The sequence below is a fragment of the Mytilus californianus genome, unplaced genomic scaffold, assembly GCF_021869535.1.
Source record: "Mytilus californianus isolate M0D057914Y unplaced genomic scaffold, xbMytCali1.0.p SCAF_4, whole genome shotgun sequence".
In the NCBI taxonomy this organism is placed as follows: domain Eukaryota; kingdom Metazoa; phylum Mollusca; class Bivalvia; order Mytilida; family Mytilidae; genus Mytilus; species Mytilus californianus.
Genome location: NW_026262690.1, coordinates 87985927 through 88042261, shown reverse-complemented (window position 1 = coordinate 88042261; position 56335 = coordinate 87985927). Strand labels below are relative to the sequence as shown.

The following is a 56335-nucleotide window of genomic DNA, read 5'->3' as shown; positions in this document are numbered from 1 at the left end:
CTCCTTTAAAGGGGGATAACATGTAATGAAAAAAAATCGTTTTAAAATCTACTTATTTTGAAATCAAATTGTTTTTACTTTAATTTCATGCTCATTACAGTAATGTAATATTCGAGTAGACCCAAGTATTGGTCACGTGAAACAATATTTTATTTCATTTTTTATCCATACTTTCAAAATGGGCGATTGTTTGTTTGACGTTGAGACTTGTTTTTCGCTATCACAATTTGATTTAAACAAATTCCTTGAACATGAAGAGAAAAGGGGAAATCCTCCGTATAGCTCGATTTAGATGATTCAACAGATTTCAACTAGACTCTAGGCAAATCCACGAAAGGATTGTACATAGAAACATTTTATGGTTGCAGTTACTCTTGCAGTCAGTAACTTCGTAGACGCTTTATTTAATTTCAGCAATTTTATGAAAATTTTTCAGATAAATTATATTTATAAACCCAAGGTTTAAGGTCACAAAGTGTACCATAAAGTGCCTATGCTTTCACTTAATACATGAGCGACTCTATTTATAAAATATGTCCGTATAACACCCGTTAATGTACTGTTTTTTCTATAGCTCTGCTGCGGGCAAAGTCGTAGAAGTGGCAGTAATGCTTTTGATTTTAGTAGGTGAAGAGTGAAAACTTGGCCCTGGTTTGAGATTTATTCAAGGTAAATTGGATAAACCTCATTGTATTGCAAAACAGAATTTCCGTGCAGCTCTAATAATACACTCCATTGCAGAAGAAACAAAACATTGAAACCCCGGAATGAGTTTTATTAATTCTCGTTACTTCTTACCAAGATTTGTAATCCGTCTGTATATAGATATATATATATTATCATATATCTATTTACATTATTTACATTTTTAATAGTGGTAATACATAGAGGTATGCTGTCCAGTAAAGGGCCCAGAGTAACAAACAATTGGTCAATTTAGATATTTCTATTATAACAAATTACTTATATCATCTACTTTTATATTTGATGAGAATCAATTAAATCAAAACTAATGATGGTGTACATTTTTAACATTTGTATTAGGTTTTTCCACTTTTCCGTCGAACGACCTTTTGATTTTTGTACTTTTTTCTTCCGCCAAATTTTGTTCTTGCTCTTTTTAGTTGTTTCGCAAGGTGTCGTTTAGATATTTGATATATGATATCGAAAAGTATATATACTTTTAAAACTGACACCGTGTAACCGAAAACTTTTTTTGTAAGGGTTATCTCCCGAAGACAGTTTTTCTTACGTTTGCTTCGCAACCATAAAGGATTATGACAAAATTATTTTATCAAGTTGCTCGTAATATCCTCAGAATATTACGAATAATTTTGACCGAAAAGATCTAGAGATTCCATATGAGAGTTATTTCCCTTTATGTATTCGACATAAGTGAAAAGCTACAGTAACTCATAAACCATAAGCGATAGACACCTAGGAATTTGAGGTCCTTGGTCCACCAAAATTATAATGGGTTTGATGTCAAATTCTAGTTTATTATTTCTGCTAATTTTAACTTTTGTCAGAAACTGTATAAGATATTGACAAAATATTTTACCAAATTCTTAGTTGCGGCATGTCGTAACACAAATTTGTTTGAAAGGTATACTGTGACATTTAATGAGAGAATTTATATTTTGAATATTTAATGAGAGAATTTATATTTTGAATAAGCTGTATGATGAAACAACTTATTTACCATATATAGAAGTTACCTATATAGTGGATTGCAGACATGTGACCTTGAAGGTCAACCTAAAATAACCTCTTTAAACCGGAAGTAGCCATTGTTTTGCATTGTTACTAAAATTTCATAATTTTGGAATCAGTGTGATGTTAGGTTTAAATGAACCAGGAAAAAATGTTGTTAATGAAAAGTACATACTTATCTCCCTTATTATTAGCAAAGGTTTAAACAAAAACTAATATTTATTGAAATAGCGTAAATTAAGCTATCATTTGACACTACCATTTTCAACCGGAGGTGATTTTTTTTCTAATTAAAATTTGTATATTTGTGGGTGGTTTTACCTTCAATTGTTTTCTGTACAATGTTTTTTTAATTTTTTATTTTACATTATTTTTGAAAATGATATTGAAATCATTCTGCTATTTTTGAACGCCGTGATTGGCGAATAAAGTATTTGTTTTTATTGAGGCAACAACATTGATGCAAACAAGTGTCCGGCAACATTGGGTATGCTTAAAATAGAATGATTGGTTGTTGCTCAAAGAGCTGTTGAAAACATTATTAACTGTACGGAAAGCAAAGCATCCGCTTTACTCTCTACATGATTTAACGTCCCCATGAGAGAATCAAGTTGAATTTGAAAGTTGTGTGTACATTTGCCAGATGTTTTTCTGATTTTCTTATCAAAATTATGTCCGTAATATTCTTCCGAAGAGCGGAGAGGTAATTTTTTTCAATAGAAAGCTGTTTTTTTTCGTGTAGTGTTTCTTTTTCTCAAAAATTAATAAAAGACAAAATACAAAAGTTTAGGTATACAATTCAATGAAAATCAAAGATTTAGAAGTACAACCCCTCACCAAAAGCTGATTGTGCTATAGTAATAAAAGGCTTACTGATCTTTCTACATAAAGACATCCGTTGTGTTACACATGTAAACAACCACTTTAAAATCATGAATAGTAATTAAAGATCTGTTAAAGATGACTGATGTTTGTCGCTTGTCTCATCTATACAGTTGTAACAGTACTATGTAAAAAATCACTCTGACTCCCAACAAAATATTCTCTGAAACTGAAATTATCAAAATGCCGGATTTCCTAATTGACAACATATTTGTTACGTTAAGAAAGACTTGTTTTTTAAACGAACAATCGACATTCCCATGGAAACCACTGTGCACCTCTTTTTTCCAACCTTGTTCTTGTTTTTATATGAGGCTAACTTCATACAAAAGCTTCTTATGAAGAGATAAAAGAAGTAAGCACTATCCTTTAACTTCAATTTCCGGTATATAAATGACGTTCTCTCATAAAATATTTCCAAGATTGGTGACTATGTTGAACGTATCTATCCCATCGAACTTGAGATAAAGGATACAACAAATACCGTTAAGTCTGCCTCATATCTTGACTTACATCTATAAATTGACAATGAGGGTCGCTTGAAAAAAACTAAACTTTACGACCAAAGAGATGATTTCAGCTTCCCAATTGTGAACTGTCTATTTCTATATACATTGTAGTAACACTTCAGTAGCACCTGCATATGGAGTATATATATCCCAGTTGATACGATATTCCAGGGCTTGTATTTTCTATCAGTATTTCCATAATAGAGGTTTGCTTCTCCCAAGGAAGCTATGAAACCTACGGTTCCATGTTTTGTTAAATTACAATCATCCCAATTTTGCGGACGCCATCACGAGTTGGTTGACTGTTATGGAATATCTTTTTCACAGATGACGACGGATAAATTTCGATTATCGTAACCACAATTTTAATCCTGGTATCTATGATGAATTTATCTCTTTCCCGAATGTGATCTATCTATATAGACTTATGACAAGGTTTGTACTGACATGAACAAAACGACAGGTGCCTCATGTGGTGCAGGATATGCTTACCCTTCCGGAGCACACGAGATCACCCCGGGTTCGTGTTGCTGAGTCTATGTTGTGTTTTGTGTACTGTTGTTTGTCTTTTTCTTTTTTTTTTTTTGCCATACCTTGTCAGTTTATTTTCGACTTATGTGTTTGAAGGTCCTTTTGTAATCTTTCGCGTCTCTTTTGCAAATTTGTTAAAGATTCTTTAGGGATTGATGTTTTGTACAGATGAAAATAACTATACAAATGTATAAACTTTTCAATTCGTATTATTTACATCGAAATGCTTACTTTTGTCAATAAGAGATTTAGTGTAACTATGAGATGTATTCGAACAAAATGACAAGATACTGAAAACAGAGTGATCCTTAAAAACGCACACGTTCGAAATTATTTCTAGTCAGTGGTTCGTGAAACTTGATGTTTGAAATCTTATAAGTATCAATAGATTAAAAAGGATGCCATCCTGGATACTTAATATTCACATAGTCTGAGAAAAATAGTTTCGGATTAGGCTGATCTCTTCTTATCAAGTTTATTACCCGATGCAGTAAGCACCAGAGAAAACCATCAGGCCAGGTGTTTTGCATATTTGGTTTTGGTCGGTTTGTTTTTCGTTTTGTTAGTATAATGATTGCCTTTCTTTGAATTGTAATTTTCGATTTCCAACTTTTATAACATCTACCAATTTGAATGACTGATAATTGTACAGAAATAAAAATTAAAACAAAAATTCATTACAAATCTAACCAGACAATAAATTGAGGGAAGGGAGACTTGTTTATAGATTTTGTTTGACACCTTTGATCACTTGCCATTTCATCCGAAGTACAGGTCATTGATAAAGAAATTGGCACCAGTTTAATAAACAGAAATATTGGTGAGTTTATGTTTCGTCCATACTATTGCTACACTGGAAATAGTATATATGTAATATGAAACACTATATGAAACACTTCCCCATTCGCGACTTTATTAAAACATTAAGCAAATTTTAACCGTTCAATTTTTTAACGCACCATAGACAAGACGGGATGCAAATAGCAAAATATTCTTGTTTATCATTTATTTTTAAACTGATAAAGGGTTGGTCAGTCTTGTTTTATAATAGTGGTATATTTTATATACTGGCAGTATTAATGTAATTAAGTAAATTTAAAGTGCAATATAATTATGTTTAATCTTTGTTAATCTTGCAGTGAAATGTCAATGGTAAATTAAAATTATTGTAATTTGTTTAAACACTGCTAGGTAAGTATCATTATTTGTTTAGATGCATATGCATCGCAACACCACCCACACTGTATTCAGCACCTTAGACCTCTTGACCAACTACACTATATGTATAGTATGTATATATATCGTAAGTCGATTAATGCATTAAAGTTTCCTCTTCGGCTTTGTTTAGGGTTTCGACACAGTACATGATGTACAGTGGCAAGTAGATTGTACACCTTGCAGGATGATAATTTTAGTTACCATGCCGTCAAATCAAATATTTTTTTTATTATATACATCTAAATATGTGACTTTAGAACAGATTTTTTTCATCGGATCACCTGTGGTTATACAGGGTTAATATCATAATTTACATATACTTCGTCTCAAATTTGGCTCATCAATGTTAGATCTACAAATTTGTGTTATCGAATGTTTGTTCTTCCTTTAGCTTGATTCGAACCCTGAGTCATCGAGGAAACAGCGCCCTAGACCACTCGACCACCTAGGCTATATAAAAACGTGGCTCTCGTTAGTCAAGTAATGCATCACCTCGTTGGTGTTATCCAGGGTTATAACACTGTGCATGCTGTATACTGGCAGGTATATGGTATACCTTGAAGATTAGCGGTTTTATGCCAACCGTAAATGATGATGATTTTACTTACCATGCCGACACATCAAATTTATAGATCTAACATTTAGTGAATAAATTTGAGAAGAAATAAGGTAAATTATGGTATTAGCCATGTATAACCACAGGTTATCCGACGGAGAACGTCTGCCGTAACATTGTCACATATTTAGACGTATATAAGACGGCATGGTAAGTAAAATTATCATTATTTACGACACAAAAACAACAGCAGATCTGCAAGTTATACCATCTACCTGTCACTATACATGATTTTCTGTGTAACAACCCTGTATAACGCCGAAGATAAAAGGAATTACTTGACTAACAAACGCTATATTTTCATATAGCCTAGTTGGTGGAGTGGTCTAGGGCGCTGGATACAGTTCAGACGGTGTTGCCTTGTCTCCGAAACAGGGGTTCGAACCCACTGAGTGAAGAACAAAAATTTGCTTACGCAAATTTGAAGATCTAACATCGTTGGGCTAAATATGAGACGAAGTATATGTAAATTGTGGTGAAAGTCCTGTATAACCACAGGTTATCCGATAGAAAACGTCTGTTGTAAAGCTATATATATCTACATGTAAGTAGCTATGTATCTAACGGAAAGGGTGTTGCTATTCATTCCGGAGCACCTTACCTTAAGGTCGAGTTCGAGTTGTTCAATCTTTAGTTTACTGTTCAGTTTTCTGTGAGTTTCTATTTGTATGTCTTTTATATGATATTTTCTGCTTTATTCGATGTATGTTTTTATTGTTCACTTTCCCATATTTTTATTATTCAATAGAAAGCCAATTTTCTGAAAGGCATTTTTCAATTTTTATTGTCTTAAAATGTAACCTCTATTATCTTGTAGACTGCATCATCGTCCTCTTTATGATGTTAAAATACTGAAACAAATTATTAAAATGAAAATATAATCTTGTTGAGTTAGAATGATAAGTAAATGGAAGTACATCACAACAATTTGCGTTAAATAAGTAACCGATTAAATAAATAAGACGTTAGTATTGATCGTTTGAAACATTGATGTAGAAAATTTGTAAATTTTAATATTGAAAATTAAAAAAAAACTGACTTAAATAAAGGCAACAGTAGTATACCGCTATTCGAAATTCATAAATCGATTGAGAAAAAAACAAATCCGGGTTACAAACTAAAACTGAGGGAAACACATCAAATATAAGAGGAGAACAACGACACAACAGAAACACAACACTAAAATGCAACACACACAGAAACGAACTATGATATAACAATGGCCATTTTCCTGACTTGGTACAGGACATTTTAAAAAACAAATGGTGGGTTGAACTTGGTTTTGTGGCTAGCCAAACCTCCCGCTTTTATGGCAATGTTAAATATAACATTAAAATGACACGAATACATGACAGGACTACAATACAAATCATTGGGAGAACATTTAGGACAGAGACACACACAAATAATAGCTATCAAAAGGTACCAGGCTTGTAATTTAATACGCCAGACGCGCGTTTCGTCTACATAAGAACCATCAGTGACGCTCAGATCAAAAAAGTTCGAAAGCCAAAACAAGTACAAAGTTGAAGAGCATTGAGGACCAAAAGATCCAAAAAGTTGTGCCAAATACGGCTAAGGTTATATGCCTGGGATAAGATAATCCTTAGTATTTAGAATAATTCATACTTTTGCAAACAGTAAATTTATAAAAATGACTATATGATATATATACATGTTAACACCGAAGTGGTTACTATCTACAGAATAAAAACGAATACGTAAAACAACCTAAATCAGCACACAAAAAAGCACAGCCGAACAACGTATTATGTTAGCCAAAGAGATCGACGCACAATGTGACGTCACATATAAATTTCTATAAATTTAAAAAAAAAAGGATTGAGTTCAAGATTAGGTTCGTAATACTGATATAACATGTATTAATAACAATGAAAATTACAATACTTATTAATATACAATTGTGGTAGTAATTAGATAATTAATTATATTATCAAGCTATATCGGTATTTCTTCTAAATCAAAATGTAAACCAAATACATCGTATAAATTTAGTTTACCCAAACTAAAATCTTATAAATGAACTGGGTGATTAATTATCTTTACCGTAACACACGAATAGAACAGAGAAAAAATAAGATTTACCACTAAAAACGATAAGACATTTGAAAAAATCCGATGAGAATAACAAATATAACATCAAAACTAAATACATGGATTTTGGATAGAAAAATACCGTGACACGTCTTATAGCAATGCGAATTCACACTCAGCAAAACAGTCACAATCGGGAATAAGTCACGTTCGGTACTTAAAAGATCAGACGACGTAATGGCAAACCACAACCTAACACGTGGTAAAAATTTCCTTTGTTAGTTTGGACAAAGACACATCGTATGACTCAACTAATTCGTGATGGTGTCCAAAAAATTTACGGGGTGTCATTTTTAAACTGGCCTCCTTTGTTGGAGCAGTTTCTGTGTTAGGAGCACACTCCTGTATATGAAGTCCGTTAAGTGCGAACATCCACGAGCATAACGTGCCAATTGAGATATGTAAACACCATACGAAGGGGCAGCGGGTATGTTACTGCTGAGAAATGGGAAATTGATAATTGATGATTAAAGTCAGGAACATGATGTTCAGTGGTTGTCGTTTGTTGATGTGGTTCATAAGAGTTTCTCGTTTTTTATAAAGATTAGACCGTTGGTTTTCCAGTTTGAATGATTTTACACTAGTCATTTTTGGGGGCCCTTTATGGCTTGCTTTTTGGTGTAAGCCAGGCTCCGTGTTGAAGACCGTACTTTGACCTATAATGGTATACGTTTACAAATTGTGACTTGGGTGGAGAGTTTTCTCAGTGGCACTCATACCACATCTTCTTATATCTATTAAACATATGAAGCAAAATCATTACTTACATTTTCATCAGTGAATAAAAACTTCACAGCTGGTATTATGGTTTTATCTGCATTTTGTGAGTATAAGACTACCAAATGTCCTGTAAAATTGGAAAAAGTAAATTTATAATAAATTTAAGAATTAGGTAGAGTGTGTTTTTTTTTCAAAGAGAAACACTTAAAAATACAAAATACGAATTATGGCATATGATTTTTGAAACATTTATTCAATGGAGTAAATTATAATGATACTGTATATATAAAAGAAAATGTGTAATTTTATCAATGAATGCTAACTCTAACATTTGCCACTTTTAATCAATGTTCTCTTTTTTTGTGTTAGGGTATAGAAACATATAGAGTATATTGCAATACTAATTATATAATCCAGAATGTCCAGTATTTTAAGCGTTTTATCTCATCGTCCTTAAAGGGCAATGTGTTCTAATTTCTTCACTTGCATACATTATATTTCAATAATAAAATAGAGAATGAAAATGGGGAATGTGATAAAGAGGCAACACCCGACCAAAGAGTTAAAAATAAACATCCGAAGAATACAATATTATGTACTATATTATCTATTTTATTATATATCATTTATCAAATTTGTAAAAATGAAATGCTCAGTGACTTTAAAATGAAAATGGATGACTAATCAGATAAAGATAAAGATGCATTACTTAATTAAGGATTAAAAGAGAACATTAGTTTAAACCCTTGAATTTCATCAAATAATTTGAAACATATATGGTAAAGCATACCTTTCTTCATTCCGATTTTCGGTATTGTTATTTCATAGTTGTTTTTTACCGTCATCATAGGAAAGTCTTTTTTAATAATGAAAGTTGTATCGTCGGCCTTCTTGAATGCCAACTTTCCATATGAAATAAAAACGGATTCCTCATAGTTATCGATTCTGACTGCAGAGCAGGGGACTGCAACAGTAAAAAGAATAATTTATTTGATGTTTATACATAAGTTTAATGCTATATAAAATTCTAGTGTGGTGAAAAATATTTAATGACTTCATTTCTATAATATTCTGCGACAAGTTCCAATCATAATTGATTTGTTTGGCAAGGAAATTAGATTAAGTGATCCGTAAAACAATTGTGAAACGCACACGTTCACAAAATTATTTCTGGGCAGTGGCTCTTGAAACTTGATGTGTGAAATCTTAAGTATCAAGGATTGAAAAAAAAAATTTGAAGCCTCTCCAAGAACTGAAAGGAGGCCATCTAGATTTCTCAATATCCATGTAGTCTGAAAAAGTTAGTTTTGGAATATGCTGGGGTCTTCTACTTATAAAATAAAGTTTGAACCCGATGCATCATACATTTACTTATACAATGTCATGCAGTACTGCAAATGAACAACCGTATAAAATTAGTACGAGAAGCATTAATTTCTTATAATTACATTTTGTACATTAGTATGCTGAGACCACGAAAAAAAGTTTTATCGAGTTTATCTTTTATTTCCCTGCGCACTGTTTTGTGGAAGCACGTGTCATCAAGAATGTAACATTCATTTTAATATGAATGTTAATGTTTGAATGACACCCCATTGCTGTTAGCCATATACTAATGGATGCTCGTGAAACATGCATGTATTGTAATTATTCTATTCTAGTGTATGTAATATTTATCCCATGAGGACGTGGTGTTTCAGTGTAAGATCAGTCCGATGGCCGGAGGCCGGAGGATGATCTTACAGCGACACACCAACTCCGAGTGGGATAACTATTTTACATCCCAGCTCTTCTAGACTATATGCAAACACATTTACGCTTCAAAACATCTAGTTGAGATACAGTGTTTGAATATGTTAAGATTTATAGTGAGTTTGTGTTCAGTCGTCCTGGTGTAGGGGTATGAATCGTGCCTTCATATGCTAAAAGTCTTGAGTTCGATTTCCCGCATAGACTCTGGAAATTAAGTGAATTTTTTCTACATAAACTTGTTAAAAGTTAGTCTTTATTCCGCATAAATAAGTTGTTTTGTGTGTTCGACATTTCCCCCAAAATGTCAACAGAATAAAAGAAAGCATGCAGAACAAAGAAATTCAATATAGGGTGATCTGATAGGGGTGATCCGACTCAAATCAGCCCTGTTCGAACAAGAGGTTGGGATGTAGTGGTACAGAAATTCGCACCAATTTATCAAACAGAGATTTATTCGGGCTTATGTTCCGTCCATACTACTAATACACCGGAAATAATATGCAAAATAAAACACTTTAAAACACTTTACCGATCGCGACTTTATCAATTTTAAATAAAAAAAAGTGAAGCAATTTTAACTTTTCATTTTTTTAACTTACCATAGACAAGTAAGGAAGCAAATAACAATACGATCGTGATCATCTTAACTTTCGAACTGCCGAAGGCTTGGTCAGTCTTGTTGTATAGTAGAAGTATAATTTATACACTGGCAGTTTTGATATAATTAAGTAGAATTATTATCAATTTCAAATTATCATGATTATACTTAATTATATTTAATCTTAGTCACTTTTGCAGTGAAATGTCAATCGACAACTTAGAATAAATGTAACTTTATTTAAGCACTGTTATGTAGGTATCATTACTTGCTAGGTGCGTAGGACTGGAAAGGATTATCAATATGCCTTACCGTTTTTTTAAATCAAAATTTCGTTATTTCCTCCCTAGATATTTTTTTGTAAATATAATTCAGAAAAGACCTACGCTACTTCCTGTCTGTCTGCCTATTTTTTTATTTATTTTTTTTTTTCATTCTAGAAAATAACCCGGAGAAACGCATGTATGAAGAATATTCAGTTTATTTCATTACAGCAGAGAACTACGACATCAGTAATTGCTGATAGGTGGTTGCTGAAAAAGTGGAGACGATATAATTTCTGCTTACTTGTTTTCGATTTTATTAAATTAACACGTTTTCAGCCCAAGGTATAGATTGTGAGAAGCGTAATAGACTGAACGAAATTTACCAGTGACATATGATTTCCATACTGCTTCTGTTACACATTCGATGATTGTTGACAAAAAAATGGTCCGAATAACTGTTTGATGCAATGTAGAATATGATTTCACATTTTGTTTTTCTTTAAAAGGATAAGTACCGAAAATTTTAATAATTTAACAAAAACTATATATCAAATCAATATACAAACACATACCTATCAATGGTAAACTGTTTTTAAAAAATAAAGCCCAAAGTTGGTTAAATCAGGATATATACAATTTTAAATTGGGGTTGTAAATTTTACAGACACATACATAAAAAAACCCACAAAAAAGCATTTACATCGCAGTGTTTGATAAAGATAACAGTAGACAATAATATGGTTTTTTTTAAAACTGACACTACCTTGTTCAATCAATGCTACAATTATGAATATCTGTGTGTGGAAAACCTCTTTCAATGGCTGTCATTTTGTGAATTTGGTTTTTCTTTAAAATCATGCGCAATTTAAAACAAAACCACAGAATAAAGATTTGCTTAACATTCTATCTACAATTTGAAACAAATTATATTTTCATAGACATCCTCTCAAATTATTGATTAAAATATATTTTTATGATAAATATATCTAAGTATATGAACCATGGATAATATGATATTAAATATGAAAATAATCATCAGCACAAAATTACATGACCTTTAAATCTAATCAGTTTTAATAAATGAAGCAATTATTTCATATTCCATATTTGAGTTAATTTCTGCGGTGCATATTTGAAATAAGCATTGCAAGGGGTTATGTCAATATGTAAGTGTTAAGTTTTCGCGGTAGTCATCTTACTAAAACAAAACTGATCTATCTTATGATAGACATTAATATTTCAGGCATAAATGAAATGCATACATAATCGTATGTGTTCAAAGAGACCTTGAAACGAAGATAACCGCAGTTGCGAGTTCAATAGCATGCCGGTGCCTTTTACAGCTTACTGTACATTATGGATTTCACTCATTGTCGAATGTCGCTCTGTGACTTGGTGGGTAGTTTTCTAATGGGAACCATGCCACATCACCTTTATGTTTATCTTAGTTTAAGTTGTTTGCACCTGTCCTAAGTCAGGAACCTGTTGTTCAGTGGTTGTCGTTTGTTGATGTGGTTCATAAGTGTTTCTCGTTTCTCGTTTTTTATATATACTAGACCGTTGGTTTTCCTGTTTGAATGGTTTTACGCTAGTCATATTTGATGCCTGCCCTTTATAACTTGCTGTTCGGTGTGAGCCACGGCTCCGTGTTGAAGGCCATACTTTGACCTATAATGGTTTATTTTTAACAAATTGGGACTTGGATGGAGGGTTGTCTCATTGGCATTCATACCACATCTTTTAATATCTATTAAACTGTATTCCCCAAAACCCCACAACTGAGTTTTTTTTTAATATTGCTTGAGTATATTTAGAAGTTTTAGTTTCTCTCAAATAAATCATAAAATATCCGAAGATTGCCAGTACGGCTAAGGATATTTATGCCTTTTGGTAGAAACACCTTTTGATATTATACTATCAGATCCTGCTCCACACATGGCACCCGTCGTGTTGCTCATGTTAGTACAAACCCGGTTATTAGTCTAATTTGGTAGGTCACATTCGGGGAAAACGTGACATGATTGTAGTTTCGACATTTAGAACATATCCGCGATCATCTGTGAAACGGATATTCCATAAAGTTCAAACAACTCGTGATGGCGTCCGTAAAATTTTCGAAGGGATGATTTCAACTTCCCCGCTTGGAACTCTTGGTTTAATAGCTTCCTTGTAAGCAGCAACTCTCAAGACATCAAGTAAATCATGATAGGAAATTTCAAAACGTTCACATTCTTCACTTTTTCCTCCCTCATTCCCATACTGATGACCCTTATTTTTGCGACACTTGACACAAACAAGAAGTGGACTTAGCGACTGTTTTGTCCGGATTAGACTCAATAGCGATAATTTGTATTGTAAACAGTCAAAATTGTCCATGTAATAAAGCAATACTTACTGGTACATTTATCAAAATCACTTGATTGCAGACTTGACATCGGAATATTATATCGATCCAAACAGGTTTGACTTCCAGAAAACGATTTTGATCTAATCCAGGACCAAAACGGAAAGTTTTTACAATCACAGACTAGTTCCACATCCCTTTTTGTGCATGAAAAATAATAAAAATGAAAAAAGTCATTCTTGTCTACTGAAGTTTTCTAATGTTTTTGCATGTTTGTTTAGATATGACAATACACAACCAATATAAATCTCAGAAAAGACAGAGACACCACCTGAATATATAGCTTGAGTAGTGCAAACTTACTTTAGCATTAGAATGATACCAAATACTCTAAATGAAAACTATAATGATCACATGTGGTAAAATGTGGTCCTCCTTTGATATCTTTTAACGCATAGCATATAAGTTCCTTTGAGATATCAGGCTTATTTTTTGGAAGGCAAGAAGTCCTTTTTTGTGGACACAAAACACATCAGTGGTGCCCTTATCGCATCAGTTGGAAGCCCACATAAAAAATAAAGTTAAAGAACATTAAAAACCAAAATTTCGAAACGTTGTGTAAATACAGCTAAGGGGAATATGTGCCGGGTGATAGAAGAAATTAAGTGTTTAGCTATTTAGTAATTAATCTATTATATGACTTAAATCAAGTGTCAAAAAAGTTACTTCGGGAACACTGGTAACATATATATATATATATATATATATATATATATAACACAGTATGCTCACTTTCATCAAATTGAGTGAGAAACAAGTTAACCATTTACTCACTTAAGAAAGGGTCGGTATATGCCTAAAAAACGAACATAACTGAAGAGACATTAATTGTCGAAATGCGCATCTAGTACAGTACAATTACTAACATTGATGCTATTAAAGTCATGACTAGTTTGTTCCGGGCATTGCAAAAATAGTGTTTGTTTTTATGAAATCTACCATGAAGTGTAGCCAACATTATTAGAGTGTAAGACGGCATGATGTAATATCATCAGGTTCAGTTACTTTTCGATAAATGCGAGCAATCGTTGATACGCTGTACATTTTGTTGTTAACTTTATATTGTACACAAATGATAGAGAACGTACCAAGGGAACAATCGAAAAATCATGCATCCAATAAAAAACAGCATGGCCAAAAAGAATAACAAAACATTGGAAAAAAGCATCTGCGTCATTTTGTCTTTCATTGATAATTTTCTTATTGGCAATCAGACTTTGTAACAACTGAACAACACGAACCGCACTCAGAACCGGACCCAAAATTCTCCGGATTGGTCAGTTATTATTAATACCTAATCATATTTTATCATTATCTAATTGAATTAACCCAAAATATGTGTCGTCATTACACAAGTTAGTGTTACATGACACAATGTATAACAATTCTAACGAGAAAACAAACGGCCTGATATATGTACAAATAAAATTGATTTTATTTTCAATTATTTAATGCATACCTACAGATAAATGGCTTTCCAATAATATTTATATACGGTATTGATTTATTATTTGTGGAATGTCATACGGTTACCTACTGGTGTTTACATCCTTGTCCGTTGGTTTTGTAGGATAATTGTTGCATTTGCAATTGTACCATACAGAACTCCCATTTTTAATACAGTTTGAACAGATACGAAACGGGCCATCATATTTGGTTTTGAGTAAAATGAAAGGTAAGTTAGGGTAATGGTTTACGAAAATTATAGAGATTTTACACATGATAATGTATTACAAACTATGAGATCATCCACGGATTTTTATAGGGTTCGTGTTGCTCTGTCTTTAGTTTTCTATGTTATATTTTGTACAATGTTGTTTGTCTTTTCCTCATTTTCATTTTTTGCCATTGTGATGTGAGTTCGTTTTGTTTTCGAATTATCAGTTTGATAGTCTCGTGTTTATCTTTCGCCTCTTTTTTTTTATAGTTGTATTATATATCTATTATACAATGTATAAAGAATGAAAAAGCTTCATCCAACCAAATGTGTGTGAACCTTTCACAAGCGAGAGGTTTAAATAATTTATACTATCACAAGTATCTGTCATTATACATGTATAGTTATTATGTGTACTCACAGATGCCATAAAGTGTTGAGATGTTTAAAAGTGTCAACGTTAACGAATTTCAAATGGCTTCCTCCCAAAAATCTGCAAAATATATACAACTTGTTACTGCTATTACCTAACCTTTTCCGGTTTCGTGCGTTCAATGTGATAATGTTACAAGCCAGAAAGTAAAATCAAGCTGTTTGATTTTTTTTAAGTGTTAACTACAAAGGAGAAGGTCCGGTAAGGGATAATTTTGGCCTATAATTCGAAGCACATCTGATGACAGATTTTTGGTAGTTTTTAAACACTAAAGTGTCTACACCAGTCAATTTAATAATTTAATGTTAAATATTTGAACTGATTTTGTCAATAAAGACGCTCAAATTCAAGCTTAGATATGAAAAATCTATCAAGTTTTAGTATTTCATGTAGATGACATGTTTAAGCCTTGTTAATTTGTATACACTGTTTTGTGGAATCCGGCCAATATAGATCTTATTTTTAAAACTAATCTAGGTGTTTTTATGTTGACCACCCAACGTTTGCCTTTTGTGTAGTGTGGTTGATGATGGTCTTGGATTCCTTAGAAACCTGTTCGTGCATTTTTCATTTCTATTCAATGCAAAATAATTATCTAATATACCTGGAACGATCTCATTTCATAATGGATTTTTTTTTTGCTTCCTTATTGTAGCTCATTCTTATTAACCCGGTGTAGGTCTTTAAGTTGAGGTTGAATTTACGAAAAATTAATTGGGCATGACAAAATAAGTCCACATCTAATTTACTTATAGTGGCCGTTATTGATTGGAAATTCATGTCGTTTTGTTTTTGGCATTCGTCTACTTAGGAGAAAAAAGAGGGAGGGGGTAATAGCCTAATTTGCAATTTTGATCATGATTCAACTTTATTCTAGTACGACATACGTTTTACCTCTAGCCAACGCTCTTATTAAAATGTCACTCTATAATTTTTATCATTTGCTTCAGGTCTATTCACTTTGCATCTCGTCGTGAATATGCATGACATATTTCCCATTGAACATTAAGGGAGCAATCAATTAATCAGCTTTATTTAGTGATGTATAATCATTAGTCGTCTGGTGATAATTGTCTTAAACAGTTTTCTAATTATTATTAATTTGATTTTTTAAGCTTAAATTTTAGCATTTCTTTCCTAATTTTTCTCTTTACATTTATTTTTTTTAGCATTAAATACGGTAGTCCACATCAGAGGTTACATTGTATCCTACCCAGCCAACTTAGGAGGAGGGGAGTAGAATAGAAACATATCTTCATTGAGAGGTAATAACTCATATATGGAAGACCCCCAAGGGTGACTGGGGAATAGAAGTATGGTCACCAATGGTCTTCCTCCGACCGGCAGCAAAACCCTCGTCAAAGTGGGGCGTCTGTTTGGTTGTGCGGGATGTTCAAATTTACAGCCACGTCCGGTTAGAATGTGGACGTTAAATCCGATGTTTCGTGTAGAGAGAGTGCCACGCTCTTTGCACGTTAAGAACCGTTGCAACAACTCTTTGAGGGGTCCGTAGGTGACCTGTTGCAAGGCTAAATTTCTGCCCCTGTCCAATATACCCTCATTTTCCGTGGCAGTCTAAATTTAACCGACCATAATCCCGGACGCCACTGTTATAGAACCTACCTATTGTGTTTATTGTTAATTTGTTCTCGTCCTGAATATGCATGAAATATTTGCCACTGGACGGTAAGCAGCCAACAATCAATCAATCAATCAATCAATCAATCAATCATATATGGAAGCGTACAACGACGGCAGTCTTGTCAAGGTGACGAAACTTGCTGTGTCAAGTTTTTATATATCTGGTATAGTTGTCATACAAGCAAAAATCGACAAAAAAAAATGCTGGCAACAATTTATATAAAGATTCTACTTATTTTGACCGTTTTGTTTATTTTTCAGATATTATCTTATTGATCGGTTTTGTTATCTTAAGTTTTTTTTCATCTACAATTGTCCTTGCAAAATGCGCAAAAATGTGTTAACATCAGCCATGAGACTTATTTGAAGATTAAGCTGACCTTTGTTGTTGTTTAGAGATTTCAATTATTTAACTTGTGCTTAAAAATGTATGCCAATCTCAAAGAGTAATTCATATGATTTTTTAACGTATAGATAGCGTGAAATTCTCACTACACCAGGCATCCGATATACGACATTTCTATTTCGACCGGACGAAGCTGTCTATTTATACATCCGAACAGTCAAACGGATGCACCCTTGTATACTATCGGACGGGAGAAGTCCAGAGATATCAATATGTCTATCCCCAAGTCATTGGTTTTTAATGAAAATAGGTAAAGGTATACATTAATGCGACAGCAACCCAAAAGACACAGACAAATGAAAACATTAACAGTCAACATAGTCTTTTGTAATAGAAAGATGCCTATACAGAATGATAAAGCTCAAAACCGCCAAAAACACTAAACAATATGGAGTTAATATTATAATATTAACCGTCAAAGATTTTCCAACATGCAAAAGTGTTTGGTTGAAAAATACCACCTGCCCTTGTTTAATTTTGATCGGTGGAAATAAAGAAGGTGTTACATAAACTAGTAGAAGAAAAACACTTATCTGTACAGTAACGGTAAAAAAAGGATGATAGTGGATGACATCCAGCGGCGAATAAAATGCATATTCAGGACGAAATCCATCATGTAAATATAATATGAAAATTAACCCTGCTTTGTACTAGACCGACACGCTGAGCCGGATTTTTAACGTGTTAGTTCACAAGCTAACAGTTCGCATAAAGGAAAGTTACCCTACCCGGACACATTTCTGACTCCGAGCTGACTTACTCTTAAATGCCGCGTGTTTAGCGTTGAAACACCAAATACCAATTGTAACGACTTTATTTGACCCGGTCGAGATTCGAACCAACGACCTCCCGCTCTCTTGGCAAACACACTCCAACGAGACCAACCAGGAGAGCGGTTGTGAAAAATAGCATACCAAAAACTTAAACACAATAAACAAAACAGTTTCTCAGAATTATCACAGATACTTAAGAGAGCTAAAAGTATCTAACCTAAAGTTGTTAATGTCGATGACCGACTTTCAGAGTGGATTTCAAAGATCAAAGCTCGCTTCAAATTTAAAACTCTTGCACAAATTATTTGAAGGGTCTGGATGTGGACAGCTGTCCTGATTCAAAATATTCTCATTTTCCAGTGGTATTCCAATTTCACGTCCAACCTCACTGTCGACCTTTTATTGTAAGACCTACCTATGGTATTAAAATGTATGTATTCTCGTCATGAACATGCATGAAATATTTACTACTGGACGTAAAGCATTCAACAATCAATCAACTTCATAAATTATTCCATGTACAAAGTACACGAAGACAAACTCTTGTAAAATGCTATAATGTAAAATTTCCATTTAAATCACTCAATAATAGTGCAAAAATGTTTATAATAGAAATACAAATGATATGGGGTATCCATCCATGACAAAAATGGTCTCTGTTTTTGTGTTTGTTATATTTTTGCAATTTACTACATTACCTGATAACTGAACTCTTTCTTTTCTTTTCTTCAACTTATATTTAACTTAAATAATAATTCTTACTATGGTTATCATCTACTGTTTTATTACGATTTAAATTTATTATATATGATTATGTCAGGCGATTATAAAACTAAAAAAGGTATAAATTTGTTTTTTTCTTCAAGGCGTGTATGCTTCAGTTAGACGTGAAATGGGAATGACGGACGACTAAAACAAGTGTTTGCTTTCATATAATACATTTTATTTCAATTTCTATGTATATCTCATGTTTACACGTTTCGATTGAGCCACTCATAACCTTAAAAATTGATGAAAAGATGTTACATTTAGGCTATTTAATACGATTTTATCCATTGAAGTTTACAGGCATATTTTTTTTTATATTTAAAATACACAAACGAATTAAGATTTTTTTATTAATTCGCCTGAACAGACAATAGTAATTATTTTGCATTTGTATGTAACATAGTGTAGGAAAATCCCAGAATCAAAAGCAAAATGAACATTTACCTGAATATTGTGAAGGACCTTATGCATCTAGGTCTGTTCGATTAGATGTTGTGAAACAAGTTGCTTAAATGATTAATTGTTGGAAGAGTTTACTTACTGTTTTCATATGGTCTGGTCTTGACGAATCTATCTCATGATTACTGACAGATTTAAAAACATCAAATATATATAACCAGAAATTTTTGTGCAGAACATTCAGTGGTGAGTTATAAATGAGTCTGTATAGAGTTTTGATTTACTCTTTTATAAAATTAAAAAATCGTTATTTTGAAAAGTTTGAATATAAATTTAGTCCCTAGATTTATAAAACTATCGGTCCGTTTCCAATGCAGTTGGGTAACTGTTATTTGTATATATCAGTCCGAGTACTGTTTAACTAAGTTGAATATATTTAAATTTAGACTTGCCAATTCAGGGGAATTAGGCTTCTGCACCTGGTTTTTTTGTGTCCTTTTCTTATGATTTTGACGGTCTGTAAGTCAATAAAAGTTAAATGATAAAGTTAATATTGACATTAAAAGACTTCCTCACAAAAAGGGCTGTGCAAATTAACTCGCCGTTCGGTCTCTGGAATCTCAACATCCCTTTTTGTTCGAAGGTCAATACTATCAATATTAACTTATCATTGAACTTTTACATTTACAAAACTGTGTAATTAGACATTTGTATTTGGCAAAACCTCTTCAACTCTGTACTTGATATGGCATTATAACTCTTTTTATTCCAGCTTCACTGATGTATGAATGGCCATTCGGTTCACAATGCAATTTTTTACATGTTCGCTAGAGAAACGCGTTGCAATTTGTTCATCTACTCTAGAGCAACCAGTTGCTGTTGGTTCGCACATCCTAGTACAATGCGTAACAGTAAGTGTACAATAGAGCAACGCATAACAGTAAGTTCACGTATTATAGAGTAACGTATTACACATTTTTCGCGTACTCTGCAGCAATGTGTTGATGCTGAAAAGAGGAAAAAGTTCGTGTTCCTGTAGGGAACCTGTTTCATAGGAAACCCTGTCACCCCTATTACGGAATAAACAACCAATAATTTGATGCATAATTGGCCGATCAAATTCAAATTATAATTTTGTCAAAATGGCGTCAGAGGACAGGCCAGCATTTTTACATTATAAACGTAAGGATATTGTTTATACGGAGCACAACTTCAAACGTACAATACCTGCAAAATGTTGCTCTATGTAATGCGAAGGAACTGTAACGCGTTTCTCTAGGTTATGTGAATTAACTGGTACGTGTGCTGAGGGGTAATGGAACCAACGTCAATGTGTTGCCCCAGGGTACGCAAACAAATTGTAACACGTCTCTCTAGTGAATGTGTCAACAACTGCAGTCTGACCCGAATGTCCGTTCATACTGATGAGTCTTTTGTAGACAAATCGCGCGTCTGGCATAAAAATCTGAATCCTGGTATGTATGATAAATTAATTTATGATCGGTCCTCAGTTTTCGTCCGAATCTTTTACCGTAAATAAGGTCAAATGCCGATGACTGACAAGCCAACTTATAATTCGAAAAACATATGAAAAACGAAAATAATTTTAAAAAAGTTGACGAATCAATGACCGAAAAGCGAGAAGTCTCTAAAAATACAAATTTGATTACTTCCATGTTTGTTTCCTGCATCGTTAGATAAACATTAATACCCAATTTCTAAAATAATAAGCGACCGAAAAGATGGTAACATTGTTACTTATTTGTATTTGTAAATGTTTTGTTCCATTGCTTGTTTAAAGTGAGATAACACATGCAGATGTTATTTTCTAGAAACAGATATTTATATTTTGCAGATAATAACATATATTGTACCAATTCTACTGCGCTGGATGCGCATTCTTACAATTAATGTTTTTTCAGTGATGCTAGAGCCCAAATATTTCAAAATCCAAAACCCAATTCAAACGTTACAGATCTATAGATGAAACCAGAAAGGACCTAAAGTTATGCCAAATCCGGGATAAATTAACTGTTATTATCTTATTTTGCCATGATAAAAATTGCAATATTTAAAGTGATTTTGGTAATAAAAAAAATCCTAATGGTTTAACTCTCTTCTTTAAAAAATTATCATTATCGTTTTTTGAAAACTAAAAGCAATATCTGGTATTGTTTTTCTAATCATAATGATAAAATTGCTAGAGCTGACTCTATTGGACCGGAATATGTTATTACTGCAATTAGTAAGGATGATGTAAATTAACGTAAATGAGTAAAAAATTTGGCATATAAAATATGACGACCAGTATCTACTTTATTCAAGTGTTTTGAGCACATTATAAGTAACCATATGACTCTTTTATTTATAATTATACAACTAGGGAACTTTAACCAGGATATGCCGTGGTAGCAGAAACATTTCTTGTCGTTTAATTTTACCTTTATTTGCGCTATTGAATGAATAGAATTTCGTACAAGTTAAAATAAAAGTGGCTGTGTATTGAGGACATACTCTAAATGCATTAGTGTTAAAAGTATACCTATTAGTATTTGTATCGTCGGTACATTGGTGTAAGTGGTATACCCATTTTCGATTGTTTCGTGGATACATTATTAGTACTCTATCTATACGTCCTAGGGTTTGAATTGTTCGGTTAAGTTATTAAAGATAACCCTATTGTTGCAAGCTTTATAATTAATGACTCTTAAATTGTATTCAATCAATATACAGATGATTCATTTTGATTTTTGGATGGTAATGTAATGTTCCCAATTAAATGTATGCATTTCTAATATAAATTTGCAAGGTGTTCTGGTCTGAAGTGTAATTTTGATAATACTTTTTTTTTAAATTGCAAAAATGGCCAGACAGAAATCCTGCCTGTAGTCTCTCTGAAAAACTTCAGCACTTCAGATATTATACCAAGTTCTGACTGTCCTTTATATGATGTGGAAGTATTGTCAACTAGACCACTTCCCAACGGAGTCTAATCAGCTATTAAAGAACCCGACAATTCAAATCAAAAACAAAAAAGACCTGATTTATGGCAAAACATCAAACAAACAAAAACAAATATAACAGACAGCAATAAACGACAACCATTTGATAACATGCTCCTAACTTGTTACAGGCACATGTAGAATGAGGCAGGTCAAACATTTTAGTAGGAACTAAAACCTCCACTAACCTAAAAAAAAGTTTAACTGCACAACAAGGAACAAACTGTATAAACCGGTGAAAATTGCCCGACTCCCTAGATTGGCACGACGCACAAAACAACTTATAAAGGTACTAACTTTAAAACCTGTAGTGGGCGTCTAAACCAATTTTAAACAGAAACGATCAGTGGGTTATTAAGTTGATCAAAGAAGGTTATTGTCTGGAATTTCAATCTAAACCTCCAAAAACATGGGTAAGAAAAATATAGGCACCTGCAAAAACTTAAGAAATTATAAATACGGAAGTAGAAGAATTAATTCAAAAAGGCGCTTTAGAATTTTCTCCAAAGGAGGATATAATGAACTGTTTTTACAGCACGTTTTTTCTGGTACCTAAAAAAACAGGGGATTTAAGACCAGTGAATCTGATACACCTAAATCCCTTACATAGTCAGGAGCTTGTTGTTCATTGGTTATCGTTTGTTGGTGTGGTTCATAAGTATTTCTCGTTTCTCGTGTTTTTATATAGATTAGACCGATGGTTTTCCTGTATGAATTGGTTTACACTAGTCATTTTGGGCCCTTTATAGCTTGCTGTGTGGTGTGATACAAGGCTCCGTGTTGAAGACCGTACTTTGACTTTGATTGTTTACTTTTTACACATTGTGACTTGGATGGAGAGTTGTCTCATTGACACTCTTATCACATCTTCTTATTTATATCATCTTTAATAACTGAACTAAACTGAACCACCCTCCAGGGGGTGGTGCCATATAATGTTCATAGAAATGAGACTTGCAAATGCCAATATATTTGCATAGTATATATCATTGACTTATCATTAATGGTTCATCTTAAACTGATCTTATCACAAACTTTAACATGTAAACTATGCAAAACATTTAAAGTCAATAGACCATGACTGAAGGAGCGGGGCCAAATAATCTCCATGGAATATTGAGATGTGCTAAAGCAAATACAATTGCATGCCAAATATCATTAGACTTACATTTTGTACCACTAATGTTTCCTATATTACACTGACATAATCACAAACTTAAACATGTAAACTAGGCAAAACTTTCAAAATCAATAGACGATGACTGAGGGGTCGGGGCCAAATTATCTCCATGGAAATGAGATATGCCAATGTTTATACAACTACATATTAAATATCATATAACTATTTCTAGTTGTTCCCCATAAACTGACCTAATCACAAACTAATACATGTACACAAAGTAAAAGTTTCAAAGTCAATAGACTATGACTAAGGGGATGGGGCCAAATAATCTCCATGGCAATGAGATATTCCAGTGCTAATACAACTGCATACCAAATATCATCGACCTACCACTAGTGGTTCACAATCAACCTTACCTAATCACAAACATACACATTGTTGACGACGCTGCCACCGCCGACACCGGAAACAGAATACATTTGTCTCGCTTTTTGAGTCCGTCATGCGAGACAATAACAAAATGTTTATACTTAACGGTAGAAAGGGAAAAAAAGAACCGATAATCCAACTAGTAGAAATTCTACCGTTATTGACTATGTGTTGAGTTCTACTCACTTTCTTTACAACATCTGCAAATTTGAAGTGTTAATTTTTTTTAAACTTTTTTTTCACATGTACATTCTTCTTTGTCTCTAAAACAGTATACAAATGATGGAACAAATGACAATTTGTTAACAAAAAACATTTTGTCCTGGTGATGCAAAAGGTATTAGTGGACAAATGAAAAATATAATGACTATAATAATGAAATAGATAGAAATAACGTTGATAATATATGTAATAGATTGTCTGCAAATGTAAATGATCTAAATAAGTAATAGGAAAAGTTCAATGGATTAGTTTATATTGACATTTAAATTTGAACAGCCCTTTTGGAAGGAGGTCTTTTAATGTCAATATTAACTTTTCATTGAACTTTTACTGACTTACAAAACCTCAAATCGTAAGAAAAGTACACAAAAAAGCACTTGCAGAAGCTTAAATCCCCTTAAATGGACGAGTCTAAATCTGATTCAACTCAAATGATAGTAAAACAGTACCCAGACTGGTATTTGCGAATAGCATTTACCTAATTGCATCGAAAACGCTCTGATTAAGTGGCAGTGCATCATTTAATTATTTGATTATTAAATATTTTAGCATTAAATTAAGACCATAGGATAGTTTTATAAAATTAGGCGGTACTTTTACATTTTTGAATTCCGACTTTTAAAAATAATGATTCTTTATTTAATAAATGAGTAAATTTAAATTCTATAAAAACCTCATTTATAACTAACCAATGAATGTTCTGCACAAGAACTTAATGTGATATATGTTTGATGTTTTTAATCTTTCAGTAATCATGATATTGATTTGTAAAGAACAGACCATATGAAAACAGTAAGCAAATCTCTTACAACAATTAGTTTCTAAACAGCTTGTTACCCAACTTCTAATCGAACAGACCTAGAAGCATAAGGTCCTTCAGAATAGTCAGATAAATGTTTATTTAGGTTTTGATTATATGATTTCCATACATTACCTGACATGCAAATGCGAAATGAAAAGTGTTAAAAAAAGAAGATGTGGTATGATTGCCAATGAGACAACTCTCCACAAGAGACCAAATAACACAGAAATTAACAACTATAGGTCACAGTGTTGTCTGTTCGGTTCAATTAATTAATAAATCCGGTTTTCTTTAGTTATTTTTTAAAAAGAAAAGCTATGCCTGTAAAATGTAATGAATAATTTCGTATTGAAACAGCCTAAATGTAACATTTTCAGAATCAAATACTATAGGTTTGAGTGGTTGAAACGTGAATTGATGAGAGATATTTTTGCAAGGTTGATCATCATTCTTAAATTAGATAAGAAACATAGTTAATTTTTTTTTTTTAAAAGTCATGTAGTAATGTACAAAAAAAAAACCATACGTAGGTTTGCATTATTATCGAGTGATGTGTTTGCTTTACGTCCGATGGCATATATTCCATGCATGTTTATGACGAGAACGCATAAATTTTAAATACAATAGGTAGGTCCATTGTTGTGTTGGACGGGAAACTTGGAATGGCACTGGAAAATGAGGGTATATTTGATAAGGACAGAAGTTCAGCCTTGCAACAGCTGGCCACATCCGGACCCCTCAATGAATTCGTGCAGAAGTTTTTAATGTGCAAGAGAGCGTTGATACTTGAAATATACTCTGAAACCGGCTATCCATAATATAGTATTGTGACCACTGTTATTATCTTAACGTATCTCATTTAGGATAGATACTTATTGCTCTCGTTAGGAGCTGTTAGAATTCTACGAAACTGTATAATTGTTTTATTGTACTTCGAGATTTTTGGTATAATATTCTATACTACCGATTCGCCTCGAGTGCCGGAGGTCGTTTTTTCGAATCCCGACCGGGTTGAACAAAAATGTTCAGATTGGATTTTGCTGTTTCAATGCTAATCATGCGGCATTAAGGAGTAGGAGCAAAGACTGGTCGGCTCGGAGTCAGTAATGTGAAACAATAATAATTATATTTCACAAACATGGCAGTAAATTCGTGCAGTGGTTGAAACTTTCAAATGGCATAATACCTGATAAAACTTTAATTGGATGTGTATACATTCAACCCGATGGTTCTTAATATTCATTGATAGATGCCGTTAATGAAATTGAAACAGAGTACCTACAGTTAACCGTGTGTTTTAATAGTCGATTTTAATGCAAAGGCATCAACCTTGCAAGATTTTATTTTTCCATAACGGTTTGTACTAGACATGTTTCATCATGATGATGAGGACACACTGAAATATTTTTATAATTATGATACCGTTATTGCAAATGGCATTTCACGAGAGCGAAAATCTGAATGCACGTAACGAGTAAACCATTATGGTCATAGACTTCTTGACATGTGTAAGAAAATGAATTTATTTATAGCTAACTCTGTAATAGGTAATGACAATTATGTAGGTAGAAGAACATGCCGCTAGTGTGGTAGACTATCTCATTGTGTCTTCAGATTTATTTCCATTAATCAAAATAAAATAATTTGTATGTAATCCAATTCTCTTGGATGTACACAGTAAAACAGGTTTCAATATATACACAGAAACGATGATAATAAACGAACAAAATATTGAGTCGCCTCAAAGGCAAACTGTCAAGTGGTGCAGCTCAAAGGGTGATAAATTTGTCTAATATGTTAAGGAAAATTAATCTGATCAGTTAAAAGAAATAGAAAAAGCGTTTGATGATTTAACTACAGCTGAGAACGTTGATCATGCAGAAATTGATAATGTTACAAGTAAAATTTTTGACGATTCATCAAAGATTTTTAACAAGCAAAACAAAAGTATAAAATTTCCAAAAATTTAACAATAAGAAAGCCATGAAAGAAGCGAGTATATCATATAAAAAACACAATTAATTGCTCATATCATTCATTCCACGAAAATATTGCAAAGTTAAAATCTGACCCTGAAAACTTATGGATTATTCAAATAGTATTGGGAAACAAAAGTCAAGTAATAAAAGCCCAGTAGGTATTGAACAATTTCCTGCATATTTTGAAAAAGTTAAATCAGTCTAATGAGGAAGGAGACTTTCCAGATATTTATTTTAGGAAAGCCCCACCAGAGAATATTGATCGAATTTTGAATTCTTTTATTACATAAGAAGACATTTTAAAAGTGACTAAACCTTTTTACAAGAATAAAGGGGACAAATGCGACCCTTATTCTTATAGACCCATTATACTAGTTTCATGCCTTGGAAAAAAATTCACAGCAGTTTTCAATGGAAGATTAAGAGAATTATATGATGAAATTAAATTAATAATAGAAGCCCAAACAGGTTTTAGACAGAAGTATAGAACATTAGATGATATACTCGTTTTTATTTCCTGATATCTTTTTACTAATCGTTTCGGATAAAAATAATTATACTTTTCTACGGCTTTTGACACTATGTCGCGCTCAGCATTGTGGGTCAAATTACAAAAACCAGAAATCACAGATAAAGTATTTAAAGTCATCAATAATCTCTACAGCGTTGTCAAATCGTGTATTACAAACGGAGACGAGGAGCTTTCGTTATTCTTTAATTGCGATATAGGTGTTTGACAAGGAGAAAACCTTTCACATTTTCTGCACCGTACTTAAATGATCTTGACTACTTCTTTAAAAAAAAACGATGTTCCCCACTAGCAAATCCTCGAGACCAAATGTCATCAACATTTGTCCATCTATCTAAAATTATTTCTTTTGTTGTATGCAGATGATACTATTATTTTATCAGAAAACCCCGAATCAATGCAAGAAGCTCTATAAGCATTCGAAAAGTAATGCATGAAATAGAAATTTAAAAAAAAAATCATAAACGAAGGTTGTTACCTTTGTAAGAGGAAAACCAGAATACAACCGGTTTTCCAACTTTTGGGTGAAGATTTGGAAAACCGAGGTTCCTATTCATAGATTAGGATCACTTTTAAGTATAATGGTTCATTTGTAAAGGCGAAACAAAATGCAGCTAACCATGCAACTAAGGCGCTTTGGCCTTTACAGTAAATTGTGAAATATCTCTTTACCAATAGAATTACAACTAAGACTTGCTGATAACCTAGTACTGCTAGTTCTTAACTACGGCTGTGAGGTGTGGGGTTTTGAAAACATTATCATTTTAGAAACGATACACTTACAGTTTTGTAGAAATATTATAAGTGTTAGAACAACAGCTCTAATTTTCATGACGGCCGATGTCCGATCGATATCACAATTCAACTTAGAACAGTTAATTTTTGGAACCGAATTATTTGCAATAATCATAAATAAACTCGTCATAGATACCAGTATTGAAATTTTGTATTTGCGCCAGACGCCCGTTTCGTCTACAAAAGACTCATCAGTGACGCTCGAATTGAAAAAAGTTAAAAAGGCCAAATAATGTACGAAGTTGAAGAGCATGGAGGACCAAAAATTCCTAAAATTTTTGCCAGATACAGCTAAGGTAATCTATTCCTAAGGTAAAAAAGCCTTAGTATTTCAAAAATTCAAATGTTTTTCCATTTAATACTCTGCAATGTTCAAATTTAACGAATCCGGATGGCATATAAGTTTAAATGGATTGAACATGTCAAATCCATATATGATAATGTTGGTTTTAGCTTTACTAGTAGTATGGAATCTTTAATCGAAGATAGATCCAATTCAGATAAAAAAAAAAAGGAGTTTCCGGTTTCTACCAGTTGCTTTTAATAAACTGTGGTCACTTATTCGAAATTTACAAATTAAATGTCTATATTTTTGTAAAGTACATTGTAGGTGTGTTTCAAAACTATGACTTTTTTTTATTTATTTAATTTGGAGTTTACTATTTTCTTGTAAATTTGATATTTTATTTTTCATTTTGATTATCAATAACTTTATTATTTTGATTTCTTACATAAATCTTACTTGATTAACATAGGAATACCATGAATAAATAGTTGAGTTATGTAAAATTTTGGTTAAATTAAGAGTTTCTTTAAGTAAGGGGCTAGTTTCTTGCCTTAAAAGTCTACCACGAAAAATAAGAGTTTGTCTATCATTACGATATTTCACTGTTGTAAATTTATACTGGTCTAATTTGTGAGTTAAATAAGTGGTTTGACAAAGTCACACTAGATTTTAATAAATTGAATGAAAAATATGATTTTAAATGGTACATTCCTTTCATAGATTTTATTCTTGTACTGAATGAATATAATGACATAAATTGTCTGTTTTTACTTACATGGCTTGGATTCCTAGATTGATGAAGGCGTTTTCCTCAATGACAGATATGTTGTTGTTAGTCAGGTTTCTGTGAGGAAAAAATTACTATTAATATACAAAATAAATGTAACAATATAATTTATAAATGAACCGTGTCTTTCATTACTTTTGGCCTATACTTCCTAGAACTATTTTGGACAGATTACCGCAGAACTATCTTTAGCACATGTTCAGGCAGCTCTTATTAACAAACAATATTGTGGATATTATTGATATCATATGATATTTGCTATCATTGTTACTTATTGATATGCTATAAGCTTTTTTGCTTCAATATATGTTGATAGCATGTGCCCAAATTTACATTGTGATACTAAACGTACGCAACATTACACGAGACGTCAACTACAGTTAGTGCAAAATAACTGGAGATAGATAATAAACCTGCCCAAATTCTTTACCATAATCTTTCTGGTGTCAGGTCGCGAAACAGGCAATTGATAAAGCATTGTTCAAGAATCGTATGTGTCCAAGGGGAACACATAGATGGTTAATAAGTTATATATGTGGTTTTTTTTTGGTTTTTTTTTTGTTTAATTTGGTGCAAAATATAGAACAAAAGAGATACCAAAAAACACTAGATGTATCGTGTCATTAGTTTATTTAGGCACGTAAACAATGATATTTTGCAAATATTGCTCAATACAGCGTAAACCTTAATAAACCATTCAACTGCATATTAAGAAACATTTGTTTAACCGTATATACTCGCATATAATAACCGGAACCAACCGATAAGTATTTCTTTTCGAAATGCGAAAAAAATACTTCCCTTTTGGCTATATATATATATATATATTTGAGTAATTTAAGTCAATACAAAAACTGGAAAAATACAATAAACAGCAATTAAGAGCAATAACAATATGTAAAGATGTACAGTTAACTCTCGTTGTCTTGAACTCAGTTGACTCGAAATTTCGGATTAGTCGAAGTTTTTTTGTGGTCCTGAGCTTTAGCGGAGGGCTGATATGGGTCGAGGAATGATACCAGGGCCAATATGGAAAAGACATGTTATAATATATTTATCACATATTTAAGTTCTACAGAAAAGAGAAAAACGTTCAATTATAACTATTTAAATAACCACAACAGGTAAAATCTAAAAAGATTTATCACATTTTTCATTAGTTTTTGATATTTACTGCATACAAATTTATTGTAACATTCCCCTTATATTTGAATATGGTAATAGCCTAAATCGATAATAGTTGGTTGGACATTGTTACTAGTTGCCATTGTAGCATAATTCTCATAATTTTCAATACAAACACCGTCATTGTTTGCCATTGTCGTTAAGGACGAAATGACGTCACGTCATTTGAAACCGGGGCACAATAACCAATAACTACATTTTTGCCCCGGGCAGCAATATGAGTAGGACAATTGTGCGGTTATTACATATGCAAAACCCAATGTTTTCGTAACAAATATGTGATAAAATAGATTATGACATGTCCTTTTCTATATCTGCCCTGGTATCATCCCTCGACCCATATGAGCCCTCGGCTAGCGCTTTGGGCTTATATGGGAGTCTCGGCATGATGCCAGGACCGATATAGAAAAGGACATGTTATAATCTATAATTATTGAAAAATGTTAATGTGTTCAATATTACAAAATAATTTAACCGAGTTAAATTGGGAATGGAAATGGGGAATGTGTCAAAGAGACAACAACCCGACCAAAGAGCAGAAAAGAGCCGAAGGCCAGCAATGGGTCTTCAATATAGCAAGAAAACCCCCACTCGGAGGCGTGCTTCAGCTGGCCCCTAAACCAAACAACTACATTTGATATTTTGTAGAAGAGGAATGGCACTCAAAGGAAATATTCCGGCGTTTTACCCGCTTGGATACTATCCATGACAGAAATTCTGCCAAGATTTGCATCGGAAATCAAATTTGGATAATGTTGTTGAATATTAGTGAAAAAGATACTGTAATTTATACGATGGAATGACGACTCATAAATAAACGCTTTTTGATAATAATGAGATATTTGGTGTTCATTGTATTACTACGATCTCTTTGTTTTAAAATCCAGTATCAGACGTTTAAGTTAGTTTTCATCTTTACTCAACATCGTGTTACGTCCTTCAGAATTATTTCAATGAGTGAACACTGTTTAAGGAAGTGCCCATGGAAATATTCAAAAGGCAAACCGTCTTGATGATCAAAGATGAACAATGAAAAATAACTCCCCATTCCTGAAAACATAATGGAGAGTTTGAACACAAGATTTACATCACAGGTGTATTTAGATTTAAATTGAACATTTATTATAAATATGGGTAAATAACCTAACTTAAACATAAATCAAAGATTAGTCATTTTAACTATTTCATCCTTTATATCCAAATATGACATACAGGGAAAATCCAGCTACCTGCCCCTGTTCTTAATCACGATCAGATAGCTGCTCTGAATAAACTAAATTTGGACTGTTCTAACTTGAAACAGATTCTAAAATTCTAACCTAGCCAAGGGTTTAACAGGTCTGTCATTGAACTGGTCCTGATCGTTCTACATTAAAATAATTTTGAAGTTCTACACTAGACTTCATTCTAATTCTAGGGTAGAACTATTTTAGAGTGTAACTGTTCTAGAACTCTGTAGAACAATTCTATGACAGATTGTTCTTACTATTCTAAAGAGACGTTATCATTGATCCATACTGTAAAATATTTTTTGTTTACTTATGGTATCATCGGTTACTACGTAACACATTAACATTTTATTTCTTTTTCATAATCGTGCAGTGAAAGTTTTACGACGTGCAATTGTTTGAATTAACAACTTAATACTAATTATTAATTCAAACCACAGAACCTAATATCAAGAAAACTAGAGTCAAGATTGAGTTTTTCATTGGGAGACTCTAGCTTCGAATCTTATTTTTAACTGTATATTTAAAAATTAGAGGCAACTCAATGATTAAGCAACTGAACGACGCATTTATAAAAAGACATAGAGGTAAAGATATGTATCCCAATATAGACAAATGTCTTATAACAAAATTACTTCGTAACCCCCCCCCCCCCCCCCCCCAAAAAAAAAAAAAGATATAGCAACTTTATCTAGATTCCTTTAGACCTTGTCTCCCATATCAATGGGACATATGCTCTAGATAGGCAAAAAGAAGGTTTATGAGCATGTCGGACTTGGTTTTATCCAAACACATGTTGCGCCTGTTCAAAGTCAGGCTATGTCGATCATTTATTGTTCGCTGTTGTTTTTTTCCCGGCTTGTATAGACGTTATTTTTTCGGAAGGGTAGGTTGTTGGTGTTGGACGTCGTTTGTTGTGCTGTTTAGTATTTAGATGATTCTAGTTACATGTTTTATACAATTTCATTCTTCATAAAAGCAATAAGCTTTATACATTGGTTTATGAATGATAGCAAAATAATGATTTATGATGAACAAACTTTATCAACGAATGCTCACACTTTCAGAAACTAGTTTGAAGTATCAAACTGGGGGATGGAAATGATGGTATCATTTGCTGTTGTTTTTTTTTTATTACGACGCTACTTAATAACGTGATATCAACTACAAATAAAACTTTGATTTCAAAAGTTCTTTTATGTGCGAAAGGAATTCAGTGTCATCAATAGAAGTTTTAAAACGTTGAAGCCTGTGTGCCTGTTCTACGCTTTTGTTATAAAAATCATTGTTTCGATTAATCATTACAACTATAACTAGGAAGAATATGAGAAGATGATAGTGGTATTTCATGTTAATTACGGAACATTGAAGCTAAATGTGGAAAATGTGTTTACGGATTACTCTCTTATGAAAGAAATTAATGAACATTGATGCAGACATAATGTCATAATCATTTCTTTTCCAATGGTTTTAAAAATATATATCGAAGGAACCAATCAATCATAGACTTTATCTAATTAAACATCTGAATAACATAGCAAATCGTGCCTCTTCATTCAAAGCTTGGCACCAAAAAGGGAATATTTACATTTTATAATTTTTTTGGTTACCAGTGACAGAATTTTTTTAGCTTGTCATGCTTTTTAGCACAAGTAGGTTTATCAATTTCTTTTGGTACGGGAATACAGTTTCGACAAGGACTAATTATAAAATGGAAAAAAATATTATCTAAAATCAATGAAAATGTATTTATACATATCATTGAGGTCACAGCTTCGCCTCTAAAATTACTCTTTTAAGTTTGCATGCATTTAGCAGAAACATTATTCATTAACAAAAATCTTGAATCTTTTACACACACGATTAATTGCTCAAACATTTGTCTAAAAATGGTGTGAAAACATGGTATTTTTATTTGTTTATTTTCCCTTTTGTTGATTCCCCTACGACATTTTTTCTTCTTTAAAAACGAGATTTTTCCTTTGTCTATACTGAGATGAATATTAAGAGTTGCCTCCCGTTCACCATGGATTTTACTAATTTAGGACTAAAAAAAAAGAGGGAGCTATTCAGAAATCTCCCATTAAGAACTGTTTGTGTGGTGGTCTAAATTCTTTGTAAGCTATATTTTCATCAGATAACGGGAAAACAAACCAAATATCAAGTAAATTCTACCAATTACGGAATTACAAAACTCTTCATGTCAATACATTGACTGAAACTTAAAAAGATTAGTAATAGGTGATAATGCAACAAAGAATATTCATTGATAATTATCAATATGCTCTACTCTAGTTAAAAACATATACATACATAGTATGGATCCTTGTTAGGTTCAGGAATGATCCTTCTTGTATTGTAGTAATTTTATTGTCGTGTAAAAGCCTAAAGCAAAAATTAATATAATTTTTCATAGAACTGTAAAAAAAATTGTTTTCTTATGTCATGTCGGCTGAAGCTGGTAAATTAAGCTGTGATTTGTTAATCTTTTTATATTGTGCACATTTTTGCAATTAGCACCTTTTTTGAAACAAATAAAGCTTTAAAATGTAATCCTCACCAGTGAAAAATTATACTCCCGAAAGCTTATTTTCTACCTTTTTTGACATTTTAACAATAAAACAAACATTTTACATAAATATCTTGTATTTTAAATGTGAAAAGTTTTTTTAGAGTAACTGCTGTTAATTGGGACCCCAAAATGTTTTTAAATTTCTTTATGGATAAAGTAATTCACCATATATGCATACAAAACATAGATCGATCGTAGGTCTTGAAACGTTCCTTGTTGTATTGTTGTTATTTGACAGTTGCGCACATATCTGAAATAAATGACATTGAAATCTGTTTAACTGTTGATGAATATGTACTTGACTTAAGGATGTACTTAGGTGAGGTAAAGGAATGTATGTCAAAGGTCGGACTCCTTGGTTATTTTCCTTCAATACAGGGTAAAATATTTTGCCCCATAACACACATTTTTCTTTTCATATAAGACTTCATTAGCTCATAAAGTGTCATTTACCAAAATTTAAGCAGATTCTAGATTTCTTTTCTTTCGATTTGAGACCGAAATAATACCAATGTAAATATAAGGTAAAAGTTAGCCTTTTCCCGCCATTTAAAAAAAAATAAAATATATCGAAAAGGAGCTGTATAATCTATCAATATTTTTAGCTTATTTTGTTCTTTGACTAATGCTCTTTCAACTTAAAGTATCAATTTTAAATTCTTGGTTTTTTTAATTTCATCTAAGTACATCCTTATGCGATATTGACCAACATTTGGATTAGGTGTTTTTCAAACCTTGCTCCTGTTTTGTTTTGCTTACATACTATTAATTATATGGTGCCCAAATGTTGGACATGATGGTCCGTAATGACGACAACAGTTTTCATAAATGGTGTGGGATTTTTTTAATATCTTTTTCATGTTTTACCTGGATTTTAATTTCCATTTTTCTTTCTATTTACGCATTTACACTCTCTTCTAGTAACACATAACTGTTGAAATTTAAATTGTTAGCAGATAAGTAAACAAACAACCTATGAATATTAGCGTATAATTAACAGCTTTTTGCCATCATAGGCTGTTCCCGCGTGTCGATAAACCTTAGGATCATATATGGCATTTTATGAAAATTAAATATATTTACAGAGGTATTGATTTCATCAACTTATCGGGTATATTTAATGACTTTACCATTCGAAAATTTATACCTACCTATTTTGACAACATAGAAACACCTATTATTTCGTATATATACAAAAAAAAAAGAGTTTAATTTCAAATTATATGTCAGTAACATCAGACTTTAGTGTAGAAAATAATACTCCACTAACATGAGACTGTGAATCGTCGAATTTTTTATATGATTCCAATGGCCATGTTATTACGGGGGTCCTCAATATCGTTCAAGACCGAGAGTTTAAAAACTTTTTTAAAAAGGACAAAAATATTGTCCTCCATTTAAAATAGATTGGAAACAGTGTCGTCAGGTCACAATAGACGCTCTTTCATCGAATTATAAAAATTTGTGTAAACGGTTTTCTGCTCTTTGGTCGGGTTGTTGTCTCTTTGACACATTCCCCGTTTCCATTCTTAATTTTATGAATGTTGTGGATATTCGAATATCATATTTTGAAAATAATTTCGAATAGATAACTGAGTACATAATACGCATATTTCTAGAATAAGAAATAAACTTCAAGTACTCGCAAAGCAGATTGTGTTTCTACCGGCCGACAAAGCAGCCAACAATGTGGTGATAGTATGTCGTAAATACTAGACGGACGTTCTTAAGAATGAAATTTAAAATTCTTCTACATTCAAGTCCGTGCGCTCTACAGAAAGTCGTTTAGTAAACAATCATATCATAACCACTTCACAGCTTAAGACCTCTTTTGAAAATTTTAAGGTCCCTGCTATGTATTGGTTACATAAACTACACAAAAAAACCCAGTAAAATATCATTTCATCTCGGCCTCTAGTAAAAGTTCTACAACTAATCTTTCAGTACTTTTGACTAGTTCCTTAACTACTATCAAAGAACTTATCATTAACGTTTGTAATAAAACATATGAAAATAGTGGAATTAATTATTTTCATAGTGTACAAAAATTCTTTGGATGATTTGAATTAATTACTTGCTTTTGATGGTCCTTTTGATTCTGTGGAGAGTATTGACTTTTAAACCCTTTACACTACACTTCCACAAAATATTATTAAACAAACGTTTTCTTTAATTAAATGGCCGTTTGGTAAATCTGAATGCAATCTGCATGAATGGCGCCCCTTTAATAACAGACTTGTTCTTGTACTGTTATGACTCACAGTGTATGACCAAACTCAAAAAAGAATTGTTTAAATTGCTTTAAATTGATAAATTCCACAAATTACCATTATTTTGATAATATTTTTTCGTTAAAAGAATAATAAAGAATTTTCTAAATATACTACCAAAATTTAGCCAAAGGAACTTACTTTAAATAAATCAAATAGAAACAGTAGTAACTGCCCTTTCCTAGTTTTAGATATCACAGTTTTACACGGAAAACTCTACACTATAACTTACGACATAAGGGACGAGTTTTCGTTCCTTATTGTTAATTTTCCCTTTTTTTGGACAGTGATGTTCCTTTTGCACCATCTTACGGTGTTTATATATTGCAAATCGTTCACTATGCTCGTGTCTGTTGTGACGTTTTGGATTTCAATGAACGTAATCTATGTATTACTGGTAAATTATTAAGTGAGGGATTTCGTCCATATGATGTTGGATGTGTACATATTGATATTTTAGTCTTAGATGCATGATGTTTTATTAGTTGTTATTAGCTTTGAAATAGCTGTCAGTAACTGCGAGTACTCTCTGATCTGTACTTAGTGACTTTTTGTTGTGGTGATGTATAAGTACCCTTCCTCGTCCTACGGTTTTGTTAAATGTATTTCTGCTTTGTATCCATCTGATGAAATAAGCCCTTGTTAACTGATTTTGATAGTTTGTTCTTATGTTGTACTATTACACCACTGTCCCCGGTTAGGGGAGGGTTGGCGCCTTCAAACTAGTTTTGTTTTTCGTTCATTATTTTGTATATTAATCAGGCCTAAAGTATTCTTGTTTGCTTGACATTTGTACATTTCGTGGCCAATATATATCTAATTTGTTAGGCAAAGTTAACATATGCAAAGTAAACATAAACTTCTGCCAGGTGGCTCTCTTTTAGTCATATCGGCTCAAAACATTTTTACGTATCTATACATGCCTGGCTTCAAATATTTAAGTTTGAGATTTCATGATGAAGGTCAACTCAAAAAAAGCTATTGAGACACTAAAAATCTATTAGTGTTATTTTCATTAACGTCGAGCTTACAACTTTTAAGATAACACAGTTATTAAAAACCGTGTACCAACAGCAGGGCTTAAAATGAAACATAAACTATAAGTTTTTAGACCGTTGTCATGTTATATTAATATAATTTTATGAATGTTGTGTATCATACTGCGACTTAACTCACCCATCCGTAACATGACAATAAAGTTTGTCACGATATGCTTCCCGCTTGGTTTAACTGATTACTGTTTTAAATGAAGCCTTACGTTCTTGCGTATTTAAATATTCATGGTAGTCAAAGGAATTGTGGACAGTAAGCGTTTTATTGTTGGATGAATTACTTAAATATTATATATAGTTTTGAAAATAGGAGGGAGTTTTCCGACTAAAATGTCATCGAAAGGTGTAAGTTTGCAGATAGGACGTAGCCGAGAAAAAATTTCCAGATGAAAGACCATAGATAATCTGTTTATCGCTAGGCAATGTCAATATCGTTGAATTATGACGTCATCATTTTTGCACTCTTTTCGACCGAGAAAAACCATTATGAGTCGGATCGGGTCGCTTGAGATGGAAAATCATCTCGCAAAAAGGTATTAACTAACATGCAACTTCAAGATACATTTAAAAAAGGGTGAGGCAATAATACCTGATAAAATCAAGCGCTCGGCTATATCGAAGCATGGAAAGAAAATGTCATATTTCCGAAGAATTGATGGTTTCAACCTGGTTTAATAGCTTAGCCATCCCGCATGAATAAAACTTTCCGAAGACAACCGTTTTGGTATTTTTTTTTTTTTTATTCTTTCCATTTTTTAATTTGATTGTAAGTTCCATCTAAAAGATTAATGCACAATTTAAATAAAAAAAAACTATAATAAAGATTATCTTTGCTATTGATAACATATAACGTACTCTGAATATGAAGTTTTCTAGAATACTTGTTTCTCATTACCTAGATACAATATTGTAAATAAGTATACATACAGATACTGTAACGATGGTAGGTCTCGAAATGCTTCTGGATGTATTGAGGTTATCTTATTGTTGTCCAATTTTCTGAAAAACGAGTGAACTTTTGTTTTTTTGTTTTTATAATTGTGAGCAGTAAGCAAGATTTATTGCAGATCTCTTGCTTTCAATTGTGTAGGCCTAAATAGAAGTTGATATTGTAGTTTAACAACAAGATATGGAATATTACAATACATAATTAATATGATAAATTATGATGCTAAATTACAGGTTTAAATAGGCATTTCTAATTGTCTAATGTGGCAGGGTATATATCCATCTAAGAAATGGATATATACTCTGCTATGTCCTGTCTGTGTTATTGTTTGACTTTTTTCTCTGTATCGATCTGATGACTTAAGCCTTTTTCAACTAATTTTTATAGTTTGTTCTTATGTTGTGCTGTTAAACCACCGTCTCAGGTTGGATGAGGGTTGAGCAATCACAAACATGTTTAACTCCGCCACATTCTTTATGTGCCTGTCCCAAGTCAGAAGCCTCTAGTTCAGTGGTTGTCGTTGGTTCACGTCTGTCATATTTGATTTTCGTAAAGTGTTTTGTTATAAATTAGGCCGTTATTTTTCTCGATTGAATGTTTCATATTTTTCATGGCAGGACTTTTTATAGCTGACTATACAGTATGAGTTTTGGCATTGGAGAAGGCCGTACAGTTGTCTATAATTGCTTACATCTCATTGGCAATAAGTGTTTTCAGTGTGTAGACAAAAATAGCATGGGTCAACTTGAAAAACAAGCAACAAGCATCATTGCTCCCGCATGTCCAGTAAATATTAGATTGTTTATCAAACTCTGTTTAATAGGTTGTCTGTTTTTATATTCATAATTGACTTAATGACAATTGAAATTCCTATCACTAAGTAAAATATAAAGATAAAATAAAGTTAATTGATTATTTGCATTACAGGAATAATTGGCGATTATACTTTCACTTTTTTTTTAAATTTATATACAACTGTTGTGCTCAACGGGATTCTTTGCACAATGTATTGTACTGACCCTTTTTTCAAATTAAAAAAATAAAATGTAACCAATAGTTTTTTCTTCTTTTCCTTTTTTGTAATTTATATAGAAAGTACAACAGCAAATATTCCCACAGTACTCAGTAGACCAGAGCCAATTAAAAATAAATATAAATATGACCAGTTATCTTACTTTTTTTGAAGAATCTATAGAAACATACTTTTAATTGACTATTTGAGTTTAATACCCTCTGTCTTTTAAGGAAGGCTAGCAATATGGGCAGTATAAACGTGAATACTCTCTGAACCAATGTTTTATTTTTGTATATATTGTACACATAAAGACTACACATATCAAATTCACTACATCAGTTCATTTCATACAGACTTTCAGATCACAATTTTAATTTGCATTTGATTGCAATGAGGTTTTAAAACCCTTCAGATTAATTTTAAGGTGGGAAAAGTTACACTAACTCTCAAATGATTTTTTTAAATTTTCAAAGATCATGGAATAATTCTTGTACAAATATTTTACTGGAAAACAGAAGTAATATTTGGAAATTTGTCCGTCCAAAAGATGATATCCTGAAGTTTTCAATATAAATTGAAATCTCGCAAACTGCTTCAAGTACAAGTATTAACAATTGAATATTTTCAAATTTCAAATTAATAGATTCAGCATTACGAACACTGATAGTCCATACTCACATCTAAATACTCGTCTTCTTATTTCTTAGTAATGTAAGTGAATCAGAACCAGACAAACTAACTTCGAATAGAACAAAATCCGAAAGATTCGTTTTTACTGACAGCTTTGAATATCATAGTAAGATCGTTTTTCATTATCTGTTCCAGTACTATCATTGATTACAAATTTAACATCTCTTGTTATCAATGTATGAACGCCTATTATTCTGCCTCCTGTCGATACTTATATTTTGGAACTGCTTAAATTGATTCCTTTCGCAGAATGATTATGGCACCTATGTTCTTAATCCGTCGAATGTATAATAATTTATACTTTATTTTGATAAACACGGCGAAGGAACAGTCATGAGCAAACGAAGTGGACACATCTTCCTACTGGAGTTATTCACATATATCTGATTGCAATACAACTCAAAGGGAAGATAGGGAAGAACAAGAACATAAACTAAGACAAACAGTTGGAAGGAAGTGACATAAGCGAAAGTATACAGATGATAAGGAAGTCAAAGCTGAAATACTTCTATACATTTTTAAGAATAAATGTCGGAATAAGTAGGTTAACAAACAAAGAAGCCTTTGGTTGTCGCAGTTATTGTTTCTAATCAAAGAACAAATTCAAGCATTGCACAATTATCAAATTTTGCTTCGTGGATGTCTTCGTCATCAAAGCTTTCGCTCTCTTAGTCATTGATCTTGAATCCGTAGATTCTGGCTGAGCATACGTTGTCTTAATTTTTCTTTTCTTTATTACCTGTACTCTTTGAGAAGAACGATTATACTATAACCAATGAACTGATTGTAATCAAAAGGAATATGCATATGTCGGTATCTAATTCAATTCCGACTGACACTGATATTGGGGCAGGACAGGACCTGAAAGTAGTTAAACCAAGCTTGCCCGGTCTGTTGTAGGGTTTCAATACTCGAATGTATTTTTGAATTCTCAAGTCTAATTTGTATTCGAAAGATTAAAATATTGTTTCTCCGTACTATCGTGCAACTCAAACCTTCCCAATCGTTTACTACTCAAATTCATACTTAAGAAAGGAATGTTCTTGAAAACTATGTTGGGACCGAGAATAAAACTACTTCAATCGTATGTACCTCTTAGAAAAGGGTTTTGTAGCGATGGATTTAAACAATTTGTTGTCCATTTATTTGTAAGTTTATTTGTTACATAGTCTATACCCACATACGTCCGCTCCTTTTTCTTCGAACCGTCGTAGTTTTTCCTGACGTGATTTCCCGCTTCTCTTTGAATTTTTTTAAAAAATCAATTTGTTGTAGAAAGTGAGTGCTACATCATTTCTGTCCATTTTCATTATATAAGAACATAACAGTTATCGTTTGTTCGTCTAATTCAAACTGTATTTGCTGATGAGATGATCCATTTGAAGAACTTCTTACGGAATTTGATACCTCTTTGTACAGCGTTATTACCTTTAATTTCTTGAGAACTGCGTTAATTTCCCGTGTTCGAGAGGTAAACGTGACTTATCTGGTTTCCCCCCGACCACTTTCGGTGGATTTTTTGCCATGTCAACTGTGTGCTTTATGAAACGGTTATGAATTACATTTCCTGATGTAGAAACCACAGTTGAGTTACGTCTTGCTTTAGAAGGTCTTACACATTGTTAACTTGTTCATAATGGAGGTATGACGTGAGGAATAAACCAGAGTATTTTGCTCAAGACGATCTTTGCCATGTCGTTGACTGCGGTTGCTTTCATTCCATTGATTTAATTACTGAACCACACACGGTTGTTAGTTTGTGTATCTAATATTATACTTTCTTGTTGTAATCCTCAACCAAAAAAAAAGAGATGTTTCAAAAATATAATCAATTAGAATATTTCTGTGTACGCTGGCTTGGCACTGTTATAACCTTATCTAGCTACGAACCAGTGTTGTTTGCTTTAGTGAAGATAATTTAATCTCCGTACCATAGTTTGGTTAGACCCTGCAGTTTACTTAAGTTGTTGGGGTAGGTCAACAGTACAAACATGGACGCAGCCACCTCATCATTGTGCATATGCTCTTTCTGTTGTCCGGACAGTGTCTTGTTCGTGCATTACGTACTACTGAAGACTTTCGTTGATAGAAGAACAGTTTGGTGAATACGAGTATTTGAGACATGATATCTGTATTTAGTAAAAGAAACAGACGGCCTTTGAAATGCACCTAACGAAGATGCTTTTGTTTAACTATGTTATGTTTGGTTGAGGTGAATCCGTGGACAACGTAATGTACGTTTGAAAAGCTCCGTTTGAAACTACGTTCAGGGCTACCTTTTAGACTGCCTTCAATACTATACTTACCAATATGTTTTCAGAAGTAAATGTGAACGTCTGACTGAGAGAGAAATTTAACGATGGTATCAAAAAGAATGCATTCGCCATTCATGTTTTTCCAACGGCATCTGTACTTGGCTAAAACATCTTGAATTTATAGAATATTACGATGAGCGACAGCATACTCTTAATTTACAATCCTAATATATTATTTGTGGTACTTGAGATGGCAATAATCTTGTTGCATCCCAAAATATTTATAGCCTTAATCGATCAGAAGACAAAAACTCGTTCTGTTAATCGCTTTAAAGTGATGGTCTACACACGAGATAGGCTTTCCTTTGACAAACTTTCCACTAAATGTGGATAAGTCATTCCCGTAACATCGGTTACGTCAGAGCGAATTTTAGCAGGACTGTTAGTTACAAAACTACGAAATCGACTTTCCACTGAAAATAGGTGATACCTAAGAATATATATCTAAAAACGAACAATGTAGGCTCAAACTGTGCTGACCCTCAAAGAATGACCAGAGACCCTTTATCGTCACGCCTTGTAAATGAGTTCCTTACGATTACGCAAAGAAACTATTGTTTGGTCTAATTTGACTTTACAATCATTTATATTCTATAAGTGTTTAAATAATTTAACTATTTTACATTTTAACGGACTATTATCTTATCCCAGATAATAATTATAGGATTTAACGTCCATTAGACAAAAAACTACATAGCGTTAATGTGCATACATGTTATTGTCAGATGATGGTTCAGAAATTTATTTTTCAAGTTGTAGAGGGTAGTGTCACTTATGCGAGCACCAATATAATCTTTCAAAACATGTTATTCTGCATGCGAACGTCATTAGGATATTTACAAAGCAATTGGTTGCACATTATTTACAACATCGATTCAATTTTTTATTTCTCTGTGAGCGAAAGTGTTACTGGTAAATTAATACAACAATGTCAAATGCACGTGCATCAGTGCTTATCCATTGAGTCGTTCCTGACTAAGTGTTGCACAATTTGTTTTCTCGTTTTGTAGATACACGAGTGTCGCTCAGTAAAACCAGCAAGTACTCGATTAGTTATTCTTCACTAAGTCGACTTTTCTAACAATCAGTCAAAATGTCACAATTTTCCAATCAGATGATGGTGTGTTATTTTAAGATTTACAACTATAAATTATAGTTTCAAGTGAGTGGAGACACAGAAACATCGTTATGATCAATCATCTTTAAATGTTGACCGTGATAGTATCGATTTCAATCGCTTGTCCATATACATATGCGCTAACAAGTTTTATTTGTGTCAACTCTCTTTATGATGTCAGTATAATGTAAACTTGCACGAATGCTACACTGTACGACGATACAAATGGTTATCACTCCTTTGAAATGGAATAAAGCAATGTTGAAAAGAAAAGATGAAGATATGAAGTGGATCTTCTAGTTTCTATAATTACACACGTTTCAACTTCGTACTTTATTTGGCCTTTTTAACTTTTTTTTATTCAAGCGTCACTGATGAGTCTTTTGTAGACGAAAAGCGCGTCTGGCGCAAATACAGAGTTTCAATCCTGGTATCTATGATGAGTTTATTTCCTTATCTACACTCTGATCCATTTAAGTTGATTTTCCACAGAGCGCCATTTGCAGCTATTTTTAAATGCGGGTAGCACCCCCTTCCAACTCCAAATATAAAAGAAGCTGTATGAAACAGTCCTTCTCTTTCGTAATGGCATACCGATTTAGCAGCCAAACGCAACTGTAACAAGACAACATTATTTCGATAGAATAAATTGAACTCATCTAATTTACCTTTTGCTTTGGTCCTCGTGGATTACCGTTCGCTTTGGTCCTCTTGATCTATGGAGGCGATTCCAAATTTTCGAAATCGTCTTAATTGCTCCTCTGTTTAATTATAATTGTTCAATGACAGCAATGGATGAGGCCTAAATTCATAATGTCTTGTGGAAAGGGCAAAACTAATTTTGTATTCCGACTTATTGACTGTCTATGTAGTATTTCATATTCGTAAGACTTGCATCGAATTCGTACTGATATGAACGCATCGATATAGATTTGGTTGTTAGGGATGTACAGCGACATTGTGTGAACTCGTTTTTGATGGAGAAAAAGTGTAACTGTATTTTTTATAATCCTTTCACCACGGCCTTACGTAGAAAAGATGATCGAAAATCGTAAACTAGCTACCTCGATCGAAAAAGAAGTTTTTTTTTAATTGCGCTGTCTAACCATTTATGCTGGGAAACTGATTGTACCTATGTTTAGTGGTTTCATTGTAGGGGATATCTTCAAGGTCCATTTGTTTAAATAAATGATTATTTTCTGAGTGAAATTTCGGACGACGACGGACACATCGAATGTGCTAGAGACTATGACAAGCAACAATAGGCAGAAACAGACCAGATCGTGCATCTTTTTCGATTTGGAGAAGCCTCTATGTTATCTGTGTTAACGGGTTATCGTTTAATGAACAGACGGATAAATCACTCACAAGTTAAGATTCACTTGCCTATACACAACTTCATCTAACGAGGGAAGAGTTTACACTAATATATATATACAGAGGGAAAACCCGGAGCCAAAAGCACTGCTTTGTGCTACCAAACATGGTTGAGCAAGGTAGTATATATAACCCTACGGTCATATAGAATGTATAGAATGGATCCTGGTATCGTCAGATATCTTATCGGAACCAAGTAAGTAACGACGGTTTGATGTCTATGGTGACGGACGACACTTTGGCTGCGGATTTGGTTCACATATACTTTATTTGTACCTTTTTAAGAGACAACAGGGTGTTCAAGTTCATCATGAGCATTATTGTGGTCATCGCCAGTTTGGGGTTGGCTAGAACAACTTAATACCTAGAATATTTTAAAAGTCAAAGATGCCTTCCAAACAGTGTTAAAGTACATTAAAAATTATGGCTTGTCAAAGAAATTATGGACGTATTACTGAGTACTTCAACAATGAGGTCGGTCAGACAGTGGCTCCGGAAGTAAATAAAGTTCAAATTGACTCAACCGACATGACCGAGAAAAAGAAGTAGGATCGAGTGTCTTCGAATGCCTGAACCGAAACACGAAGAAGTAGAGATTCTAGTACTCATCAGTTGATTATTTCACAAGCGTACTTCGATGTGAGGAGTGATCTCGATCACCAGAACGACATCATTAGATACAGATCCATCAAGATGACTCCTTTGACAAGTTAAATGAAATATTGTACAATCCCGTTTCGTGTCAAGAGATAAAGTGTATATTACCACGAAGAAGGATACAATAAAATACTTGGATAGACCGAAGAAGTCTCTAACCATACATTTCGTGTTCTGAACCAACGACTTAGCGTCTCGATATTTTTCATCGATGGCGACTTCAATGGCCATTCTACGACCTCGAACTACTGCTTTGGTTCCCTTATTACCACCTGTACCGCATCGAAAAGGTCTTGCGTGCCATTTCGAACTTTTGTGAAAAAAATATACGTCAAAGGTCAAAGGTGAGGATACCCAACCACACTAATTCATGAATTTAGCAATTGGATATAAAAAAAAACCACTCGCATCAACATCTTTTGAAAGATGATTCGGCAAGATTAGAAAATGGTTTTTTCGGCTTTTTCAATTGAACAAACCATCATTACACTGTCGATGCTGGTGAACCATGCTGAAAGTGATTTTTGTCGCCATATTGCTATCGTTCTTGGAAAATTGGAGGTTTTGTTTACCGTACTTTTGCATATCTAATTCCTTTTTTATCTTACCAAGGCAGTCCGACTTTTGTTTGCACTCGTGTTATTTGTTTTTGTTTTATGTTTCATCATTATCTATCTTCATCTGTTTCATTTCTATCTTCAACAATTTCAGTTCCATATTCTTCCTTTTTATTTCCATTTTCATGATTAAACTTATGTTGCAAGGCGTCCATGTCATCGTTGTTGTCTTAAAGTTCTTTGAGGAACAATTGTTTTGAAATAGCATACATGCATCCTTAGGACATACTAATACTCTTGTCGGTAAAACGACAGTTATTTATTTTAATGTCTTTAAGCAAATCTGACAGAAGTTAACCAACTTGTAAACCTGTTTTTTTGTGTGGCTAAAACCAATATCAGAATTCTACAAAAAAGAAGAAAACACACCATCGTAACATTCGACCTTCAACAAAGAAAGGTACCTAGTTTATAGTTCTGTATGCAAACCATCTGAAAGTTCTGAAAGATGTTAGGTAATTGCAATACGACTCAATATTGGAAGAGGTTGGGATAGTACATTCCACTGTGGTGAATACCTTCTGAACGTGCGACGATGTGCCTAAGTTGAGTGTGTTGTTAAAGTTAAGTATGGCTGATATTTCATGCTCTGACAACCTTTCCAAGTAATTGTCAACTCCGATCGACATGAACCAGTAAAAAAAAAACCGATGAATCTCGTTTCCAAACGAATATCCTTCTTTGAATATCTGTTATATTTCTCATCAGCTATGCTCGTGATCGTGAACCTTGTCATTTCCTATTTCTTTACAGCAGATTGGACAACCTTTGGTCGACTCATAATCTTCCTTGTTTTCTAAAGTTATTAGCCATTGTCATGATCATCATCATTTTTGTGTCGGTAAATCTTTGCGAAAGCAATTATCTCATTCTTGATATAATTAATGAATTTCTGAACTGCACCATACATTTGATAAAGCAATGGCTGTTTCTAATCCCCTTTGTCATATAATATGTGGTTTTAATACAGTTTGAGATATATGTCCCTTGTACCCGAATGTTTTAATATACTCAAATGATACTCTTCCAATTGTCGTTAGCATCCCTTCCGTTATCACATCTCGCCATCTTACACGTTCACATTGGTTTTTTATGTTCAAAACCTTATGATTGCTTTGAAGAGATTGGGAACTCATGTGCTCTCAAACTTGGTCTAATATTTCTACTTTTACCGATACACCCGATGAGGTTGCTTCTGATCCACATCCTCATTATGTAGAGCAGATCGAAAACAAATCCTGATCGGCGTTGTTCCCATTGGCTATTGCTTTCTTTCGTTCGTGTTATTGTTATAGGGGAATGTATGGACTTCCCTCAGCTCCTTTAATTGTTCATATTGGTTTGTAGTGTTCAAACGAAATAGCACATCCTAAATTTTACGGTGAAGTTATAAACCGAGCCCGGAAATTTAGATATGATCCGGGTAAACTTATCAATCCTTTAAATAAACTTATTCTAAACGGTTACCTATTCAAGACTGTAGTTAAATCTTTGAATATTGTTTTTATTAGTATAAATATTGATTTTGTTTTCAGTAAATTTAAACCATAGTAACATTACACATATGTACTTTCACGGTACTACAAACTGTCGATACCTATAGTTTAGCATTGCACAAGGTCATGTTTTCTTCCGACTGTAAATGACGTCTTTACACTAAATCCATTGGATGATGGATGTGTACTGAATGATATTTAATTCTTAGATACATGATTTTGTGTTATAAGTTATTGGCTTTGAACTAGTTGTCAGTAACTGCGAGTACTCTCAGATCTGTACTTAGTGTCTTTTTGTGGTGGGGATGTATAAGTACCCGTCAACGTCCACTCTGTGTTTTTGTATTTCTATTTGTATCCATCTGATGAGTTAAACCTTTTTCAACTGATTTGTTATAGTTTGTGCCTTTTACTGTTACACCACTGTCCCAGGTTGGAAGGGGAGGGGGAGTTGAGCGCTCACAAACATGTTTAACCCCGCCACATTCTTTATGTGCCTGTCCCAAGTCAGGAGCCTTTAGTTCAGTGTTTGTCGTTGGTTTATGTCTGTCATATTTGTTTTTCGTAAATTGTTTTGATATAAATTAGGCCGTTAGTTTTCTCAATTGAATTGTTTCATATTTTTCATGTCGGGGTCTTTTATAGCCGACCATACGGTATGGGTTTTTTTCTCATTTTTTCGTTGAAGGCCGTACGGTTGCCTATAATTGCTTACTTTGGTTGCTAGTTGTCTCATTGGCAATCATACTATATCGCCTTATTTTTATATTAAGAGCATCATCACGTTGAAATTGTGCAAAGCTCTCTTGGAAATTTTACTCTATGATTGCCATCTCTAACTCTCTGTCTAACTCTCTGTCTAAAGACTTGATGATGACAGCGTTCAACGATCTAAAGTTTGAAAAAAATCACCAAAAGACGTATGTCTTCTCTCTGCTCCTTGGGTTTAATTCATTCTCTAAACGTTGTGGAAAAATTGTAAGTCCAATGTATTCTTCCAAGTTATTTCAATCTTTCTGTAATTTTCGGACTTATCCACTACAGTTAATTCAGAATTGTTGAGACAACTTGCTTGCAGTCAATAAAGATTTATTCAGTCTATATTAAAAGATTGTACCTATACACTTCAATATCCTACTGAATCATCTGAAAAGCTACTGAACAGGACTGAATTGAATGATTGTGATTTTTTCAGTTTACAGAACAGTTCTGCATTTACCACGGTTGATAAGTCTGAACATTGACTAAAAGACTGAACATGACTGAATAATTTATTTTTCCGACTTTTCAGATGGTATTAATATCAAAATGACTTTTTAGACTAAAATTAATTTACTTATGCCTCTAAAGACTTCTTCATTTGTAATTTTCAAAAACAAAATAGTCATGTTAGTTAGCGATTTTGACCACTTGGGTCGTACCCAAAATCGCTTCATTTTTATCATTTTGATTCTTTGTTTATTTGAAATGTCTTCAACATACTGCATTTGAACCCGCCTAACTTTAACATATCATCTATTCCTTTTCTTTTCGTCCACATAAACATTGATCTGCATATTCATAAATGTTTTCTACAGTTCTGCATAACCACACCTTTCCCATTGACGCGTATTTTGATCCACTGGAACCATTGCACTATATTTTAGTTATATGTTGCTGCTTTCGCTCGTACATGCTTGTTGAATCTTCCTGCTGTAATGGTTCATAAAGCTCTAGCTTTCTCTCTAGTTCACTTGTTGGACGATTTTTTAAATCCATTATTTTAACTTTACTCATTTTAGACGCTGTCCTTATGAATGCTTTTTTTTAATTTGTCTCCATTTTCAATTCTTATATAATCACGTCATTTATGAATCATGCCTACTCCTAACTATTATGCCAGCTACTACATATAACGAAATGGCTCTACCTTCAAAATATTCATTCATTTTCTCAAACTGCTTACTTCTTTATAAACAATGTCATTTATTAATACTCACAGGAATATCCTTCGTTTACAACTCTTTTGCTTTTTCGTGTGAGTCCCATAACTTTACAGTTAAATTACGACATTGTTTGCAGACGCAGTAAATTGTAACAATTTATAATAAACATACAAAAATGTTTAATTCCGCCATATTCTTTATGTCTGAAGTCATGAACCTGTAATTCAGAGTTTGTCGTTGATTCGTGTCCGTGTCCGTCGTACTTGTTTTTCGTATATATATAATTGCTATAAATTAGGCTGTTCGTTTTTTGGTTAGAATTGTTTCACATTTTCTAGTCAAGGTCTCTTATAGCTGATTATACGATACTGGTTTTCTCATTGCTGAATGCCGTACGGTAACCTATACTTGTTTACTTCCACGTCGTTTGAACTTTTGTGGATAGTAGTCTCATTTGAAAGCTTGCCTTATCTCCATATTTTAGATACTCTGCCCTTAAATAATCCTAATTTTAATTTTTTGTTTTCCTTGGTACATGTCTTAATATAATACTATAAAAATGTATACATACATAGTATATACCGATTGGAGACTTCTAAACGTTCCTTTATGTAAAGTAAATATATCATTGTTGCTCAAATATCTGGAAAAAAAACAATGGTGTTTTCCTGTATATGTTCATTTGTTATCATAATTTCGGGATGTAGACGGTGTTCTGATCTTAAAGAGTGCTGACCTAAACTTGAAGTTTTGGTGTTAACCTTACAAGGAACGGATTTCAACTTAAAAAAAAATTCCTTCTCTTATTTAGAATTTAAATAAACATTCTTGCAATTACTTTTTAAGCCAATGGGCCAAGTGAGCTTTTCTCATCAATTGGCGTCCGTCGTCCGTTAACTTTTACAAAAATCTTCTCCTCTGAAACTACTGGGCCAAATTTAACCAAACTTGGCCACAATCATTATTTGGATATCTAATCGAAAAAATATGTCTGATGACCCCTCCTGCCAACCAATATGGCCGCCATGGCTATAAATAGAACATAGGGGTGAAATGCAAGATTACTTTGACCTATAATGGTTTGCTTTTACAAATTGTGACTTGGATGGAGAGTTGTCTCATTGGCACTCATACCACATCTTCTTATATTTATTTGTGTATTATTTTGAACACCGTTATAAATAGAGAAAATGTGACAAGGCAGAAATGTTCAGAATGTTGAGCTCTACCGATTGTCTATATACGTCTTCTTATAGGAGTTATTGCCCTTAAATAACAAATTTTACCATTTTTTTTTTCATTTTTGCTTATTATTTTGAAAACTATTATAGATAGAGAGAAACTTTAAATTGCAAAAATGATCAAAACAAGTTCTACAAATGTGTCAACATGGTCGAAATCGTCAGTCGACTCCTTAGTAAATTTATTGCCCTCTGATGACGATTTTTACCATTTTTTTACGTTTTTGCCTTATATCCTTATATCCTAAAAATTATAATGGATAGATAGGAACTTAAATAAGCAAAAATGAAAATATGGGGATACTCGTCTGACGACTCCTTATTGGAGTTATTGCCCTTCAATTTTTTTTTCCTTTTTTGTTTGCGTTTTGTCTTATATGATAAAAATTATATTAGATACATAGACACTTTAAGTCACAAAAATTATCAGCAAGGCAAGATCTACTAATAAGTCAAATTTTGCCAATAAAGTAAGTAGACTATCACTCTTTATAGGAGTGATTGCTCTTAAATGATATTTTATTAACCCTCTTGTGTTTTGAGCAAAAACTAAAGATAGAGAGAAATTAAACAGACCAAAGGATCAGCAATACAAGATCAACAAACCAGAGATTTTTGTCATGAATTATTTTCTCGTCTACAATGTTGGAGAGTGTCTTTTGTTGAATATGCACATAGACCAAGGTGAGCGAAACAGGCTCTTTAGAGCCTCTAGTTTATTAATAAACTTTAAGCTTTAATGACATGTAAAGCGAAAAATGGATCCCGAGAGGATAAACACTTGTCATCCTGTGATCCCAGTTTCGCTTCTTAAAGAGCTATTGTTTTCTGTCTCGCTAGGAATTGTTTCTATATATTGACAAATCATACGACGTTGGCAAACAAGAGTCAATTTGTTAGACGACACAACTTCAATAAGTAATAACTTTGATGTGTTTTGATATATTAAAATGATAACAGAAACTACAACAATACTTCACAGTATAACCGACCACACAATCCACCAACACCAGACTAGACATACAAGTTTGACAAAAACAGAAATAACAAAATGTCAAGGTACATGTAGACAGACACGAAACAAATACTACATATATATGGTGGGGTGTTAAGACATTTTAAATCCACACAATCTTCCCATTTGCCTATGTCGTAAAATTTTAACACTTAAGGAAAAATTCCACTACCTACATAAGGAAAACAGACTTGACATCGGACTCGGACTTCTCCTATACTGAGTTTTACTGTACGTGCTGTTGTGCGTTTGTTTTTTCTACATTGGCTATAGGTATAGGGGTACGGTTGAGATCTCAAAAAACATGTTTAACCCCGCCGCATTTTTGCGCCTGTCCCAAGTCAGGAGCCTCTGGCCTTTGTTAGTCTTGTATCATTTTTAATTTTAGTTTCCTGTGTATAATTTGGAGTTTAGGATGACGTCCATTATCACTGAACTAGTATACATATTTGTTTAGGGGCCAGCTGAAGGACGCCTTCGGGTGCGGGAGTTTCTCGCTGCATTGAAGACCCATTGGTGGCCTTCAGCTGTTGTCTGCTCTATGGTCGGGTTGTTGTCTCTTTGACACATTCCCCATTTCCATTCTCAATTTTATTGATCAAGAAAGTTAAAAACACCATAAACAGAGTCAAAATGTACTTGCTTCTACAGGAACCCAGCTTAGTAAGTTGTTTAATACTGACTAGAAAATTCAAAAAAGCTCTCTTAAATTAAAGCAACAGTAGTTTACCGATGTTCAAGTCTCACTCGTCAATCGATAAATATGGGACACATTAAGGTAACACACACATTGAAATATCGCAAGAAGTAAGAATGGAGTGAGACGGTGTGCCTCTACAAGGTAAGTATGTACTAATGTTCATGCATCACCCGCCATGCGAAGTCACACTTAGGTAAAATGTCACAATCAGGAATAAGACACAAACAGTAAAACAAATTTTAAATCAGATAACTTATCTAGTATCTTTAAAATTTAGACCGCAAAAACATGTCGCACATGAGTTAAGAACCCGCACTTATATAGATGATTTCGTTTCCTACTGTATTTTTGATTTTACATAGCGTTTGCTGTTTGATACTTCATTATTTGAATATTGTTAGGCATATAATATCAATATTTGGGTACATCAATTGTAGTTCTATCATCCTGTTAATATCTCGCAAATCGTGCCAATATTACATCATTTGATATGAGTCGGTGCAAAAATATTATAAAAATAATGGTGGCAGCTTTAATTAAACATTATGATTAGAAAGACAGTTTATAAAAGAACGAATTGTGTGTCCTTGTTATTAAGGAGACAAAATGCCATAGCAAACAGTCGAATGTGTGTCGAAATTGTAATTGTCGTTAACTTTAATGTTCATCAAAAACATTTATTTATCAGAAAAAAATTATAATCTAATAAAATACTTACATGGTTCGAACACGAGGCAAATCCGAAAATACGCCTGTCTCAATGGTTGATATATTACAACTGCTCAGATCTCTAGTAACAAATTAAACAGTAAGAATAACAATAATGTGCTAGACTTTGTTATTGTCATTTATATACGATATTATAAGCAATAATTACAATTACAGGATTTTGTATTTGCTGTATATAGACAACAAACTTTTGAAAAGTAGCAAAATCAATGTGTTTACTTTATTATGTTACTTGGTATTTCTCAACTTTTACATTGTGTATTCGGACAACATATCTATATAAGAAAGGAAAACAAATATCAATGATTATGACATTTCCAACTATACTTACATTCCATATACTACTAGAAGATTTTGAAATGCTCCATCTTCAATTGTGGTTAAAACATTGTTCATCAAATTTCTGAAGTGCAGTAAAAAAATATATTTTATATCAATTGTGCTTAAGTAGTCAGTATTTTCGATTGATTATGGGGATGTTTTAATTGGTCATCATTTATTCCTTCAACTGGGTGTTTTCCTGATACACATTCTCAGCATTTTGATGTAGCATTTATCTAAAGACAGAAATGGTAACATCTTTTCTAAAGTACATGTATAGTGTACTTAATACAAGTAGTAGCAAAATTTTATAATTTTTTTTTATAATTGTAACAACACATTTATTGAGTAACTAGGTTTTGGATGTCATTGAATAGTTCTTTTTTTCAGCATAAACATCACCCCAATAGTACGTTTGTTGTACTAAATTATTTGAACTAGAAATAATGTGTATGCAATATTCAAAACTTTGAACAATAAGTTTTTCATCAGTTCTTTGAAAATAATGGAATAATGCTATCTCTGAACTACGAATTGTTTAAAAAAAAATGTTAGGTAATAATCCATTTTCATATTGACAATTTGAACAAAAAGAATAGTGTGGTATTCAATGAGTATAAAGTGACCAAACGACAGACATACTAAAAATAACATCTTGAGTATGTCTGGTCTCACGTGATTGTAATGTGACTGATGGACAGAAATAAGGGTGCACTCAGTTTTGTCTCAGTTTTCAAAATGAAATTTGTTTTTCATTTCTTTATTTTAATTCAAAGTTCTGCAATCCTTTAATATTAACTTTCGCCGCTGGTCAAACTTTTTTTTTCAAATTAGTGGGTGTTTTTTTAACCCTATTCCCTGTTTTATATCTACTAAAAGCAATCTATTTTTTTTAAATTTTAGTGTGCGAAAATATGCAAAATCTGCTTCAAAAATAGATTTTAATATTCCGCTGATTGGTTGAACTATTGTGACGATCTAAAAAATTCACAACCTCCGCTCAAATATAATTCCTAAGAGAATTACACTGTCATGGTAATATATCAGCCTTTACAAAGAAAATCTTGACAAAGATATATATATATATATATAACGTATGCCATGCTTGTTTATGTTTTTTAATTATTCAAACTGAAATTCTAATATATACAATTTTGTTTTGTGAAGAGATAGTGAGTAAGGATCTATCGCACCATAAAAAAAATCCATGAATGAGACATTTCAATGATCTTCTTAGACTTCAATTAAGAATATAACCTTTTTGTTTTCAGAAATTTCGGTGAGCATTATTTACAACATATTTGTATTGTATTTGGGCTCGGTCGACCCTCCTGGCAATCACATTTCTTTCAAATGTAGACAATAGACAAAAATATGAACCTTGACGGTTTAAGTCACTGACATTGCTATTCTCTGATTTTTCGGACCAACAGAATATCTGAATTATCTGTATTTGCACTATCTTTGTATTTAATGTGTAACCGTGCACATATCTTTTGTATGTCTTGGATTTTGTTCAAGTTTATACTAGATAAATGGCTTATGATGAGGATATTGTGTATGCACACATAAAGATGGCGGACGATGTTCTAGAATAATAGAGAATCTGACATCATTGTTTAATCACGTGCCATCATTATTTGCTAGCAAACGAGCACCAAACAGAACACATGTTGGAACATTCCATACCAGCAACTTTGTCAATACAACATAATCTTCCATATTCAACCATGAGTCTGCATGAAGCAACACGTTGAAAATATGATCTTAGACAACATGTTTAATACTTGAGAAAAAAAACATGTAGGCCTAGTGAAGATATTTTGGTTAAAATACATATATATGGTTGCATTTAATTTTTGTATTGCTTTCCCACTTCATATTTATGTATAAACTACATGTATTTTTAAAGTGCACATTGAGTACTCCCAAGTAAGGAGTAATATGTATGTACCACTCAGAAACATGTCCATTTACCAAATGTGTCCATATGTCAGACGTCAATGAACACTAAAACGTTTCCTTTATATGAACGCCAAAACGTTGCCAATCTCCCAAACGTTCCATATGAAGCCAACACGTCTCCCTCTTATGAAAACTGAATCCTGTCCACCGTTCTTAAATTTATCACACATTGTTTAAATATAAATCCAATCAATATTATTACAGGAACCTTCTTTTTGTTTTGTTGTAAAATGGAACAGTAGTTCGCTAAATACCATAGACCACTCCTGCAAGAAGCCGTCTGGGCAATAATCCTGATACATTATTTAGATATATAGCCATCACTGCAGTATATTAGTACATAATAATTAATACAGTGTTTGCCCTGTATAACCACTGTATAAAGTTGTCACATGTTTAGACGTGTATAATAAGATTAAAATTTGATGTGGCGGCATAGTAATTAACATTATCATCCTTTACGATCATCCTTTACGACAGACAAAATAGCTGATCTGAAAGAGGGACGAAAGATACCAGAGGGACAGTCAAACTCATAGATCG

At 32.9% G+C, this 56335-nt stretch overlaps 1 protein-coding gene across 1 annotated transcript; it reads right to left on the bottom strand.

The window, feature by feature from the left end:
• Window positions 1-6235: 6235 nt before the first annotated feature.
• LOC127737129 (slit homolog 2 protein-like) lies at window positions 6236-53844 on the bottom strand. Its single transcript, XM_052247663.1, has 12 exons — window positions 53838-53844; window positions 53496-53565; window positions 50393-50464; window positions 38591-38662; window positions 34520-34591; window positions 34083-34154; window positions 29344-29412; window positions 15403-15474; window positions 13316-13461; window positions 9095-9268; window positions 8352-8431; window positions 6236-6320 (listed from the first exon to the last, which is right to left on the bottom strand). The coding sequence occupies exons 1-12, from the start codon at window positions 53842-53844 to the stop codon at window positions 6276-6278; spliced, it is 951 nt and encodes a 316-aa protein (XP_052103623.1). The 3' UTR covers window positions 6236-6275.
• Between the last annotated feature and the right edge of the window lie 2491 nt (window positions 53845-56335).

What these genes read in the sequence shown, in the direction of transcription:
- LOC127737129 (XM_052247663.1), bottom strand. An exon ending in CTCCAATCGGTATATACTAT is followed by an intron (nt 38,663 to 50,392) that starts GTATGTATACAT and finishes CTCGTTTTTCAG; the next exon opens with AAAATTGGACAACAATAAGA. An exon ending in AATCTAGGAATCCAAGCCAT is followed by an intron (nt 15,475 to 29,343) that starts GTAAGTAAAAAC and finishes TATATTTTGCAG; the next exon opens with ATTTTTGGGAGGAAGCCATT.